Source organism: Pogoniulus pusillus, chromosome 15 (assembly GCF_015220805.1).
Source record: "Pogoniulus pusillus isolate bPogPus1 chromosome 15, bPogPus1.pri, whole genome shotgun sequence".
NCBI classification, from domain to species: domain Eukaryota; kingdom Metazoa; phylum Chordata; class Aves; order Piciformes; family Lybiidae; genus Pogoniulus; species Pogoniulus pusillus.
This window is the reverse complement of record NC_087278.1, coordinates 17,039,511-17,111,599: the sequence shown is the minus strand read 5'-3', so window position 1 is coordinate 17,111,599 and position 72,089 is coordinate 17,039,511. Positions and strand designations below refer to the sequence as shown.

Below are 72,089 nucleotides of genomic sequence, written 5' to 3'. Positions count from 1 at the left end.
TTTCCCAGAGAAATGGGATAGGAAGGAGATACTGTGGAAAAAGCCAAAATCTTCTACTATCTCTGCATGAGTCAACCTGGGGACAGTATAACTGTGCCTACTCAGCACTCTGTCCAAGCTGACTTTGAGGAGTGCTACATCAGCTACAAGCTAATGTTTCCACAAGCAATGGTTTGGCACTACCAGGGAAGATCAATAAGTTGAAGAACACATTGCCATAGACACTGTATACTATACTACATGCAGTTTCACTTTGAAATAGACATAGTCCTGTGTCCTGAACCAAACATTCCTAAAAATCCTGTTTTAACCTGCCAAACTTCTGACACTTAACAGAAGTCCTTAACTTCAGGGAACAGAATATAAACAAGCTTCATACTTTGACATCTGAGCTTAAGCTACAGTGATATGAATCTTGCCATGCTCCATGGATCTACTCTTATCCAAGACAGGTTCTCCTAATACTCTGGATGTATCACATTAACTTGCTGTTTGTTTTTACATTTGACCATCTCCTTGTCTTGTAACTAACATTCTTGACATAAAAATAACAAACTAGAGGATAAAGTATCTCTCCATTACATTGGACACTCTTATCTCTGAAGGGACTGTCAGTAACAAAGAAAGCTTACCATGCAGGAAAAAAAAAAAGTCTTAAGACTTCCCTTTTTGCTGCTTATTAAGACTTCTGACTTTTTCTTTCCTTTGATATCCTTTTCCCTTCCTCTGTCTAGCATCTCTCAATTTTTTTTTCAAATTAAAGCATGTGTGTCCCAAATGACAAATTTCACTGCAATGCATCTTACCCTGACCTGTGTTTTTGTTTGTTGCTTTGTTGTTGTTGTTGTTGTGGCTTTTTGTTTCAGTATTGTTTTGTTTGTTGTTTTTTTTTCTCTGTGTGTATGTATATTAAAGTCAGCAGAATTTTCTTCTTCCTTTTGTGTCATTTCAGTAACTGTAGAAAGCAGAGCAGCTAATGAGGCACATCTGTCACTTCTTCCCATCAAAGGGTAAGATGAGCTGTGGCGATGGAGCAGTTTGGCTGTACAGAGCACTGTAGAACATACTTCAGAGGCTGTGTGCCACCATTATTGAACCAGCTGCAAACAAAAGAGTTAAGATGTGGCTTTTAGGAACCTCCACAATAGCAGGGACATGAGCAGGCTCCAACAGAGAAGAAGGTCACTGAAAAGAGAAGTAATGCTGCACAGCCCTTTTCTCTAGTGGATTCCTTCTACCTAGCTTTTCTAGGTAGGACAAATTCTTTCACCCCTCTTTCTTCTGTGTTCTGACCCCACAGATGTGTATTGTTCTCTCATCTCTGTCTCATGATGCCTCTTGCAGCAGGAGTCCTGAGCAGCAGCAGCTGTGCAATGCTCATGTTCAAATCTCTGTTTGAAAAACATCAACTTTTCCAAGCTATGTAAATAATCCACAGCTTAGTTGTTGAGCATTTGATCTCTGACCAAAATGCTCATTGCTGTTGTCTAGTTTTCATTGTGTACTGTTAGTATAGCTGGATTCCCTTGAATAGAGGTCTTGCCATCTTGCTCTTTGCCAAGAATCACAGATACTGAGGCCCTGGTGATGTAAGTTCTGTTCTGCAGTTTCTAATTTTCTCCATTTCCCTTCATTTTTGTTTCCATCTTCTCTGACCAATCTGCATATTCTTACCTTCAAAAGCTCACTGGTTAGGCTGGTATGAATTAGCTTGGCTGTGCTGATTGAATTTGGACAAGAGCTAGCTTGCTGTGAAAGTTCTCAGTTGTTTGGGAAAATTCTGCTGCTCTCCTGGTTGAGTTTCTCTTTTGATTCTTAGATCTACAAAGGCCAAAGACGTATTCAGATCAGAAAGTTGTACTTGTCTGTTGAAGGTTTTTATCCATCAGTGTTCAGGCTAGGGGCCTCCCTTTGAATAATGGACTCCTGAATACTCTGCCAAACGGAGGTACTTGCCCTTCGTTTTTGCATAGGGTATAGAACAGATCCATCGTGCGGTAGATATTTGCCTCCCTTTCCCACGAGATGGCGCACTTCTCTCGTGATAACTACAGTGCATGAGGCTCAGCTATTGCTTTCCGTCTGTAACAGCAAGACATCAAATTTACCTCCGCTCTAGAAATACATAGCTTTGTTTTACTAATGATTAGTTGATTTACCGTGGCTAATTGTTTTACAGAATCTTCTCTTCTCTCTCTTCCTTTGCTTTCTCTCCTAGTCTTGTGCTCGTGACACCTCAAGATAGGGTTCCCACAGAACTTGAACTTCACTGGATTATGCTTGAAGAACATATTTTGGCATTTGTATGCTGATTAAAACATAGTACCCCAAGTGCCGTCTCAGTTTGTGATGGTTTGGGCTCTTACCCGCCACCCCACACTTTGTATTTGCCCCAACTAACTCAGACGGACCCTGGGAACATAGATGAAGCAATTTATTTACAGCTAGCAGAATTTACAAGCAGCTATTTACAATATATACAGTTATATACTATTATATACAGAAATATACCAAAGGATAAACAATACAAAAGCACAACTCCCCTCCCAGAAACCTGAGTCCCCAGGAGGGGCTTTCAAACCACCCCAACACCTCCCCCAGCCCTCTCAACCTTACCCCAGTTCTCAGGAAGAAGAGAGATGCGGCCAAGAGGTTAGGGAGCAAGGTTAGTAGGAGCAAGGTTAATGAGATGTGACTAGGTCTGAAGGCAAAGGCAGAAGAAAGACAAAATGGAGAAAAAAGTCTTCCTTCTTCCCAGAGTTCTCAGCGTAACTGTGAGAGAAGGAGACACCATGTTTTCATTCCACTGCCTGTTATCAGGTTCTTCTACCAAAACATTCCAGCTTGCTTCTAACTAGCACACAGTTCTTCCAGTGTGACTCAAATTTTGAGAGGAAGAAGATTAAAGCTATGTCAAAGAATAACCATGTCATTACTTTTTGACATTGTTGTGATAATTAATTGGTAAACTACATTGTACTGGGCATACAAAACACCACTTTCAGACTTGCAGAGATAATAGATTGCCTAAAGATGTTTATTTAGTAAGATAAATTTGGATCTCAAGTAAAGGGCACCAAAATAATGTAAATGCTAATAATTCTCTCTGTGGATTTTACCTTTAAAGTACGTATTCTGAATTTCTCTTTCCCTCTACTGCTGAAGAATATACATTGTCATACAGCTTCATATTGTTCTCAGCAGATGCTCAGTCTGAGAGCTGTCCTAACAATGATTATAGTGAAGTTAAATTAAGTTTTGCATTTAAGGATGTATTTCCTCTGGGTATTTTTTGTTGTTGTTGCTGGTGGGTTTTGTTTATTTGTTCGTTTTCTTCTATTTAGTTTTCTAGAATGAAGCCAACCAAAGAGAAAGGAAAAATAATATATGTAGCAGAAAATATTTTGCATTGTAACATCACTAATGTAATAATCTAGACCACAGCCCAAATGCTAATCCAGACATTTACCATCCCAAGACAGAAAATAGGGCAATATTACAGAAATCATGGTGAAAGTCTTATGAAAGAGAGAGTGTAGAATTGCTCTGGACTTTGAAGCTGCTGTTTTTTTATGCTTTTTTAGATTACAAATATCCAAGCCAAGGTAGTAATTTATCACTCTCTGCTGCTGTAAGGTGTAATATCAAAATACATCAATGTCCCCTGCAACTCTCTCATTCCTGAAATTCAGGTCAGTTCCATGTTTGTCAATGAACACTTTATGTTTTGTGACTAGCAATAATAAAAAGCTCCATATTTCTGTTCCATGTTAATTTTGAAATGTTGAACATGTAAAGTTACAGATCAAAATGCAATGCAGTTTGGTATTCGCTATGGAAAAGAAATGCCTTTTCAATTTGAGAGAATTTCTACTTGAAATGAAATTGAAGAAATATAGCAAAGTCTCCATAGCAAAGAGATTAGCTACTGCAGTTTGCCTTTGACATCCTTCTTGAAAAGTCAAAGTTTGACCTTCAGGATTGTATTTTTCCTTTTCTGTTTCCTTCATGGGTGCTCACACCACTTGCTTTCCTCTGCCAGTATGATCCAAAGTCAATAATGGTGCTGTTAGCAAGAGATAATTAGTTGTGTTTGGGTTTGAGTTATTTTGGTTTTGTCTTGATGAGGTTTTTGCTTCTGATAATTGTTTTAATTTTGACAATTTTGCACTTTCTCTTTTGCTTAAAAACAAAAAAAAGAAGAGCCCAAGGCATTTTTCATTTTACATGAATGTGGAGTCCTAGAGATTGTTGCTTGAAATCAGTATGCTGGAAGAGAGGGAAGGTAGAAAGGGAAATAATGAAATGTGCTAGTTTAAGCCTAGCTAGAATGCTTTAGTGGGAAGAACTAGATTATAGGCTATGGAAGGAAAACAAGGCTGATGTCTACCTCACTCATTGGCTTCCTGAGATGTATAAGAATAAGGATCAAAACATAGACAGGGTACAATTACTTCTCCTTCAGGGAAGCTCCGAGCTGCATCTCTCTCTCTAACCTCACCCTCCATTTTTCTGACTAATTCACTTTGCTTCCTAACTCCCTGGACAAACCTCCATTCTTCCTTGGGACTGGGGTAAGGTTGAGAGGGGTAGGGGAAAGGTGAAGGGGTGGTTGAGAGCCCCTCCTGGGGACTCAGGTTTCTGGGAGGGGAGTTGTGTTTCTGCATTACCTTTTACCTTGTATATTTCTGTATATAACTGTATATACTGTAAATGTCTGCTTGTATATTGTGCTAGCTGTAAATAAATAGCTTCATTTTTATTTCCAGAGCTGACTGAGTCTAGTCTTGGCGATTTCTAAAGTGGGGGTGGGGGGGCAGGGAACACCTAAGCCATCACACCTGAGCAATAAGTCCCAAGGCTAATTTCTGACTCCTTGTTATTTAGTATGTATTTTTTGTTAAGATCCCACATTTCCTTCTTCAAAATCAGAAGTTTGATTCGTTATTACAGTTGCAATAGATCATTTATTTGATCATCAACCACAAAATGATTGCACAATGAGAATCTCAAAGGTGTTTAGTGTTTTGGCCTCAAACGGACAAAGTCAAATGGAGTTCTTACTGCCAGTATGCTTATTTCCCTGAAGTAAGCTGCTGCTACTGCACATAGGGTGTATGCTGGTTTGGAGTCAGCAGCCTTCAAGAAAAAAGGGAGAGAGTGGGATGCAAACACAGTGAAAGCACTGTATGAAACAGCAGTCACTGTGATTTCAGGATTCAGAGAGGTGATCTACCACCAACTGATGACTTGATCACTCTATAGTATATACATCTCACTGTATAAGACGGAAAGCATAGAATTTTTTTTTTAAGTTTCTGATTTGCTACCCAGAAAACTTAATGAAGACTGCTATGAAATGATTATTCAAAGTGTTTCAGCTTGGTCTGACTATAAACACAGCTCTGTAGTGCTTGAAACAAACTACTGAAGTACAAGGACAGGCATATGTTGACTTAAGGACCTGCAGCAAACTAACAGTAGGGTAAATGAAATGTGATTTGAGGAGGTTATTATTTACAAAGTTAAGACTTTCTAACTGTCTTAATGTCATATCTACTTACAAAAACATGAGTAGGAATGAATAGCTTCAATGAGGGCTCAGCCAGTGTAGAAGAGGTACACATCACAGGGCTGAGACATTGTGGGTATCTGCATAGGTTGTGAATCTACTAGAAATGGAGCAAAAGTCACACAAATATTTATGTGGCAAAGGAAGGATTTTTTTTTTGTTGTTGTTCTAGAGTTCCTAGAGGGTTTCATCGTATAATCTTCATACTTCCACTTCCAAAAAGAGAAATGCTTTGATCTTCCTCTGTGAAAATTAAAAATATTTTTAGTCTAACCTCTGATTCAGTCCTTCCTGAAAAGTGAATGACAGACTGGTTTACAGAAGAAGAAAATGGCAAAGGACTTTGAATTGAGGCAATCATTACTGCACTACTATTAACTAACTAGCAGCAATGAGGAACTTAGTAAAAATGGTGAATAGGCTGATGCAAGTATGAGTTGTGTCAAAGATGTAGCGAGCCTCCTAACAAAGGTACACACAGCTAAACCACAGACAAATGTATGGTTGCTTGAAGACAGTAGAGTTGAAAATATTTAACAGACATAGACCAGCATACCAAAGTCATTATGGTAATGTAGCTTGAAGTAGAAGGATACACAATCCACAGTCATAACTCTTTTCTTTTTTTTTTTCTTTTTCTTTTGGCCTCATTGTGTTTGTAGTAGCCAAGCCCAGTTAACAAAACTTCCTCTTCTACAAAGAGTGAAAAGTACAAGCACATTTTCACAACAGAGTGATACCTCACTGTGATGTTCCATGCCTGCAGGATATGCTATATAAGCTAATTCATATCTCAGTCACACATTTCAGTCCAGCAATCTGCCCAGTCATCCTGCTACGAGGCAAACAAAATCAGAACTTGCTGCATTGAGCTACTGCAGTGAAATCCATAGCCAGCCATGTGTGTGTAGTAATACTCCCAGCTACAGCCTGTGCTGCACTGCTTCAAGTTGCTTTGCTGGAATGCACAGTGAGTGGATTTCTGCAGAATTCATCTGTAGAGGCAGTTGTACAATGGGAGGCCTTTGCATGTTATGCTGTTCTAAGAAGAAGCTTTAAACTCTATTATTTTAATGTTTCTTTCATATTTTTTCCTTATCACTTTAACTGCAGCAGGGCCCAGTGTCCAACAAGATGTGTATCAGAGAAATGAACAGAGAAAAAGCAGGGAAAACCTATCTTATTGTCATGGAGGGTCCATAGGCCCAAATAGGCTTATATATGCCTTGCCTTGCCTGGACATGTTTTTCTGCCCACACCAGAACATAAAGGGGCATAACAAAGGTGGTGCCATAAAGTCTGGCCTGCCCAGGGCCCCTGGTTGTGTAACATGGTTGTATAAGCCCACGCACCCAGCTTATGGCCCACCAGGTGCTAGGCCCATGTGATCCCCATATTTGGAAGATCCAAGCCTATGGCTTTTGCCTATGATGGTTATGCTTTGGCTAACTGCCAAGCTGATTGGTCATTTTGGTGGCTAAGGGGCCATTAATCTCAGCCCACATTTGATAAACAGAGGTACACAGATAAACAACGTGCTTAGACTCACACACGCTGCTTTTTGCTTATGTTTGCCTGCTTGCCTGCCTGGCTGTTCACCCGCAGTGCTCACCCACAGTGCATCTACTTTTCTCTGCAGAGCCAGAATCTCCCATGGGCTCCCAGCCAGCCACGCACACTTGCACGCCACTGCGGTGAGTTACCAGGACTAGATCGTGTATCTTTATCTACGGAGCTCAGTCTCCCATGCAGTCGTGCACCCTATTGCATGCCCTCTGTCTTATCACTGCCTGGTTAGTTCCACTGCCTGGAGTTACTAGGACCAGACTCTGGACTGTCTCTACACGATCGGTCTGTATGGTCAGCATGACACTGTGCTGAGACTGCACAGCATAGTACTGCTTCTGCACCTGAGGCTCTGCCTAAGAATCCCTGGACAGATAGACCAGAAGAAGCCAGGAGAACAAGGCCAGAGGCTGTCCTTTCCCCCTGAAGCCAGGAGGATTGCAGCCTCACCGTCCAAGGGCAAAGCTTCCCTGAAGATCGGACACTTGTATAGGCTGTGACGTAGCCCCAGAGGGTGATTGATAAATAATAAGAATTAGTGAGTAAATGCTGTAATGCTTCTGTAATTCTCTACTGCCTTCTGCCATAGAGCAGAAAGAGCTTGGGCCCACCTACTGGGCAAACAGCACATTGATCCCAAGCAGCATCTGACCGCAGGAAAATTCCTCTCTGTTTATAGTTTGAATGCATGCTAGTTATTAACAAGGTGTCAGTGTTGTTCGTTGTTACTGATACAAAAGCTCATCTCAGTGCTCTGACAGCTTTTGTAGTGTTAGCACAGGTTTTCACATAACTGGTATTTGGTTGCATAACGCAGAAATCAGAGCTACAGTAGCAACAGTGAAGTTTGTAAAACACAGAGTTCTCTGGCCTATGGGCCCTTCTGACCTCCTTTATAAAGAGTGGCCTCACCTAATGGAGTTTTTCTGAATCTAAATGGAATGGTGAAAGACATTTCCAGGGTAGAGATTATGAGATGCTGTGAAGGATTGCACAAGTACTCCTGTTCTATTTCAAAGCAATAACAAGTAGATTACTGCCAAAGAGCAATCACAACCCAGGTATGAATTGGACTGGAGACATTTGCATGCCATCTTTTTGAAGCAGAAAGAGCCTTCATGTTGAGAGGCACTTTCTTCACTCAGACAATAACACAACTGCAAATGACACAGCAGTTCCACCAGGTGACAGCCTTGCATTCCTCACATGATGGGACAATACTGGGAGCTCACCTTCACTGGCTGTGGTGTACCACTGACTTCATTCAACCCAGGGACTTCTGCTCTTAGAAAGGAATTTAAAAGGAAGATTTAGAAACTTTTAGAAATACTGACAGGTGTCTGTCATATTTAAGATGTAATATGCATCTTATCAGGCTTTTAAAAGTACATGGATATGAGCAATTTATGTCTAAAAAGGTAAAGGAAGAACATTTTATTTAGAACAGTGTGTGTGGGCTGCTACTCAAAAGCTGAGAAATAAGTCATTGTACTATTGTAGTTCTCAGACCCAGAAAATTCAGAGTGTAAGCTGCATTTTAAAAGTTATCAAATTTTCATATAGAAATACAAGGTATGGCATTTAAGCAACGTTAACTAGCAACTGTTTAGAAGATTTATTCAAAGCATAATTCAGGGAAAATGTATCGTTGCCCCAGAAATAGCTTCTTGGAAAACATTTTTACCTACTCTGGAAACACAAATATTGAACCTCTTCTATCATCATCATCATCATCATCATCATCATCATCATCATCATCAGTGTTTATCATTCATTTGGTGATGAACAATCACTTTAATTTCTAAGTCATCTAGTTCTTGTTTCTATGTCTTTTATCAGTCTGACATAATTACACCTGCAGACTGATGAAAATGTGAGTTTGTGCAGTAATTGTCTCCAAAGTAAACCTTATTTGTCCTGAGATAGAAAATTTAAATCATGTTCTCTCTGACATACACAACATCACCCATAATAAGAGACTCTGCAATCACAGGAGAATAAACAAATCTGGTCATCTGGTTAAGCAGAGAAATCAAGCTTCCAGCTTTACCCTTGTGACTCATCTTCACTTCCTAAAACCATTCTAAATGCAACAAAAAGCTGTTGAGTTACCAACCTGCTGGGAAAAAAAAAGAGTTTTCAAGCCTCCAAGTCAAAAGAAGCTTCAAATTACCTTTTCCAGCCTAGTCCAAGATATTTTAATAGCTGGGTGTCATAATGCTGCAGGTAGAGTAGCATAAGAAGGAAACTATAAAAACAAAGCAGTGTCCAGCAATGGGAGACAATTCTTTTAAGAATGTACTTAATAGGGTTAGTTGAGTGATGGAATTGCTGTTGGTGCAAACAATTTCTTGAAAGCATTTACTTTTGAGAAATCAAGTGCTTTCATGAAGACAAATTGTGTCAAGCAGTATGTTCAGCCCACATACTTTTCTGTTCCCAGAGGATATGAGGCTTGGCCTTGATATCCAAATGAGGTCAAGGGAAAATTTCCATCTCTTTGCACTGCCTTGGTGCTTTTGAAAACACAAGAGAAAAAGAGGCAGATAGAATGTGAGACACAGAAGAGTGTTCCAAACAACTGGGGCCTGTGTGGCTTTCACTTGAGCCTCTGAAGGTTTTCTGGTTAGTGCTGGATCTAATTTGCCAGCTAGCTAGCAGCCACCCTCTGAGCTCAGGAACACACAGAGAGAAATCACAGAATGCCAGAACAGACTCAGAGCTTACAGCAGTAACATGAGACTTCCAAGAGCATAGCTCTGGATGACATATGTAGGGTTATTTTAGCAAATAATGCAAGGTAGATGTACACACAAAGACACAGCAGCCTCCAAGTAAAATAGCTTACCTTAAGGTGCTATTGCATTTGTGCTTTGTATAACTGAATGAAACACAATGTAAACTATCATATAATGCTTATATTACAAAATAGCTGAAAAACTTCCTATTTCTATTCTAATGTCATTTGCATCATAGTAGAGCAGCAAGTCCTCAATCAGGAAAGTGACCTCGCTGTTCCAAGAACTGAGCAATCTAGGGATAATAGCTCTTCCTTGAGTTCCATTTTATGTGCAGTGAAATGTTATAATTGGGATGTAGAACCTATCAAATAAACCCATGTCTAAAGAAAACAGTCTAAATATATTTTCATCAAATGTAAAGGAAACAATTCACTGCTTTTAAACCATGTTTTATGACAGGTAGGCATGAGCTAAATGAATCCGTTGTCTCTGTAATGAAGCTGTCCAATAAATTCTTTGAAACAGTAAACTAGAACTTCCCTATGCAAATCATGACACATTCCTATGTGTAATAATACAGAGACAGCTGAATTAAGAAATGGCTCCAGCAGTAAAATATTTGCCCTTCCCAGCCTCTTCCTTTATTCTGGAAATCAGATTAGAGACTATCTGATTTTCCTGGGCTTCTTAAATACAGGTTACAGTGGAGAGCTTTCCCATTGTTGTTTAATTATTTGGTCTTTTAATTACCTTTTTTTTTTCTTTTTCCTCCTTTCTTCAGCTTCTCCAGGGCTGCCTGGGCAGGGGGAGGGAAGCAGCAGCCTGAGACATTTCTTAGCAAGGAGGGGCCACATGTTGGAATTTGTGTTGGATAGGTACATGCAGAAGTTGCTCCTCTGTTGGAGGGGTTGTTTTTTACTCTTCTCTTCTCTCTGATAGCCAGACTATTTTCATTTTTTCAGTGCTAATGATGTGTGCAAGGAATGATTTTGTTGTTTATTGAAGCAGTTAAACCATAATTGCATAATTGGTCTGGTGGAGGTGATCACCAACTGTCCAGAAGGCACAGACTGTACCAAACCTCCAGAGGAGAAAATAACCCGTGCTGAAGAAGCTCCTCCCTATGGTGATCTCCCTGATGAGGAAAAGAACTATGCTTTGTTCACAGATGGTTCCTGTCGTATTGTTGGGAACAAGCAAAGATGGAAGTCAGCAGTCTGGAGTTCTACCAGAAGAGTTACTGAAGCGAGAGATGGAGAGGGAGAATCCAGTCAGTTTGCTGAGGTAAAAGCTGTCCAACTTGCTCTTGTGGCTGTGGCTGAATGTCAAAATTGGCCTATCCTTTACCTCTACACTGACTCATGGATGGTAGTCAATGCTCTATGGGGTTGGCTAAAGAACTGGAAGAAGAATGGTTGGCAGAGGAAAGGAAAGCCTATTTGGTGTGCTGATCTATGGCAGGACATTGATGCACGGCTGGAGAGAACTCCAGTGAAGGTGCGGCACGTAGACGCACACATGCCTAAGAGCAGAGCCACTGAGGAACACCAACAAAACCAGCAGGCAGACCAAGCTGCTAAGATTGCTCAAGTTGATGTAAACTCTGATCTTCACCTTGATTGGAAACACCGAGGTGAACTGTTCCTAGCTCGGTGGGCCCATGATTCACCTGGACATCAAGGCAGAGATGCAACATACCGATGGGCTTGTGATAGGTCAATTGACTTGTCCAAGGACGCTATCACCCAAGTCATCTATGACTGTGACATTTGTGCTGCTATTAAGCAGGCTAAGCGAATCAAGCCCTTATGGTATGGTGAGAGATGGTCAAAGTACAAGGATGGTGAAGCCTGGCAGATTGACTACATCACTTCACCTCAGTCTCGTTCTGGCAAGCAATATGTGCTAACGATGGTAGAGGCTAGCACTGGATGGCTGGAAACCTATCCAGTTCCACATGTTACTGCACATAACACCATTGTTGGTTTGGAGAGACAAATCATGTGGAGACATGGAACCCCAGAGAGAATCGAGTCAGACAATGGTACTCATTTCAAAAACAATCTTGTGACAAACTGGGCCAAAGAGCACAGTATTGAGTGTATTTACCACATACCCTACTATGCACCAGCTTCAGGGAAGATTGAACGCTACAACGGTTTGCTGAAAACCACCCTAAAAGCCATGGGGGGTGGAACTCTGAAAAACTGGGACAAACATTTAGCACAAGCTACCTGGTTGGTAAATAATAGAGGTTCAGTAAACAGAGCAGGACCTGCGCAACCAGACTTGGTCCAAACAGTGGACGGTGATAAAGTTCCTGTTGTACGTGAAAAGAATCTGTTAGGGAAAACTGTTTGGGTATTTTCTCCTTCGGGCGAAGGGAAACCTGTCCGAGGGGTGGTGTCTGCTGAAGGTCCTGGTCACACCTACTGGGTAATGCAGGAGAATGGTGAAATCCAGTGTATTCCACAGAGAAATCTAACTTTATCTGACAGAGTTTAAATTCAGAGTGTATAATACAAGCTGTTAGGAGTTTTCTGTTCTAGGTACCATCGGCGTCCAACACTGAAAGAATCTACGAGAGAATCTACAGTATGTGAGCACGAACCCAACGTCACCTGGGAGTCCCTGTTCTTGTCTCATCTGTGAGGAGACAAACTGTTCTGAGCTTTTGAATCACCTACATCTGAGATAACTGGAATGAAGTGTGAACTGAACTTGTAATATTCATTGGTGTAAATAATGGTTTAGATTAGATCAGTTCTTAGCAATACTCTGAGTGAAGTAGACAGGGGTGGATTGTGCTAGTTTGAAGCAGGGTAGAATGTTTTGGTGAGAAGAACTAGATCATAGGCTGTGAAAGGAAAACAATGGTGATGTCTACTCCCCTCAGGGTCTCTCTGAGGAAGAAAGGAAAAACATTAGATAACACTCTCACCATTTTTGCCGCACTCTCTGGCTGGGCACTGACTGAGCTGCATCTCCCTAACCTCACCTTCCACTCACCTTTGCTTCTTAACCTCTTGGCTGAACCTCTATTCTTCCTTAGGACTGGGTTAAGGTTGAGAGGGGCAGGGGGAAGGTCCTGGGGATTCAGGTTTCTGGGAGGGGAGTTATGTTTCTGTATTACTTTTACCTTGTATATTTCTGTATATAACTGTATATATTGTAAATAGCTGCTTGTACATTGTGCTACGGTAAATAAATACCTTCATTTATATTCCCAGAGCCGGCTGAGTCTAGTTGGGTATTTCTGAAGTGTGTGGGGGGGTGGGGTAAACCCAAACCATCACATAATGTCTCCTTGGAACCTCTTCTCCAGGATGAACAGCCCCAATTCTTTCATCCTGTCTTCACAGAAGATGTGTTCTGTCGCTTAGTACCAAAAAAGTGCTAGAGGAATCTATGATGGCAGCACGTACCAATCTTTAACAAAGGCTCCCTGTCTGTGATGAAGATGACAAAAGAAATTTTTAACCAAAGAATAAATACAATGCATATCTATCAACAGGACTTTAGTTCAGATATGGACAGAGTTAATACTCAAGTAGTTAGTTTGTAACCTTGAAAAGAAAGTGGCAATAGTAATCTTTACTAAAAGCCCTGTAGCCTTTTCAGTTTGGAAAGATAGATTCACCTGAGGATAGATAACTGATTAAAAAGTAGGAAAGAGAGCACTGAACTATATACAGTGAGTTTTCACAGTGGAACAGCAGTTATCATAGTCTTCCCAGATCAATGCTGGGATCTGTATTCTTCAACATATAAATAAATAACATGTAGCTCCTGACTACAATGAACTGCCACAGAAGAACTGCATGATGTTGAATGTCCAAGCAATAAAACAGCCAATGAAACGCAAAGACAATGAGACAATGACTATAAAGTAATACACATGTGTAAAAAATAAATAAATGAAATCAACCAACCGAAAAAAACCCCAAAACAAAACAAAAAAAAAAAAAACCCATCCAAACCTCAAAAACCCACAACCCTGTACAGACTTGCTGATAAATTGTAAATTAGTTCTTTCCATTCAGGAGAGAGTTCTTCCACCCACTGTAAATGCTTCCTGAGAAGTTCAGATGGGTTTTCCAGCTGATGTCAAACAGGCAAAAATAGATGTTTTTGCCAAATAGATGCCACAGGTGCATGACCCCTGCACCTGGCTTTGAGCAAGCCAGCTCAACTCAAAAACAAAGAATAAAAATATTTACTTGTGAAGTGACTTTTCTGCCATTTCAGGAAATTGGCTTAACACATGTTTGGATGAGCACCAGAAATGGACAGCAGCTGGGGTTTATGAATCCAGGAGCTAGAGATGCAGAAGCTGAAAGAAAGAGTAGGACCTTTCCCTCTTGGCAGTAACAAGCTGTTAAGTTGGCTCAAGCTGTATTATGAAATCAGAAGCTGGTCCTCATTTCTAAGCACCTGCTACTGGCCCTGGACAGCAAATTACCTAAATAAATCTTTATTCTGATATTGTGCTGACATTCTTATATTCAGCGAATCAGACTTTGAAAGCATCATGGGTAGTTATTTCAGGCAGTGTAGATAATTCTGTGAACACTGACCCAGAACTTCTGCAGTCTTGTCCATTAAGTAATCATTTAGGTAATCGATCTTCAAGCTATTTTCTGTGAAATCTGTAATAATCTTTTCATATGCACACATATATTTTTGTATCTCACAGTTCTTCCCTTGTTTTAAAGTGTTTTTTTTTCCTGAGCACAGAAACAAACATGGTGCTATAGCCCCAACAGAAACATTACAGATGAACTCATTCTACTATTTTGGAAATCTATTTTTTTCACCATTATCATGAAGTCCCATTTCTTGCAAAACTTTTCAAATAATGAAATGCTTTAGGGATTAATTACATATTTTGAATCTATGCAGCTTTTATAAAGCTACAATACAACGGCATCCATTTTAACTTTTGAAATCTTACAATCTGGAAATGTGATTTTAGCTGAGGATGGTCTTGGTTTGGACCACATCTCTGCTCTGACTTCATGTGTCAAAAATGAAAATATGGTGGCTAATCAGTAAAAAAAACTCCTCAACTCTTCATGAAGATAAGGTCAGCAAAAGAATATGTCATTCACAAATGCTATCTTCATTTTCTTCAGGACAAACAAATGCAGCAAAAACCTGCACAAAGGTGTGTTTAAGCTGAAGAAAGCCCAAGAAATAAAGCCTCTGTTCATACAATCTCCAATTTCCATGAATATCCCATCCTGTATTGGTGTTACTGTGATAGATGGTAAAACTCATAGGGTTCATGAACTGAAGTACAAGAAATATGAACGCACCAACACTGAGAGTTTTGATTGTTTACTCTCTAAAGAAAAAATAATCACTTCACAGATATGCTGTTTTGTCTGTTGTTAATTAACACGTTTTAGAAGAAATCACATTTGACCCTCATTACAAATATTGTGCTTGTGTGTGAATTTGTAGCATTTCTTTGCTCTGGTGTATCTATAAGTATACTGGTCAAGAAGCTACATGTATATAGCTTGGCATAGCACTAAACAAAAACATGTTGAGGTTTGTCACACTGTTGTGGAGGGCCCATCGGCCCAAAATAGGCTTATACGTGCTTTGCCTTGACTGGGCATGTTTTTCTGCCCACACCAGAGGTAAACATTAAATGAACACAAAAGGGACACAAAGGGCCTGGCACCATAAAGCCTAGCTTATGGCCTACCCGGTGCAAGGCCTGTGCTCTTCCCAAACTAGGGAAAAGCAAGCCTGTGAACCTTGCCTATTATGGTATGCTTTGGTCAATTGCCAAGCTGATGGGTTTTATTTAAGCATCCAGACAATGGGCAAAGCCACTGAAATGCACGAATGTACCAAATGCAGAATGGGAAATGAACTTACAGTAGTTATAGGTCAGTGAAGGTTGCAACCACACACACACAAAAAAAAGGAAATCCCAGATAATTATCCTTTCCTTCCTGATTAACCCTTGATTTCAGTTTCTGCTCAGACTTCCAGCCCTAAGATTGAATGTGCTTGCAAGACAGATGCCAGGTGATCCAGTTCAAGGTGTTCCATCACTTCTGAAGCACAAGCAAATTGCCCAAACTGGAGAATAAGTTGGCAGCTACAACAAAACCTGCTGTCAGTTTTTATTTTTAGATCAAGGGAAGGAGATATGTGACCACAAAGGAAGCCCCACCTGCATGCTTCACTTCTATGTCTGAGGACACCTTTTTTTTTTCTTAAAGGCACCACTCTCCTATGTCAGACGATGTTGACATCTTTTCAGAAAGTCAAGCTGCCCTCTGAAAGCCTGTGCAAATTCTCTACTAATACTGAAACTTAAGTTCAGAAACTAGCTTTTGATGGCCTTCATAAAAGACAAACCATAGAACTGTGTTTTCCTATGCTTTTTATCTGATCTCTACTTTTCTCCACCAGTAAACAAGACTGTTTTAAGGTTTCACCTTAGAAAGTTCTGCCTCTTTCCATTTCAGTATATCATGAAGTATCCTAAAGCTCCTAGGTGTTACTGACTCACAGAAATGTACAGACAGGCTACATAAAATGCTTTGAAATTGCAATGTAAGTAATTCACAAACATTGAATATTGTAACCATTGACAATGGCTGCACTTTATCTGCTATTCTAGAAGGGCAGGTGAGGAGAAAGGAGAATAGAGCATCTTTTAAATAGTTGTGTTTTTTCCCCCATAGATACATGCTTCTGTGCTGCATATTTCTAGTGTTAGCTGAAATGAGAAATGCTGAAATACGTACAAATTAAGCTACACTATTTCTAGCCAAGCTAAAAATACCTGGAAACCAAAACCTACCAAGCAACACTGTTCTCAGTAAATTCAGATGAAGATTAAAATCAGATTCAGCTTTTGGGAACCTTACTCATATGAAATCTCTAAATGTAACAAAATTTACTCATTGTCACATATTCTACTCAAAACCATGGAAATTGTGAAACTTAATGAAAAAACAATTCAAGATCCATCTTACAAAAATAAATAAAGATACTGCAAATATAGAGGTTCCTCTCCAGATCAAAATAGGAGTTGCTATAAATGTAAGTTTGTAATAGATCCCACAGAGTTTTTCACACAGCTAAGTTGCAGAAATAAAGTGAAATGTTCAAGTCAGTTCTTGTTTTTCTAGTTTTAGTAACTATGTATATAAAATCTCTCAGACACATGGGAATGAATCCATTCTTCTTTTACCTACAAGAATAATTAAAAAAAATACTTAGGGAAATTAATAATACTAATGATTATGTTTTTTCAATATTGTAGTTTTCAAAAAGCAAGAGATCCAAAGTCTCTGAGGTTTTCTAGTTTTCTCTTGCCTCCCTTCCCATTTGTTTCTTTTAATCTTAGTTACGTTAAAAAAATACACATTTCAGAGGGTAGGACTGCTTACTTTGCCCTAAAATCTGCTTTTTGACCTTGATATATAGGAGATGCATTCTTCATTTTCAGACTTATTTAATGTCTTATGCAAAAAGGAACAAAATGTCTCCAGGACGGAAAAAGTAATCTGCTCAGAATAAACAAGGAATCACCTACGGTACCTTTGGGGTTTTCTATGTATGTTTTTAAGAGGGCTTGAAAAGGCCATATCTCATAATAATAGGAACTTTCACTTCAAAGCCACCAGAAATTAAATATCACAGCATTAACTATTAATTATGAGGATATATGGACCAGTTCAATAAATGATGAAATAACTTCTCAGGAAAAGAAACAGAGAATACTGGAAAAAAACATCTCTTACACAGATCAGCCACTGACTTACAAGTCTGTTGCTGAAGAACAAAATGACCTCAGCTCGCTAAAGATTATGTATCTAAGGTATCATAACCATTTTTCTCAGAGTATGGGAAACAGGCTTCTAATTTTTCTCTTTTTCTCTTCTGTATTCCTCTGTCTCTCCGTTGATTCTCATCTTTCATGTCAACCATGATGCCTTTTATCTCAAAGTGTCTGTTTTCTCTGTGAAACCTCCCAAACGCAAAATGGTACATATATACATACATACCAGGCAATTCAAAGTGTCCTCTAGTTAAAGATGACACATGGAAGTGTTTGTTCAAATTCTAAAGGACTATCCAGTACATTCACAGAATCATGCCAAATCACCGAAATACAAGTCTGGTGGTTTGTCTCAGGCTGTTTGAACTGTCAGGCTGCTGGCAAACCTTAGATTTTCAGTTGCAAAGCATTTCTGAAAAATATTTCAGCCATGCAAGTTCACTCCACTCCTGGGCCTGCACCAGTAACCATCTGTCCAAACTTATAGTCAAGATGGAGATGAAGACGTGTGTTGAAGCGGCCTTAGCAGTAGCTGGTAATCTGTTGTTTGTTACGAGAAGCAAGGGCAAGGAATCAATTAATTAATTCAGAAAAGGAATTGATTATTCCCCTAAGCATTTATTTACCCTTGTAAAGAGCAGTCTATAGAGTTGGATGTTTCACAAGGACTTTGGGGAAAAAGAAAACTTCTGGTTAGGTTTTAATTGCCTGTCTACTTATATGTTTGGGATGCTTGTGTCCTCTCTTTTAAGTTAAGAGTGCCAAGTCCTGAAGGACTTTAAAGTGGAAAGAGAATTACTGATTATTAAGGGACTATGATTTCTTAAAAAAAAAAAAAAAAAGCCTGTTTTTTTTTCCTCTATTGCCCCTTCCATCCTTAATGTCCTATTCATTTTAATAGGGAAATTTATACACAGAAAATGTTTAAACTTTCCAAAAGCTTTTTACAATGTCCTTCTAAAGAACATACAGATGAAACCTGTCAACCAGCACAGGGAAGAGTCAAGACCCAAACCACCACAAGCTCTCTTCAGGACCAAGTGAGCATTACTGCTAATGCAGATAAAGAGACTGAGATTTATCCCAAGGCAGGGAAAAAAAAATCCATTTGCTACTTCATCTGTTTCATTACACTACAGCATAAATGATTTGCCCAAAGATCAGACAAAATGTGACACGCAGGGAAATCATCTCTCCTGAATCTGGAGACAGACACTGAATCATTTGGAACATCCTCCTTCTCATCAGGGGAAAGCAATGAACAGCAATAATATAGTGGCTGCCCACTATATCTTTCTGGACTGTGGATATTTGTAATTCCCCCATTACTACTGCAATGACAGCAATACACTTGTAAAAACCATGACAGCTCATGCCACTGTATCTCATACCAGTTCTATAAGGATCCTTTACGCTGGACTTCAAGACATTATCCTTTGAATAGAGATTTTCTTCCTCCTCTGCTGCAGTTCACATAAGATCATCAACTAAGGTCTGCAAGATTATACACTAAAAAGGTGTTTAACAGTGCTTAAAGCAAACCTAGAGGTGACAGCTATGAAAAATGAAGTTATTTTCAGCCAACTTACCCAGGCATTCCTGTCCCTGCTAGCTACAAGACAAGGAGCTCCCTCAGGGGCAGGACTGTAGCAAGAGACCCCAAAGCTTCATCATGCTGGATTAGCTAACCTTCAGCAAAATAGATTTGTACTTCCCAACCTCTACTGGGATTGCATATTACAAAATGTAAAGAGTTTAGTACTTATTTTGTCGAAATATGCATTTATCTTTCTTATTTTTCTACTAAGGATCAGTGGATTGCGTGACTGGTTGTCTAACTTTCCTGTTTAAGGAGTTTACATTCAAACAGAAGGAAATTCACAAGTTCAGTTATAAGTAAGTAGAACTTGACCATTCCTAACGAGTCAGAAAGTGTTACAGCCCATGGAAAGCAGTGCTTGGTAATAGTTGTTTGCTTACACACCTTAGCATATGAGAAAGGCTGTTACATTTGTCTGTTTCAGGAGTAAACATTACGACTGCTTTCCTGTGTTTTTTGCAACACCGTATTTCACAATGTTGTTTCAACCATGCAGAACATAGTGATTTTTAAATTACAGATTAAATAGCACAAGTAGAAAGCAAATAATAAGACACAGAACAATATTCAATCATTCAGCTTTCATGTGTTTAAAATAACAACTAAAGTAAAAAGCATAATTAAGTTGTTTTAAATAGGCTATGATTAATATAATAAAGTTTAGACTTATTTATTTTGCTCTCCCAAATTGCAGCATTAAAACCCCCAACTTTTTCAGAACTTGTCATTATGTAGTGACCTAATGCTTTCTGGAGCAGAAATTCCTAGACAACGTAAACGTAAAGATTATTAGCAAATGCACTGCAAAAGACTGTTATTACTTTCCTCTCCTTTAAAGTTAAAACTCTTTCTGCTGCTCTGGCCATAAGGATATCTTTGCTGCAAGAATCCTGGTTATGAATGTTGGCACATTTTGCCATTCTCTATTTTTTTTCCAAAGTGCATTGTTTTGTCTTGTTCTTTATGTTGCCTGATACTTTTTTGTTTCCTAGTAATATTGGCAGTTTCCTGCTTTGCCTCTTTTATGCATCACCTTTATAGACACCTTCTCCATAGCTGTCACTTTCAAATGTAATTTCCTTCAAAAGTCATCAATTCACAAGATAATTAAATGGTTTGGAGCCTTTCCTCAAACTAGGATGATCATGTTTATATCTATTCCCAGTTCTCATTGGTCTGAGTGAGATCCAGTTTCTTTCAATCACTCTTCTGCCTTGCTGAGGAGTTACAATGAATACAGCTGCATGACTGCAGTTTTGAGTACAATCTTTAGTTTTGGAAGCACATTTATGCTCAGTAACAAGCCATAAGTCATGAAAAAGTGATACACAGCCTGATCTCCACTAGCAAAGTGCAGCTACTCTGACAGTAGAGTGCCAAGTCTTGCAGGTGATCCTGCACACTTCCTCAGCAACTTTCCTGTGTTTATTCAAAACCCTGCCGCTGGCTCCACTCTTTAACCATGTTTTATTTTCCAACCAAATACCATTTATTGGCATGCAAAAAGACAAATTCAGAATTCTTCAACTTGGTAGCAAGCTCTACTACACTAAAGTACTTACATTCATAAGTATTTTATACTTTCATTCATCTCCTTCCAGAGAGAAATTATATCTGGGAAGGTTAAACACAAGATTTCAAGGAGTAACTTGCTAAATAAGCATGAAACTGATGGATGCAGATTTTCTGGGGACTTAGTTCATTTTTCAGAGAACTAAAAATCAACAGAATCCCCTCTCCCCTATACTTCTTTGCTATGTTGTATCAGCCTGAATTCCTTTACTGTAAAAACACTTGAAGCTTAACTTCAGCTTTACAAAAGCTAGACAATGCAGATGAGAACAGTGAAACTATTTGATGCTCTTCCTATTATTTTTCCTTAATATTTATGAAGGGAAGCATCATAACTCACATTTATAGCCAGCCTTGGCCTGGCTATAAATGTGGAGACCTCTGTCTAAAGACACTGTGGAAAATAGAGAGTAGACTGTTAATACATAAGTTTTTGAGGCCTAATAGTTCATATTTTTCTGGTGTAGTCACATAACCTTGGGGAAACCATTTTTAAGATGCTACTAGTAATGGTATAGGCATGGAGAAGAGTCTGTCTGTACACCGCTGTACTGAAACAGATAAGAAGTTGAATAAGTTGCAATTCTCATCTTGGTGGACAAGATATTAATTTCTCAACTATCCAGGCAGTGATGTAGAGTTTGTTCATGATGTTGGATTTTGCCTTTGTTGATTTGGTTTTTGTTTGTTTGATAGATTTTTTTATTAGTGGATGTTTGTTTTGCCTTTACAAAGGAAGAGGAAGATTCCTGTGGCTGTTTCCATACCTGCTTATCACCTGCCACTCAAAGCCAGGTACATTCATCCTCTTTACAACAAAAGTGTATTAAATTGCCTCAAATTCTGCAATTCTCAAGAGGATTTATTTTACATAAATACATAAAGTTTCGATATGATCCATTTATATAGAATTCATTTGGTAGAAAAATTTACTCAGTTCTTGTTATACTAATGTTACCAAATAAATAGTGAGGAAGGTGTCAATTTTTAATCACAAAAATGTATCAAAGTCCAGCAAAATTCCTACCTCTTATTACTTGGCAATCAACAGTCCATAAGCAAGATAAATTACCCTCTCTCTTTCTCTCTCTCTGAAAAGAAAGCAAAGTAAAAAGAAAAAATAACCCCCCAACCTCTATGGTAGATGTTACTCTGCCTTTTACACACAGAGAAGTTTCCTCCAGGCTACAATGGATTATTAATTTTAATCAAAGAACATACAATGCATACATCCTAGCTTTAAAACAGAGAACCGAGAGACGAATAATCAATTAGCAAACACGATAGGTAGAGGAGCTTGTGAACACAAGGAAAAAGCTGACTGAATTTCTCATGACAAAAAGTAGACTAAAAAAAACAACTGCTGATAACATGTTAGAAAGTGACAGTGTTTCTTGCTATTAATCTGCCAAGAACTAAATTCAGTGTGATTTCAAAATCTGATAGACAAGGTTTTATTTTTAGCCAAATACCTTAATAGGTTGACTCCGTTATGAGCTATTAGCTTTTATTACTCCTGATCTCGTACTAAAAAAAGGAAAAAGAGAAAGAAACTCACTACCCTTGCAGCATTCACTAGGAGCAAGATGCATTGCTTTTTAAAATACAACTGCTGTCAAGAATGACAAAAGCAGCTTTAGTGCTGGTTTCACCTGTCAGCTTTGCAAGAGCTGAACACAGAACATCTGAACAAATGTTTTAAATGCTCGGTAAATCAATGAGACAATATGACTAATCAGTAGGTACATCCCAGCTCAGTCAGGGTTGAAAGGATCATCTAGTTCCAACCCCACTGCCATGGGCAGGGACACCCCACCCTAGATCAGGCTGGCCAGAGCCTCATCCAGCCTCGCCTTAGACACCTCCAGGGATGGGGCCCCAACCACCTCCCTGGGCAACCCATTCCAGGCTCTCACCACTCTTATGGTAAAAGAACTTCCTACTCACATCCAGCCTGAACCTACCCATCTCCAGCTTTGCTCCATTCCCCCTAGTCCTGTCACTCTCTGATATCCTGAAAAGTACTTCCCCAGCTTTTTTGTAGGCTTCCTTCAGATACTCAAAGGCCACAATAAGGTCAAGTCGGAGCCTCCTCCAGATTGAACAGCTCCAACTCTTTTAGTCTGTCCTCATAGCAGAGCTGCTCCAGCCCTCTGATCATCCCAGTGGCCTTTCTCTGGACACACTCCAGCACATCCACAACCTTCTTGCTATAGGGGCTCCAGAACTGGATGCAGTACTCCAGGTGGGGTCTCACCAGAGTGGAGTAGAGGGGGAGAATGGCCTCCCTGGCCCTGCTGGCCACACTTCTCCTGATGCAGCCCAGGATCTGACTGGCTTTCTGGGTTGCAAGTGCACACTGCTGGCTCATGTTGAGCTTCTCATCCAGCAGCACCCTCAAGTCCCTCTCAGGGCTACTCTTCAGCCACTCACTGCCCAGCCCATATTTGTGCTTGGGATTGCCTCAACCCAGATGCAGACTTGCACTTGGTCTTGTTGAACAACATAAGGTTGGCTTGAGTCCACCTCTCCAGCCTGTCCAGGTTCCTCTTGATGGCATCCCTTCCCTCCAGTGTGTCTGCTGTACCACACAGTGTGGTGTCACCAGCAAACTTGCTGAGGGTGCACTCAGTGCACTGTCCATGTCACCGACAAAGATGTTGAAGAAGACTGGTCCCAGGACTGATCCCTGAGGGACTCCACTTGGACATGGGCCTGTTCACAGTCCAGTCCCAGACAGAGCAGTATCTCCTATACAAGATCACACAGAAACACATCCAGGTGGGTTTTGAATATTTCCAGAGAGGGAGACTCCAAAACTCCACCTCAGCAGCCTGTTCTAGTGTTCTGCCACCCTCACAGGGAAATAAGTCCTCCTGATGTTTACATGAAACTTCCTATGCCTCACCTTCCACACATTGCCCCTTGTCTTGACATTGGGCATCACTGAGCAGAGCCTGGCTCCACCCTCCTGGCACTCACACTACTCATATGCATAAACATTAATGATGTCAACTCTCACTCTCCTCTTCTCCAAGCTAAAGAGTCACAGCTCCCTCAGTCTCTCCTCATAAGAGAGATGTTTCATTTCTTCAATCACCTTTGTGGCTATGCACTGGACTCTCTCAAGCAGCTCTATGTCCCTCTTGAACAGAGGGCTCCAGAACTGGACACAACAAAACAAAATGCAACAACGCCCCTGACCAAAAAAAAAAAACCCAAAACCCAAACAACAACAAACAAAACATAAAACCAACCAACCAAAAATCATAAAGCACGTTGCATTTATCCTTTCAAAGCGGGAAGGCAATACACAATGTCTTCACTATGAGCACACAGAAGTGTTACAAATCATTGTAAGTCCTACAAAACATTTTAAGTGTAAAATACTAACAACAAAAAACAGCAACAAAAAGTTTGAGTCACTGGGATGATGCATTATATCTGGGCCCCCCAGTTTAGAAGGGACATTGAGATGCTCGAGCGTGTCCAGAGAAGGGTGACGAGGCTGGGGAGAGGCCTTGAGCACAGCCCTACGAGGAGAGGCTGAGGGAGCTGGGATTGGTTAGCCTGGAGAAGAGGAGGCTCAGGGGTGACCTTATTGCTGTCTACAACTACCTGAGGGGTGGTTGTGGCCAGGAGGAGGTTGCTCTTTTCTCTCAGGTGGCCAGCGCCAGAACAAGAGGACACAGCCTCAGGCTGCGCCAGGGGAGATTTAGGCTGGAGGTGAGGAGAAAGTTCTTCACTGAGAGAGTCATTGGGCACTGGAATGGGCTGCCCGGGGAGGTGGTGGAGTCGCCGTCCCTGGGGCAGTTCAAGGCAAGGTTGGACATGGCACTTGGTGCCATGGTCTAGCCTTGAGCTCTGTGGTAAAGGGTTGGACTTGATGATCTGTGAGGTCTCTTCCAACCCTGATGATACTGTGATACTGTGATATATACCCACATAAATCTTATTCATTGAAATACCCAATTCTTGGGAAAACAGCCTGTTTTGTTGAATGTAAAATCTGAATGCAACAGCTTTCTTTGCTTTATCATTTCAACAGCTATTGCACTTCATCCTCACAGTCTGAAGCTCACATGTGTATGAACTTGGCTTAAAATTACTGTTGAAAAATGCTTTGTCTTAATTGAAAATTGTGAAAAAGATTAGCTCAAAATAGAAAATGGTTTATGAAAAACTACTCAGTCGCTATAGCTTATTTTTAAAGCCTTTGCTTGCCTGCCTCATATGCTGGTGCAATGTTCCAAAATACCCCAAACCCTGCTTTAGTTCCTTTCTGGCTTTCTAGCTCTATTTTTTTACCATTCTGCATTGCATCTGTTTTGTTTTTTTTTAATCCTAAAAAAATTATGCCATATCACAATTAAGAAGAAAATTGGAGTTGCAAAGCCAACTGTAAAAAGCAGTAGAACCACAACATACAGGATATCTTCTGTTTTTGAGAGCAGTATGATATACATCCATGACCAACCGTGAACAGTTCTGTTTATAAATTAAATACAAGTTTAAGAAAATTATCTGTCTCCAAGGAGTGAAATAAGAGTGATTTACATTTTTCATACTGTTCTGTGGCATTGTCGTGGAGGGCCTGTAGGCCCGAACAGAGTCTTCCTTATGCCCCTGCATGCCTCGACATGTTTTTCTGCCAGGACCCCAGATTGTAAACAGGGTTGTGTAACACACACACACCAAACTAGTGTATTCCTGGGGTTCGCCCATGTGATCCCCATATTTGGGAGGGTCCAGGCAAACAGCTCCTACCTATTATGGTAAAGTTTGGCTTACTGCCAACCTGATTGGTCACTTTGGATGGCCAAAGGGCCATTAATCTCGGCCCACAGTCTATAAAGAGGGGTGCAAAGGAGCACCGCATGTTCAGATTCAGACTCAGCTCTGTTCAGATCTGTTCAGCTCAGCTCTCTGACCCACGTTGCAACGTACTGCTGCCCTGACTCACCTGCAAGGCCCAGACACAGAGTCTGGCCCTCACTTGCATTGCTCTGATGCCCACTGAGGCTAAGACCTCATGCTCTGATTCAATTCACAGTTAACCTGTCTGCGTACCTTAGATGCAGAAGCTCATTCAAGCCTGCACCCCTACACATATAAGGAGCCGATAGCCTCCTACGCTTAAAAGCCAGCTGTGCATATCAGCCAGCTATCTTGATTTATCTATGGAGCTCAATCTCCCAGCAGCTTGGCACACTGCATGCCCACTGCTTTTGCCTGGTGAAAGCCATAGGAGCTAAGAGAACCAGGAAGCAGACATTCTGGACTGTCTGCCAACACACACACACACACAGCCTGAACCCATGTGCAGAAGACCGTGCCAGAGCCAGCATGGACATTCTCCTCCTGTTCCTGGAATCCTGCCAGCTTATCGTCCCTGGACATGCAGTATCCGAAGCAGCAGCAGCATCGACGCAGAGATCGTTCCATGCCAGGAGAACAAAAGGTTAGAGAAACCTGTTTACCCCAGAGACTGGGAAGATTCATCAATTCCCTCTCAAGCCGGGAAGATTCCAGCCACACAGAGTCCACAGGCAGAGCCCCTGGAAGTCCAGACACTGGGCACAGGCTGTGACACAACCCCAGGAGGGTGATTAATAATTGAAAACAACACTTTTAAGTAAGCTTTAATTCCTCTGTGATACAAGTTGCCTCTGCCTTAGAGCAGACAGAGTTTCAGCCCACCCTGCTGGGCTATTAGCAATAAGCTCCCAAGCATCACTAAGCCAAAGGGAAATCTCTCTGTTTATAGTTTGAAATAGTTTTACCAGTTATTGACCTGTATATATTATACTTCTAAATTGTTTTCATAACCTTGCACAAAAGAACTAAACAGTGGTTGGGGGTGGCAAGAGTTTGTAAATATTAATTTTAATAAATTATATTTTATAAAAATTAATACTGCCTCAAATTAGTTTCTCACCTCCGCCAAATAGGCGTAGGCATAGAGAACCCCCCTCTGCAACAGGCATTATGGAGAAGCAGCCAAAAGAGCATCAAGATGTCAATGTGCAGCTTAAAACACTTATGTTACATCCACTTTATTTCAGTACAGCACCAAGAAGGAAATAAATCGGTGTACATTTTATGTGAAGAAAAGCTGTAAGAAGATAAAGCATCTGATAAAATATACAAATGTTACACACTACCATACTATTTAATGTGGAGAAAAAGCCTACAGAGATGGTATAGAAAAGGTCTTCTGTTCACTCAATTTGTCCTTGGTCTTTTCTCCTGTAACTTTAATTCTTTTTTTCACTGTTAGAAATGATTGACAGCCTTACATGGAGTATTTTCCAGCAACATCTGCAAACAAGTTCTCAGTCTACTTTCTAGGCACCTATTACAAAGGGAAAGCTGCAACTGGGGTAAAGTACAGCTTTTGAAAGCTGTACTTTTAGCAAGGGTAGATGAAGGTGAGAATGGGAGCACATGTCCCAGGTCAGCTCTGGCATGTCAAGAACAAAGCAGTTGATAGAACGTGATCTTTCAAAACCACTCAGGGAGACTTTGACATTAATTACAGTACATTCCATTCTCTGTACACCTCTGTAAATCTCACCTCTGACATTAAAGAAACTCTTCAATCCTAACCTCTGAGCTTTGCAAATTGGAAACAAGGGAGTCCTTTTTATCCACAAAGCAGCCATTTACTAACCAAGTGCTAATTTATCTATTTTCTTTAACCAGACAATAAAGAATAGACAACATATATATTCAATTGTTTATAGTGACAACAGAGCCTTAGAAGGACCTTTTTATTAAGTAGACAAGTTATGCAGTTTTATTGCTGCCAGCCAAGACTTTTTTCTTTCAAGTTATTGCTAACATGGCTTTGTAAATATTTACATTTTGCAGCTATCATCAGAAATTTCATTCATTTATAAGCTTGGGCTTTCTTCTTATGTTTTAAACCTCTGACACTAAAAGTTAGTGTGCTTCCCATTTGTTTCAGCTCTCTATTTAAATAAGCTCTTCTGTGTTTTTGAGAAGGTTATTGACACTGATGGCAAAACACACAAAAAGAACCTTTAAGGTGTGTCAGATCGTGGGAGATAACCCTTCAGTTAGTTCTACAGGCTAAGCACACAAAAGAAGGAAAGAAATTAAGTTCTCATCTTAAGGAATAAAATACAGAGAAGCTTGTGTATAGTCACAAAACAATCTACTGCTGTTGCATTGAATCCCTTTCTAATGATATCTCAACCAATGACTCAAACATCAACATTTCCTCCCATATTCTATTTATGTCTACTCTTCAGGATTTGTCTACATGTAAGTACTGGTATTGGGTGTAGGATTAGACTTTCCACCTCCAACTACTTTTGAGACAAAATAGTTCTTCTACTTTGAAATACCTCCCTGCCCTGCATGTGCCTTAGGATGGCATCTAGGAGGATCTGTTCCACAATCTTCTCAGGCAGAGAGGTGAGGATGACAGGTTAGTAGCTTCTGGGGTCCTGTGCTGCGACGGAGAGGGACGGGGAGGCAGCTTGATGCAAGCTAAGTTCCAACTTTATTAGGCAACATACAGGATTTATATACTTGGTCAGAAGGCATCAGAAGGCTTAACATTTCTACATATTGATTACTGGTTTTATCACATGCCAAATCGTCTTTTCTTCCAATCTAAATTCTGTCTGCCACATCTGGCTCCCGTGGAGCAACAGTCTTTAGCATATTCATCAGATAAGAAGGACAGGCATATTCATCAGATGGCAGGACAGTCTCCTTGCTTCTCCTAATTAGATCACTCTGACTCAGACAGTTTGTGCCCAAGGCTCATGTTGACACTGACCCTGATTGACCATAGTTCTTCATTAACGACCTGTGATCCCACAGTCCTGCTTTCTATCCTTTTTAAAAATGGATGTAACATTTCTTTTCTTCCAGTCACCAGGGCCTTAGCCTTACTTTCAGGACTCTTCAAGTATCGTGGAAGTGTCTGAACAGCTTGTAGCCATCGACAGCCACACTCCAGTCTGTGATGGTTTGCGAGTACCCCGCCCCTCAAACTTTAGAAATCACCCAGACTAGTCTCAGCTGGCTCTGGGAATATAAATGAAGCTATTTATTTACAGCTAGCACAATATACAAGCAGATATTTACAGTATATACAGTTATATACAGAAATACACAAGGTAAAAGGTAATACAGAAACACAACTCCCCTCCCAGAAACCTGAGTCCCCAGGAGGGGCTCTCAACCACCTCTGCACCTTCCCCCTGCCCCTCTCAACCTTACCCCAGTCCTAAAGAAGAATAGAGGCTCAGCCAAGAGGTTAAGAAGCAAAGGTGAGTGGAAGGTGAGGTTAGGGAGATGCAGCTCAGTCAGAAGCCCAGCCAGAAAGTGAGACAAAATGGCGAGAGTGTTATCTAATGTTTTCGTTTCTTCCTCAGCAAGACTCTGAGGGAAGCAGACATCACCATTGTTTTCCTTTCACAGCCTACAATCTAGTTCTTCTCACCAAAACATTCTAGCTAGCTTCAAACTAGCACACAGTCATAGGATTCATCCCACCAAGTTTCCATAACTGCCACTACGTTGCAGGTTTCCAATTCCTTGTTGCTCATGCTGTGGGCATGGCTCTGCATCATCTGCAAACTCTCTACGCAACCTGTACCAGTGCTTCGCCACCCTCACAGTAAATAATTTCTTCCCAATGTCTAATCCAAATCTGTCCCCTTTCAGTCTGAAGTTTCCACCCCTTGTCCTATCACTACACTCCCCCTCTAAGTACTGGAAGATGGCTGTAAGGTCCCCCTCGACCTGTCACTTCTCTAGGATAAACAACTTGAAATCTCTCAGCCTCTCCTCATAGGAGAGATGCTCCAGCCTCCCAGTCCTCCATGTGGCCCTCCTCCGGACCCAACTCAAGCAGGTCCATGACACTGAGGGCCCCAGAGATAAACACAGTACTCCAGGCGAGGTCTCACAAAAGCAGTGTAGAGAGGAAGAATTACCTCACTCAATCTGGCCACATTTCTTGTGATACAGCTCAGAACACTGTTGGCCTTCAGTGATGCAAGTGCACATTGTCAGGTCACATTTTTATTCTTGTCAACAAACACCCTCAAGTCCTTCTATGCAGGACTGCTCTAAAAATCCACTAATTCCCCAGACTGCATTTTGCTTGGAATTGCCCTGACCCATGTGCAGGACACTTTGCACTTGGCTTTGTTGAACTTCATGAGGTTTGTACAGGCCCACTTCTCAAGCTTGTTAAGGTTCCTGTGGATGACATCCCATCCCTACAATGTGTTGATCACATCACACAGATTGTTGAGACTGGTATACTTGCCGAGGATGCACTTGATTCCATTGCCCATGTTGCCAAGAAAGATGTTAAACAGTGCTGATCCTGATATCAACTCCTACTTGGACATAGAGCTGTTGACTACAACTCTTTGAGTATAGGTCACTCAAATGTTAGGAATTGTCTTTACATGGTTAGTCACTAACTGAGGAATGCAAGTGTAGGAAACCAGCATTCTGAAACTTAGCTGGTATTTCCTCCTACTGAAGAGCTGTCTATCAAAACCCCAAACTAAACAGTCAACAAACAAGACCCAAGTAAGATCAATGCAGGAACTTAAGCACAGACATCAGCTGCCACTGGCCATCTCACTATTTGACTGCCTTGGTATTTATGATGAATATGCCCTTTTCTCCAACTGAATTGTTGCCAATACAGCATTAGAAGACCCTGCTTTCAACAAAACTCAAGAAATTGTTTCTTTTGAAATATTTATTTCCATATTTATAATTTTCCTACTTAGAAACAACACTTTCCTGCAATTTTTCGTATCAAACAATTAAATCTAAATCTCTACTGACAAGCAAAGTAACTTCTGACAGTAATTTTAAGGATACAACACAAACAATGAATGAACAATTTTATTTATACTTAAGCTACACTTTCTGTTAATAACCGCTTCACATGCTTTGATAAAGTAAAGAAGACAACAAATTGCTGTAGTTTTCACAGTTTATGGAGGGAACATCTCTCTGTCTCCAGACCGTCTCTTAGAATTTAACACGAGATCTTTAACACTTTGTATTACCGTTTAAGCAGTAAATGTGGATAACAAAATCATAGAATGAAAAACAATTTAAATGTATATAATTTAAAATCCAACACCAAATTTCACAAAACTTGTATGTATTATCAAAGCAGTTTTCATTTAATATTTAAATCTTACAAATACCTGAACATTTTAATCACTGTATATGTGAACTGGTGCTTAGATGCTTCCCAGGCAAATAGCTCTGTAGCCAGAGATTAATAAAACATTAGAGCAGAAAGGAAAACAAAACTCTCCAGTTTCATATCGCACAATTCAAGTTTATTCCATTCATTCTTGCAACACAAACTTAAAAATACAGTATCATTTAGCATTCTGAAGTCTATGAACCATGATAATGATGAACCCAACTGTGTCAAAACAGTTAACAATTATGAAAAGAGGAAGTCAAATATCAAAATGTACAGAGCACTGATAATTTTCTTTCATTACTGCGTAGAAAGATGATTGTTTATCCATTTACAAAATATAATTAAGACAAATTCATCTTGAAATTTTGCATGCAACACTGCAATTGCTTGACGTAGGACACTCCATTCTTACCAGCCTCTTCTACAAATAATTCAATGCTATGTTCAAGGATCAAATTCCATTTAACTGTTGTACTTCTTTTGCCATTTGCTCCTCTTAAGAAAAAAGAGCAGAAGGTACAAAATCCAAATTATATTTAAGGTTATAACTTATTCAGTACAAATTTCAAAGGAAAAGGTTTAAGAACAGAGTAGATTTCCAAGTGTATGCAACTCCAGTCAAAGTATTCAAATTCAGTTTATAGAATGTGAAATAATTTACAGATTGGTATTTTCCTATAGTTAGGACCCACTCAAAGACAGAGGCAGTTATCCATTATTTTTCCACAATATAACTATCAAAGGGGAGTAGGTGAACAGGCCTAGTTTTTAGACAATTAGAAAAGAATAGCTTTTATTGTTACTTTTTTCCCTTGTCTTTTTTTTCTTTTTTTTTTTAAATCCGGGGTAAAATAATCGATCACTTCTTGTTTAGTGCAAAAAGCAAAAAAGTATTTCTTCTTCATGATCCAAGCATTAAGTGACATCTTTTAACTATCCTGAAAGGCATCTCGGGTATATATTACAGCCAAACTGACACTTGTCTCATTGACGTTTATTTGTATTTTTTCCCCCTCAAGAAAAAACACAATTGTAGAAAAAGGGAGACAAAATAGCTTCAGTGCATCACTGCAAGAGTTACTACAAACATTATGTTTCTTTAATATGATAATGCTCACTTAAGTGAGAGTTGATGGGCAGGAACAAAACCAGAGGTAAAAAAAAAAAAGCAAAAGCAAAAGCAAAGAAAGACAACAACAAAACCCAAAAACCATTATGGTGAGACAACTTGACACTAATCAACTCAAAAAACTTGAATAATCAAATTTTCCACGTAAAAACAGATTGCAGTTTTCTAGACTAATATTTCAGTAGCTAAGTATTTAATAGCATAATACAGATGTAAATGTATGCCATAGATGGTTAATTTCTTAGCTGAATAAAGAGTTAAACCTATAGTCTGTGTTCACACTATTACAATGACATGACAATCCAGCACTGATCAGAGATTAAAGAGTTCTTTTTTTTAAATAGTTATTAAAAGCACTGCTCACCAAACATGCATGTTCTTTATCAGCAGCTCACCAATTGATTTATCACTGATTTCCAATCCTTCAGCTCTTCCTTGCCTCCCATCTCCAAGAAGCATAGTAATTGCACTGTACAGTTTATGGCTAGTGCTGATTGTTTTCTCCATTGACTTTCTTAAGGGATGTGTACATGTAAATCAGCTTCTGCTCTCATTTTACAGTCTAAATGCAAAGCTTTTTATAGCTGAGGCATTCAAACATACCACACAACATGATTCAAGTAAAACTAAGTCTTCATTAAATATGAGTAGTTGTCACCAGCCTACTTCTACATATCCTCTCAATTTCAACAGTGATATCAAAATAGTATCGGCTACTTTTGTTTAAGAATTCATCATGAGACATTATGTACATTTGGGTTTTGTACTACATTATTAGAAAATCTGAAATCTCTATTTCAAAGAAAAAAGAGGATGCAGTTTGTGACATACACTTTTCTGTTATAAAAACTGTTAATTCAGTATTGAGTGAAACAGAGTCTAGTGAAAACTTTCAAGATGAAAGCCAAAAGCTCAAACATTCCTGAGGACTGTAAGACACGTCAGGAATTCCTACAACTTCATTAAATTCCTTCCCATGAATTATCAGTACTGTCATACTTGCAGTTATTGTAGTCTTACCTAAAAGTCAATGGGTAATGTGCAACAACTGCACTGGGAACTGCCAGAACAAGCCCTGTGCCTTAATGAAATTTAAGAGATTTCATTCAGCCAACAATGAAACACCAATTCCACGATACGCACAATTAGAAGTGTTTGGTTTCTTTCCTTCAGGAGTTAGAGCAAGACTTCTACTTGTATATCTTGCTATTCCTAACATCTGAACTTAGAAGTTTACATGTATTTCAAAAGCTTACCAGAACAATTTAGCAACAACAGTCACCTGATATGAATGTCTAAATAATTACTGATCATTTTCCACATTTGACTTGATTATCATTGCCTACCAAACTCCGGTAGCTGTTGCACCTGTCTACAAATTTTATGCTGACATGGTGAGTAAAGAAATTCCATCTAACAATCCTTTTGCAAATAACTACACTGACATTTTGAACTCTCTCCGCAACAATTGCTTAGAACATCTGTCCTGGACTAAAAGAAACAGGGGAAAGAAAAACCTCCAATTTAAGCACCCAAAAGTACCTCAGCAGATATTCTGGAGTGTAACACTACTATGCCTCAACTGATCTTTACCAGTTTACTCAGGAGGTCAGAAAAACATTAGTGTGACATCCAATTAGTCATTATAAAGAAGAGCTTCAATAACTAGTATCAAAAATCCTCAAAACTGCAACATAAGCTTTAGGCAGAAGAAGAAGAAAGCTACTCAATGAGAGAGAAAAGCAACCCAGACACCTACTTTACTACACTTTAGATTATGGCAGACAGTAACAGCATGGGACTATCGTCTCCTTCACAATTAGTTTCAGGTATATAGCGCAGTACTTCCATCTAAAGCAACCTTTCAACAGAAAACAGTACTAACCTAAGAGGTTCACAAATCAAATATTCAAGATCATGGTCTGTCTTCCTTCTGCCATTTTCACTAGAAACGGGAAGAGATTGAGCACTGAAAAGAAGTCCTAGAGGGACACTGTTCATAATAGTTTTCAACCCTCTCCAAACATTATCTTTGATACAAGTCCCTAACTAGTCTGATTCATAAAGAATTTCCCTCCCCCCCAAAGTATTTAGCTGAAGAAGCTGGAAGATGCAAAAAGTGACAGACAGGCAGCAGTGTGAGGCCACAGGAGAGACATTTAAGATTATCAGTCCACCCGTCACTGAAGAAGAGTTTTGATTGCCTGGTTGTCAGTGGCTTCAAAGGCAGTTAGTCCATCTGGGCCTTTCACAGTCTTATCAGCACCCTGTAAAGACATTGAGAAGGATTATCAATTCATAAAACCAGGCTGTAATAGCATTAAGTGTGTCACAACAATCACTTCTTATCTCGGATGATTCTACTGAATACCTGTGGCTTTTTAGTACAGTGCACTTTTTCCTTTAGAAACCAAACAGGCAAGTTCTGTGTACGAAACTATTCGGCACACAATCTTAAGTTTCAAACTTTACACTTTACGACTAGAAAAAAAGTCACATAACTTCTGTCACACAGCAAGATGCAAGATCAGCAAATTATCAATTAATCTTGGATAGGAAGAGAAGGATTATTTGTTGTTTATTTCCAGAAACTACTTTTAAAAATGTAAGAATTCAGTGTCCTACACTTGTACAAGGTCCATGGTGCAACAATCTTTTTCACATGCTAAATTAGACAGATAATGCCTGGTAAGGCTTACTACTAATCATATTATTTTCTTTCTATATCATAGAAGACTACATCCATCTAGAATTGTGCTTCTCTCGCATACTGAAAGAAATCCATATAAATAAACCTCCAAATCATTCTAAGTCCAAAAGTGATAAAGTTGGATGAGTTTTGCACACACTTAACAGGCTATAAAACAGAATAGTGAGGCAATAGGAGGATAGGGAATAAAAGAAATGCTCCCTCATGGCAAACTGCAGAATAGTAAGTGCAAACAGAGCCCTAGTGTCAGAATTATGGTAGGAGGGTGAAAGCAGAAGAGTGATTAACTAGTCATGTTTGTTTAGAGCATTGTGTAGTCATTTACATAAAACAGTAAATTCAGACTATATTGTAAATAGACAACTGTTTTGTTCGGTGGCAGTCAGCTGCAGGGCAGGGAAAAAGGGGTCTGCTATCAAAGAAAGAGCCTCCATTAAAGAATTCAGAAAGGGATACTTATAGTTGCAGTAACTCCTTCCAGGCAGGTAATTTTCTCTAGTTCTCTAGTGTATTTCAGATAGCAGAATAAAGGCATACATTTGGGGTATATGTTATAAATTCAATGGAGTGACAGGAGCCCAAACAGTGGGCAGTATGGTGCAGTATGACTGTTTGTTGGGTATGGACATGGGCTGAATTGGTCTGTTCCCAAGAAGAGACTAACTGGTTATTGCAAACATACACTTTGGCTAAAGCCACTGAAATCTATTGACTTTTAAATAGTTAATTTTCCCCCTAAAAAAACCCACAAAAACCTGAGAGATTAAACAAGTCTTTGGCAGTTTAAGTCTCAGCTGTACCATGAGAGGAAGGCAACCATGATAGTAGTAATGGCTTCTTTTGCAGGTGTTATTTCTACTGCTTGGATAACACTCTCAGATAAAAATCCATGTGGAAATCAAAACGGCTTCAAAGCTGTTCTTTGACATTAGATCAGAAAACCTGAAGGCCCTCAGACTTGAAGAAAAATGCCAGCAGTCATCTCAAATCAGAATTGTGAGGACTTTAAAAGACACAACTGTCAAGTGAAGTACCTTTAAAGCATAAAGAGATCTTTTAGCTTAGGCACAGGACTGGTTTACACCCTCATGCATATTTGCACTTCAGAAAAGTTATGGACATGTAAGACTCAAGTTTCCATAACAGCTTTACTAAACGTAGGATACAAGGTTCATGACTACCTAAAGGGAACACCATTTAATAATCTCAGTGCCAGTAAGTGAGGAGAACAGCTACTTACCTAGGCATTTAAAATAATAAGGAAATAATAAAGGTCAGGTCGAAATAGCTTTCACTGTCAGAAATAAAACACTGTCTAGAAGAAAGTTAAATGAGAAGTTCATAAAAATGCAGTAATCCCATCATATTCTCTACTTCCCCAAAGTAAAAAGCTATTCATATTTTATGTTTGTGTGATGTTCTTTTCTTAAAATACACACAAATATATATAAACTCTCATTATTTGCCAGGAATGTTTGCCCTCTTAAACCACTGAGGAAAGCGAAAGTGGTTAAAAAATGTTAAACATCCTCTGAAGGTACAATAGCTACTAGGACACAACTGCAGCTCAGGAAAGGAAGAAAACCAAACCAAACCATGAAGGCCGCAGGTAAGAACAACACAGAGCTGACACCAAATCCTGTGAAACTGGAACTGGGGGTATTGAATAAATCTGGTAGAAGACTGGTACCCTAATGGTAGAATATATTCCAGTATTATGTTATTTAACATTAAAACAGAACTGAAAAGGCAGAAGTGAAGAAAACGAACACAAGACATGACACTTCTTCTTCACTTTGAGATCACACGTCAGTGATTATTATTGATGATACTGAAGCTGGAAAATGACTGCTGACACCTGGTAGAGTGTGCACTTGCAGCCACTAATGAACATTAAAACCACATTGTACACTCTGTTTTGGCAGGCATAACATTCTAGACTTTCTTACTTTGTCCTGCTTTTTTTTAAAGAGAGCTGACAGAATGAAACTCTCAAATGAATTGGAGAAAAAACCCCAGAATTATATTTGGAAAGAGAGATGCAGAAATTACAAAGTAGATACAACACCCATGGCAACCCCCTTGAATCTTCTCTCAGTCCAAAACTAAAGCTATAATCCCCAGTGCTCCAATCTTTCCCCGCCCTATGCCTCCAGAGGCCCCCAAAACAGGCCTACTCCTTACATATTTGTCCTGATAAAAGCAGGTCCCACCTGACGCAAGGCTGGAGGAGGAGGAAAGGAGGACAACTGGATTTGCAGTAAATTTATAAAGAGATAGCAGAATTATGGGATTGAATAACAATCTTCTAGTCCCTAGAGGATTTTTTTTAACCTCACAATTCCCAACCTGGGACATACTTGTACCAGTGAAATTCATTCTCACTGAGCAAGCAGCCACAGTTCCTTTTACAAGCATGTATTGCACTTTCCTTTTTGCCTCCTTTAAATTCTCATCCCACCTACAATTACAGCTGGATGTTATTTTTATACAAAGATCAAGACCACTGCTATTAAGCGTGATGGGTTGAGTAAGGTAATTGCACATTATATCATTTAATTACATTTTTTATCTCAACCCAGATGACTTTTTGTGTTACTTTCCCTCCTGTCTGTGAGAGGAGGCTTGTGCAAGTAGACTGTGTTAACCCAGGACATTAAGCAAAACCAGTATTTGGATTTTACCTAACCTATTTCTTCACTAAAAAAAAAAAGAGTTAAAACCCCATTGTTGTTAAAACGAACTAATGAGAGGCTTTCTTTTATTAGAAAATGCACATATTTAATTACAAATACATTTCTCAGACAATGAAACTGTGCATCCCAACATTATTTCCTGTAATCAGGTACTTCTGAACAGAATCTTCCTAACATAAGGCACTAGCCAAATTTAAACTTGCACAGACCTTACACTCCACAGCTAAAGAATACAGACTTTTTTTGGAAAAAGGAATACAGCTGTGGCAAAAGTTATGCAAGCACTAGATAACCTTTAGTCGTGAACATTTGTGTATTTTTTCATAGAAAAGATGCTGCAAGGATGCATTAATCATTCAGATACGAAAATATTCCAAATACCTACTGTCAAATGATAACAGCTGGTGTTTCTTTAGCTTATTGAAACTAATAAAATTGAATTAGGCTGTCAAAATGATGATGAATAGGACAGAGGATCTCTGAGGAAAATAAATTATCAAGAACAAACATAAACAATGGTAATGGAGAGAAAATTAATAGGATAAGGCAAGTGTGGGTATAAGGAGTATCATAGGGTTGGCTGAAGAAACGTCGGCTTCATCCTTTCTACCTATTTCATGTCTTATTTTCAAATTTCAACTGAAATTAATCTATGTCCTACAAACACAGTGTCACAATAGAGCTCGATGAGCAGGCATTTATCTCATGGCAACAAGCAAACACCATCTGTCATTTACAAAGGAACATCTTTGTAACAGAGGCTACGTGAGCAGTTAAAGAGAGAAACTGAGTTCTATTGTGCATCTACAACAATTAAAATCAAATCCAGGAAACCACCCTCTGGAACAGGTAGGTGACACTGCAAAACCTTAAAAAGAAAATATCCAATTAAAAAAAATTAAATTTTATACAGATACTGTGTTATCACACTGTTTGGCTTCCATTTGTGATGAGCACCAGCCAAGAACCTCAAAACAGTCCTCTGAGGAATAACAAGAGAAATAAATTCTGCTTTATCATATAAAAGTCTTGTTGAAGGTTACTTTTAATGCCATAACACAAATTGGTGCTTCTTAAGGGATGATAGTTGGTATAATGGCTTCAACTATTAGAATAATTTACAAAAAAATCTATTAGTAATGTGACATGTACATTATAAACTTTTGTACAGATTGAACTGCTAGTTCAATCTGGTCCTCCAGATCTTTCAAGTTAGGCTCTTATGGGCTTATAAGATGTTTCACTACACAACTGTGTGTGACACCAGTATCAACAGCAACCTAGGTAGGCTATATCAGTTTAAGATCAAGTAGCCATTCTAATCATTCTAGTCTGTGTAAGAGCATAGAAGCTTGATTAGGTGTCTCTAGTATTTATAATTATTTATCATCCTCAGAAAGTGAATTATGCCAAAATTCTTTTAATATTTTTACTGCTTTCAGTGAAAGATTGTTTAAATAACACTTTGCAGTTACACTACATTAATAATTAACCAGCTTCCTTCCTTCCAATAAACAAATCTTCTACAGTATCAGGAAATTAAAAAAAAATCTTACTGGTCACCTTGACTAAGATAACTTTTTTTCTTATTTGGCACTTAGGTATTTTTTTTTTGCATTTTATGTTTGATTAACGTCTGAAATTTTTTTTCACACACTCCTCCTCGTTTCAGCAACTCTGGAGTCTCACATGAAGGCTTTAAGAACACCCCTACAAATCATATACTTCAAAAGGCAGTACAGAACGTTAGCTTCTAACAATTTGATTTCCACCTGCAATTTCCACCTGCATGTAACAAAATTTATTTGCATTGAATCTAATCCTAGCAGATGAAGAGGAACAATAATCTCTAATTCCTTCCACTACTCTACCTTGATCAAATTGATACCTTTTATGTATTTGCGGTATACAGACTAAGGAGATATACACCACTGTGCTCATCAGTTCTCACAACTTGTGAAAATATGTTAAAGAGGTTACTGACTTTTAGTCTAACAACTAAAGGGATATTCTGTGACAGAGACCATGTATGCAAGGTGTCAAATAACAGAGCAAAAGGAAGGCAGCTGAAAGTAGGTAGATGTAAAATAATGACGCTTTCTAGCAGTAAGTACAGATGTTGTATTTACAAAATCAACAAAGAACAGCTTTGAAGAAAAATCTTAAATATATTGGTCCATTATTTGCACCTGCAGTTCCACTATTTACATTCAACATTTTACCTTCATTTACAGTAACAATAAAATACACAAAAAATACCAAGGAAAAGCATTAAGCAGTCAAACAGCCATTTTTAGAACTTAAAATAAGAGCCAAACTATCTGACCTGAAGTCTCTCATTCTGCTATTGAAGAACATATGAAGTCAGACTTATGTCATAAACAAGGTGGAACAATTAATGTTCAAACAAGAGTTGTTAAGATAGAAGAGAAAGAACAATCCCATACCATACGAGGATGTGCCTCAGAGTGAGCTGATGAGCAAATCTGCAGTTCATCAGCTAGCCCACATGGACAGAAACAAGCAGTTATAATGCAACACTTTTTTTATCCCATCTCCTAGACCAAGTTCACATTCTTTTAACAGTTTGCACTTTGTAAAACTGTCTCATCTTTATGACCATTGAACTTTACCAATGTCATTCGAGTTTATCAAGTACAGAGATCAACATATTCTCACAAGTTGTGTGAAAAATAGCTGGTTCATTAATACCCTTGCTGACAGAGACTACAATGAATGCACTATCCCTACTAGTTGCCAGACAGTTCATGATTGAACTTAAGTTTTGAGGCATCTTGTTTATTGTTTCAGAAACTTCTTTAGTTTGTAAAACACTTCAAAACAGAAGCTGAAAAAATATCATGTGGTAAAAAGGATACTTTTTTGTAATATGCATATAATGCTCCTAAATGAAGGATCAGTGCTCAACAAAATTTAATCAGGTTGGATGCACCATTACGAATCCTAAATTAACAGCCATAGTATTTCTTCACAGAAGGACTAAACATTAGACAGGAAGCGAGGAAGAGTGAATTCATGTAACATTAAGGAAGTAAAAAAAAAAACACCTCAGAAATGACATGAAATCTTTTAGCTAAATGATTTAAGTGGGTTCATATACTGAAAATGCACTGTTAACTTCCTCTTTTCAAAGTAAAACTTGAATTAACTATTGTTTTGTCAAATGGATCCCTTTTGCAACATGGATCAAAAGGAGAACAGAAACAGATTAAGTTTATTCTTCCCAAGAAAAAAAATATTTACAAGCTCTACCACACAGAAGGCTTGTCTTCCTACTCTTATTTCCCTTTACTCTGTCAAACCAGATGAATTTTCAGTCATCTGGCAAAAGCACAGGAAAACCACTTCACAGTGGAGATTCCATCACATGAAATACTTAAGCAGCTGCCACAGCTAAATCCCATTCCTCCCTGTCAGCCAAAGAAACGCATTTTTCTTTGCCTGGTTTGCTGTTAACTGCTCTCTAGCCAGAGCTCACATGACTATTAGTGGTCACTATTACTTCTGCTATACTGCAAAATTTCTGAGACTCTCCCTTCTCCATAACCAGAATACCCTCTCTGATCTAGCAATATAAACAACATTTGTTTCATGTTTTGAACTTACCTGGAGCATCATCTTATTGGAAAAAAAGTCATAATAATACAAACTTTGCTGATAACTTATTCTAAACATTTGTATCTCACCTTTGACAGAAGCAACTTCACACAGGAAACATGGCCCTCATAGACTGCTGATAGGAGTGGTGTGATATTGTGTTTGTCTGGAGCCTGTAAATTCAGACACAGTTTATTGAACCACAAGTTCACACAGTGTTAAGAGACTGCTCTTAACTTTTAAACTTTGTTTTGTCAACAGTAAGTGAAAATAAGGATTTAAGCCTATTATCCAGAAATTCTTTCCCTCACAATTTTCTACTCTCTTCTAAAAGGGAAACTCATTGTTTAAAAAACAGACAGATAACTCCAAGGTTTACTTCCATAAGACTTCTAGGTATCCCAAAGTTCATCTGTTTTTTTTAGGCAAGTTATGGAAAGGGGTTTTAGCAGGAAAATTTTGTCCAATTTAAAGGCACTACTCCAAATTCTCATTTCCTAGGCAGCCTGACTTCAGAAATTAGTTTTAGCTGAGACACGGTTTGGACAGTCTCACCCTCTCTCAAAAAAGGAAAGATTAAGAAACTTATCAACTGTAAGGTTTTTTTCTCCTCTCCAGACAGAAGACTCTAAGGAGGAAAGAATCTTCCCAGACACCAAGGAAAAAATTCAAGCAATTTCAGGGAAAACATTCAGGCCATTTTTTAAAGGACTAAGGTCAAGATGTCTTATCCATTACCTTTCAGACAATTATTCTAAAGCACATCACTTAGGGTGTATGGTTAAAGTATTTAGAAACTTCTATTCATGGAGAACTATAGTGTTTCAAAGTGCTACTACAGACCAGCCAAGTTTTTTTTACAACAAAAAGTGATGCATTTCAACCTATAGGAGAATGATTGAGTTTGTACAAGTAAGAACATGTACTTCATGCAAACTTTATTTAGATGAGATTATTGAATTTATTTTTCTAACCAGAGTCATGGGAAATTTAACATTTTTTACAGCTATAAACAACTTTTCATAGTGTGTCCAAAAATACTAAAACCATGAAATCTAATTTTAAGCTTCTAACCTCTAGGAGACCAACTTTCAAATATTTCTAAATGCATGCAAAAAAAGTTTAATCTAAATCTTTCAGTATCCATTTAGGCACTTATAACAATTCCTGATGTGTGTGAGAAGGAGCGGAAGAAGATCCTAACATCTTGGCATCTTCTTGCAAATTGTTGTACGTACGTTAATATCAGCTCCTTTCAATAGCAGAAATTCCAGAATCTCAAGCTGTCCGCAGTCTGCTGCATAGTGGAGAGGCTTCCTCCCACCTTCGAGTGTTCGGTTGACATCTTCACCCTTCAATGTAAAAATAATATAGTAAGAAAAATTTTAGAACTAACATACCAAGAAGAGCTTGAAACAAACCCAACACCTTCAAATACGCTGAAAAATGTCCATTCAAACATTGAAGTCATCATCCAAGAAAAATGAAATTAAGTTGCTTGATATCCTTTCTCCCCCATGCATTCAAGACTGCAAGACAACCTTGGTCCCTATTTTCGCACAGCATCTCAAGTGTAGCAAGTACTTAATTGCACTAGTAACTCATATGGTAAAAAGAAAAAAAAAGTCATTAGAGCTTGGAAAAAAATGCTTGCAGTGGCTTACTTTGTTTCTCCTTTGCCTCAACTTTTGCTTCTCCTTTGCCTCAACTGAGATCCTAGTTATCTGGATAAGTCACTTTACCTGCTTCCATGTATGCACACTGAGAAACCAGATGCATAGAAATACATCAGCACTGTAAATACTATCCAATTATGAAACTGTCATTCTGTTTTACAAATAGCATTTGCTAATTCTACAGGACACACAAAAAGTCTGAAGACAGTCAATCAAATCAGGACACAGTATTTTAATGCCACTCATACTAGTGGATTGAGACAAGTCTTAAGGCGTAAACAAAATTTAATTTAGTGAGCGCCTAATCAGCTTTGTTTCTTCACCTTGGGTTGTGCAATTAAGGATAAACCAACTTGCTGCAACTCAGTAATGACAAGAAGTTACTGGAAACCAGATATTGACAAGTTATGGGGTAAGTGAGGTCTTGTTTGTATATGCAAGTACTAGTATTTTAGGTAATAGCTAAATTTAGCACCATATTTCAAGCTCTGCATATCCACAGAAAAACAGTTAAAAGCATTTCAGCTTCAGCATCAATTCATACATCTCTGCAGAGGACCAGCAGTCCTCTCACATTTGCCAAGAACCTCTAGAAAGTTCACAGAATAGAAGACTTAACATATGTCTTCTAGACATTACATCCCATCTAAGAATGGAAAACAAAATTTTCACAAGAAAGTTTCATTCTGCATATAATGTTCTGTGTTATCAGTTTTATACTCTCATCGAAACAACAAGACAACCTCAGAATTCTCCTATCCACAAGACACTCAATTCTTCACAATACATCACTGAAAGTCAAAGCAACACTAAAGTGTTTAACTAAACAACTGTACATTCTGTGGTCTCTCAGGTCAGGACTTGGTTCTCACACTCCTGAAGGTTCTGGCTTCAAAACAGCACGAAGTAGAAGCAAGTAGCATGATTTTAAAAACTGCAAATCTTGCTACTGACTCTGAACTACATCTGTGTTTTCTGAAGCATGTTGGACTTCGGAAAAGATTGTTCTACTTTTATCTATGAATGGCATGTACTCTAAACAAAGTCTACTACAGCTTTAGCTATGTGGACTATCAACACTGTAGAATAATCTATAACATAAAACTCCAGTGTGACTAAATGAAGGTCTCTTTGTTAACCAGTAAAGTTCTTTCAGGTAGTATCATGAATTTTTTGCTGAATTTGAGTACAAAACAAAACACAGGTGGGGGTACATTAATGACTGTTCTAGCAGCAAACAGCCATACAGGTCGGAAAAGGAGAAGGAAGCAGTATATACTTAGTTTATCCAGAAAGTTAAGCTCTATCCATATTCTTACTTCCACTCTGCAACTTCCCATTTATTTTAAAACATCTGACACTGAATAGAATCATAGAATCAACCAGGTTGGAAAAGACCTCCAAGATCATCCAGTTCAAGCTAGCACCCAACCCCATCCAGTCAACTAGACCTTGACACTAAGTGCCTCATCCATTCTTTTCTTGAAGACCTCCAGGGACGTTGCCTCCACCACCTCCCTGGGCAGCCCATTCCAATGCCAATCACTCTCTCTGTGAAGAACTTCCTCCTAACATCCAGCCTATACTTCCTCTGGCACAACTTGAGACTGTGTCCCCTTGTTCTATTGCTGGTTGCTGGGCAGAAGAGGCCACCCCCCCACCTGGCTACAATGTCCCTTCAGGTAGTTGTAGACAGCAATGAGGTCACCCCTGAGTCTCCTCTTCTCCAGGCTAAACAACCCCAGCTCCCGCAGCCTCTCCTCATAGGGTTTGTGTTCCAGGCTTTTCACCAGCTTTGTTGCCCTTCTCTGGACATGTTCCAGCACCTTAACATCTCTCTTGATTTGAGGAGCCCAGAACTGGACACAGTACTCAAGGTGTGGCCTGACCAGTGTTGAGTACAGGGGAAGAATAACCTCCCTTGTCCTACTGAACACACTGTTCCAGGCTAAACAAGAATAAACAGGGAATATATCAACAGGGAATATAAAACAATTTATTTGCAACAATTGATGAAATAGTGATAGATACTGGCAGCCAAAATCACTATAGCAATGAATAGGCAAACACCCAACATCAAGAGAACAATCATTTTGGAGTGGATCTGATTGACTGTGTTGACTTCCTTGCGTTGAACCATGTGATGAGGGATGCGATTTCTCTCCCTAGAAGTAAAGCCTTGATCCTTTCAGAACCAACCATGTAAGTTAGAGCAAGCCTTTTAACTTTAGTAATACCGACCTCACTGGTTGAGACAGAGAGTTAGCAGGTGATCATGTGGGACTCTCTATCACATAGCAAAGGTCTGACAGTCTAGGAGTTAACAATATTAGAGTACTGCAACCAACCAAGGGATTTTTCCCACTTGTTTGGCTGCAGAATTTACTTGTTATCTTCGTTTATCTAGATACAGCTAGATACAGTTATGTTTCCTTTGTAACCAACTGGGGAAAGCATTAAGTGAACTTTTGTTAGATGTTGACTCAGTATATCATGCTACTTTGCAAAATAGAGCTGCAATTGAATTTCTGTTATAGACACATGGACCTGGATGTGGGGAGTTTGAGAGAATGTGTCATATGAATCTGTCTGATCATTCAGGTTTGATACACAAGTGCGTTCAAGAACTTGAAGATGGACTCTTGCACCGTAAAGAAGAAGATACCAGATGGCTTGTTGGGTTGTTTAAAGGATGGGGTCTCACAGGATGGGTTGTGTCTTTAGTTAAAACAGGGATTGTTGTACTTCTTGCAGTTGTCATTGTTCTCCTAATGCTACTCTGCCCAGTTGGTCTGCTGCAAAGGTCACTGCAGCAGGTCAATCAGTCTGTGTTTGTGGCACAAAAATGGGGAGTTGTGGGAGCTGAGGGAGTCAGCTAGAGTGCGTGTCTCTACCCTTCACACAAGATTAAGGTTAGAATCATAGTAAACTGGTATGCTCACCTTGTGTAACATTTGCATAGGAGCACAGCAAACTTAGAACAAAGAACTGAAAGTAGTCTGTGCCAAGATAGCCAACACCACACTGTTATCCAGTAAGAATGTTAAAAACAGTATTTTACCCAATCACTGTACTCCATAACTGGTAGAGTTACCACAATTTGTAGAATGGCATATAAAAAGACTGCTGCTATACTAATAAATGGCTTCGGCTGCTATGTCCACATATTCTTGTGTCGCTGTTACTTTGTCCATCACTAATTAATATATACACAACACTTTCTAGTTGAATCTATTCCTTCATCTGATTCACCACTTGGCACCTGAACACACCAGAAATAAGTAACTGGGATTTACAGTTCTATCTCAAGAATAGAAACTGAAAATTGTGACCTCATTAAATCCTATCATGTAGGCTAACTATATTACTAGAGCAGTATCTGTAATAATGGTGGCATTAAAATGCTCTTTCAGATTTAGAAACAACTTCATATCCCCATCTGTACTTGTCACATAGAAATAACTTCATCTCTCCATTTCATGCACTCCTTTCATCCTGGTTTCAATGAAGAAAACCAGATTTCATAAAATCAGATATCCTTAGAGTGTGGGAAAATATCCTATAGGAGCTTCTTGACTGTATAATTCCTGTCTCCATTAGTTTGCAAAAAGATGAACTCACATTATACTCTGTTGCATTAAATCCATCTATTCACATATAAAAGATTACTTTCTTATACAGTATTAGGTAACTCTGACATCTTAAATATAGCAGTAACTGTTGTCAGTGTGGGAAAAAAGATAAGTGAAAACTCCTCTTTCTATGAAAAAAAGTTTAAGTCCTATGGAGGAAGTATTTGGAACATTGTACCACATACTGTGTATACTACTTCCAAACCCTTCATAATTTATTATCTTCCCTGCAAGCTTTTGTTCATAGTGATTGTATTTAACTGAACAGAAATTGAGAGACAGCTCATCAAAAGTACTTCCAACAAGATTTATGGCAATAAAGAATTCAACTAGTGGAAATGAAGAGCGTCTCAGGTTTTGAGCATTGATGTTCCTCAGGTGTAGGAACAACAGGCAAATATGTGCAGACAAAAGGAAAGTAAAATTTAGGTACTGTACCTTTTTGTTTCTTTGTCACATTACAGTGCATGGCCTTTATATCAGAAGTATCACATTAGCAACACTCTTCCCTTTAAAGTGTATGGTGTAGCAAAACCAAAAACACTAAACCCTAAAACACTCCCGTTTTTATGTAAAAGAAAACACTTTAGAACAAACAGATGGAATTTAGAAATTTGGTATAGTGTCTGATTTCTACATTCATCTTCATGAGATGTGTTTTGGTTTTTTTTAAGAAAAAAAAGAAATTCCCAGTAGACAGCTAAGCAAGCTTTGGTACACCACATAACAATGATAGATGTGTAAGTGAAATGCAAAAATGTATTTTGAAAATATCATGGTCAGAAGTAAACTGTAATTTATGCTGTTACATATAATTTGAAGATATACTTTGCCATAACAGAAACTATACTGATATCCACGGAATGAAATATTTCCTTTCAGTCTAATTTGTAGTTTTTATATCTAAATACTTGCCTGGAAGAGTAAGTTTTATGTTTTAAAGTGGAACAGAGATAACCTGATCGTTGAAATTGTTTTTCAAATGAGAGCAATTTATTTATTCCTTAGTCTTCTGAAGGAAGAGCAAGATTGGACAAACTACACCTTAAAAAAACCCCCACCTTATAAATTATTAGCCATATATTCAAACTGTTTAGCAGACAGTCTCGCACTTCCACAATGGGGATGTGGGGTTCTGGAGAAACTGATGTGTATTAATCTTCCTCCTCCTTTTCTCAAAGTTTGAGTCAGGTCATAACACTTCATCCTTTACTACAAATTTCCAGATTCATCCATTTCAGGAAGACTTCAAAGAAACAAACGACAAAAAGGTAGCAACATACATATAACTATCTTTGTCATTCTAGTTGTACTCTTAAAAGATTCTATTTTAAGGATTTAAGACAAAGTTTACTGCTTAACCTATGTTCCTTTCAGTTGTATGTTCATACACTCTTCAATTGTTTACTGCTCTCACATGTCAGCTCTGTCCCAGCACTGCAGATCTGAAAATCTTGACTGAGCAATACTGAAGAAACAACTTGAAAACCCCCATACTACAACTTTTATTCTTCAAGGTCAATCATTCCACAATTTCTAAAATAATTGTGAACTTAAGTATATAATAGGTAAAATAAAAACTTTTGCCATAATTCTCTTTGCTATAACTGTAAAAACCTAGCCTTGGGCACTGTGGTAAAGGGTTGGACTTGATGATCTGTGAGGTCTCTTCCAACCTTGGTGATACTGTGACAGTCTTACATAATCAAGCCATGGGTCACAAACACTGGCAGTAATGAGACAAAACTAAAACACCATGCTTCTTGAGACCTGAGTAATAATCTAAAAATATAAGGACTACAAGCTTTTAAGTCTGACTCTCAGAATCACAAACTGTTGAAAGCTGAAAGGTAACTCTGGAGGTTAGCTAGTCCAACATCTCCTCAAAGCAGGTCCAATCAGGTTGGGCTGCTCAGGACATTACTCAAGTGAGTTTCATACACCTCCCAGGATGGAGAACTTCACAAGCTCTCTAGGTATAAGCCCCTCCCAGTGCTTGATCACCCTCACAGTGAAATATTTTCTCTTAACTGGAATTTCTCACATTCTATCCAGAACTGTTGCCTCTTACACTTTCACTTCTGTTTTTCAAGTGTTAACACTACTCAAAGCTACCTTTCAGTATGTGCTAGTTTGAAGCAAGCTGGAATGTTTTGGTAAAAGAACTAGATAACGGGCAGTGAAATGAAAAACAATTGTGTCTACTTCTCTCACAGTCACGCTGAGAACTCTGGGAAGAAGAAAAAAACATTCTCCATTTTGTCTCTCACTCTTGCTTTTGCCTTAGACCTGGTCACATCTCATTAACCCTGCTCCTACTAACCCTGCTCCCTAACCTCTTGGCTGCACCTCTTTTCTTCCTGAGAACTGGGGTAAGGTTGAGAGGGACGGGGGGAGGTGTTGGGGTGGTTTGAGAGCCCCTCCTGGGGACTCAGGTTTCTGGGAGGGGAGTTGTGCTTTTGTATTGTTTATCCTTTGTATATAACTGTATATAACTGTATATATTGTAAATAGCTGCTTGTAAATTCTGCTAGCTGTAAATAAATTGCTTCATCTATATTCCCAGAGGCCGTCTGAGTTAGCTGGGGCAAATACAAAAGTGTGGGAGGGGCGGGGTAACCCCCAAACCATCACATTTTTAATTGGCGCCCAACGTGGGGCTAGATATTTCAGTGAGTGGAAATTAGCTCTGGGAATTAAGATGAAGCTAATCAAGCAGCTATTGTACTTGGTGGGGATTGCTGTGTGGCCTGTTTTCTGGTTTTTTGTGTACAATTGGATCAAAGATCAAATTGGTTATTTCTTGCTTCATGTAGTTTTTAAGAAGGCTAAAGCTAAGGTTTCAAACATGTTCTGGAGCTGGGGTGATTTCATTCTTGGTTATGCTGGTTTTAGTGTCACTGAGAATATTACTAGTGATATTACAAGAGTTTTTGTCAATAATGTGACGATCAGTCAAAATGCTGCTTTATCTACTGCTCTCATGAGGGTCATCCAGCCCCAAACTGAAATGCCAAGTCCATGCAAGGATTTTTACAGAAAAGAGATTGTCACGGGTTTGGTCTGCAGTAATCTGGCTCTTATGATTTTAATATTCATATTAATTTTGGCATTATTGGTGAAAAATTCAAAACCAGTTTCTGTAAGAGCTAGGAAAAATTCTGTGTCTCAGAAGCAGTCTCTTTCACAGCAAAACAAGGGAACACAGTCATCGTCTTCCCCCTTGCCAGCCTCTGCCCCTCCTTCTCCAAGTGCTGGGAACACGGCCAGTGTACCCGCCACTAACGTAAACAATAATGATAACAGGCAGAGTTCAGCAGGAGCCTCAGGAGGACAGGCAGGTACCCAAAATCAGAATGTCCCTAGCAACAATCAAAACACGTCAGGGTTGGCAGGCATCCCAGGAGGACAGGCAAATAATCCCACTAATGTTAATAATACTACTAGTGCTAGTAACGCTAGCCCAGTCAGTCCAAATCCTAATGACACCAGCTCAGCCAATTCGAAACCCCAGCCAGCAGACCAGAACCAAAATCCTCCTGTTAAAAGCAAGGCAGATTTGAACTCACAAGCTCCAGGTCAGACCCCTAAGGATACAAATGCTCCAAGTCAGACTCCTAAAGATTCAAATCCTCCAGCAGACACATCCAAGTCTGTTGCTGCTCAGGCCCTTCTGGCACCTGCTAAGGCAAAAGCTAAGACAAAGAGTGGTTCGCAGGAGGATGTAAGACAGGGGACCTCTGGTGATCAGCAGCAAGAGGAGGAAGAGGAGGCAGTTAGTCTGCGAGACCTTGTAGATGTGCTGAGACAACAATACTCAAGTGAGAGGAGTGCTGTGAGGTTAGCTGCTAAGAGAGAGGATGGTTCCAATGAGTTTAGGAATGCTATGAGGAAGATTGTGTTAGGCCAGGCACCACCAGAACAACAGGAAGAAGAGGAGGAAGATGACATCCAAGGCTCCAAGGATCCACTCAGAGAGGTCAGGGAAGTTAGGAAGGAATACACAAGGGAATCAGGTGAGCCAATCTTAAGCTGGTTAGTGAGATGCCGTGGCATTGGTGCTAATGCTCTGCAGGTAGGAGACAAGTCTGCCAAGCAGCTGGGACCACTCACTAAGGAGAGTGGAGTGGACAAACACCTGGCAAGTCCTCTTGGTAGGGTTAGCTTGTGGACACGCCTTTTGTTGGCTGTGGCTATGAGATATCCTTCCCGAGATGATTTGCCATGGGCTGCCAAGAAGTGGAACACCGTTGAGCAGGGAATTAAGCTTCTGAAGGAGTTTGCTGTGAAGGAAGTGCTTTATGGAGATCATGGCACACATGAGCCTGACGATATTCCTTTGGGAACAGGTCTCATGAAGAAGCTTATTAAGCTTGCTCCTTCATCCTATGCTAACATCTTGGCCAGCAAGTTTCTAGCAAGGAGTGATAATGGAAGATCTTTCACTGTTGGTGAATTCACTGATCAGCTCAGGCAGATTGAGGACAGCTTGTCACATTCTGGTATAATCTGTGCCATAAAAACTATGACTTCTGAAATAAAGAGCATGAAAGATGGTTTTGAGAATACCATGAAAGAACTGAAGGAGGATCTCAAAAATCTGGTAAAAGATACCGTTCCTGCATCATCTGAATGGGTGAATGTTTCTGCAATCAGGAACAGACGCCCACCTCCTGCAAGGCAATTCCAGCCTAGGAGGAGACAAATTCCACCCAGACAGCAGCAATCACGTGCGTCACTGTGGATACTTCTGCGTGACACATACGGTGAGAACATGAACAAATGGGATGGTAAACCTACTTCAGCTCTTTCAAAGAGGGTCAGGGATCTGCAGAGTGGCAGAAACGGAGGCAGCAATGCCAGGAAAGTAGCTGTCACTTCTTCAGCTCCTGAGAGCAACTGCAATTGTTCCAACAGTTGCAATTCCTCTCGCAACAACACCAATCACTGTGTACACCCTACATGCCATGTTCAGCATTAGGGGTGCCCTGCCTCCAGCCAGGAGGAGGAAAGGGATAGTGGAGAGAACCGAATCTATTGGAATGTATTCATTAGGTGGCCTGGCAGTTCAAGAGTTCGGAAATACAGGGCTTTAGTTGACACAGGTGCTCAGTGTACTTTATTGCCATCTAATTGCAAAGGGACAGAGTCCATTTCTATCTTTGGAATCACTGGTGGATCTCAAGAGTTAACTAAGATACAGGCTGAGATCAGTTTAACTGGTAAAGAGTGGAAGACACATACTATTGTAACTGGTCCTGATGCGCCTTGCATTCTGGGAATTGACTTTTTGAGACAAGGTTGTTTCAAAGATCCTAAGGGTCATAAATGGGCTTTTGGAATAGCATCTGTAGAGATTGAGGATGATAAATTGAAATTGTCTGTTAGACCTGAACTTTCTGATGAATCTGCAGTTGTGGGACATCATGACATAGAGGACCTGGAAGTGCCAATTGCAACTCAAACTGTTCATCATAGGCAGTACAGAACTAACCGTGACTCTTTGTTGCCCATTCATCAGCTGATTCGTCAATTGGAGGATCAGGCTGTCATCGAGAAAGCTCATTCACCTTTCAACAGTCCCATCTGGCCTGTGCGTAAACCTACGGGCGACTGGAGACTGACAGTTGACTTTCGTGCCCTCAACGAGGTGACGCCACCCATGAGTGCAGCTGTGCCGGACATGCTGGAACTCCAGTACGAGCTGGAATCGAAGGAGGCTAAATGGTATGCAACCATAGACATTGCTAATGCTTTCTTCTCTATTCCCATAGCAAAGGAGTGCAGGCCTCAGTTTGCATTCACCTGGAGAGGAATCCAGTACCAGTTCAATCGTTTGCCTCAGGGGTGGAAACACAGCTCAACCATCTGTCACTCAGTCATCCACAATGCACTGGAGAAAGGTAAAGCTCCAGAGCACATCCAGTACATCGACGACATCATTGTGTGGGGCCAAACTGCTGAGGAAGTCTTCGAGAAAGGTAACAAAATCATTGACATTCTGTTGCAAGCAGGTTTTGCCATTAAGAGAGACAAGGTCAAAGGACCTGCCAGAGAAATTCAGTTTCTGGGAGTGCGGTGGCAGGATGGTCGCCGTTATATTCCTCAGGATGTGATCAACAAAGTCTCTACCATGGCAGTTCCCACCAGTAAGAAGGACACACTTTCTTTTCTTGGTGTGGTGGGATTTTGGAGACTACATATTCCTGGTTTCAGTCAGATTGTCAAACCTCTGCATGATGTGACTCGTCAGAGAAACAATTTCGAGTGGGGACCTGAACAACAAGCAGCCTTTGATCAAATTAAGCGAGAAGTAGTCCATGCAGTGGGTTTGGGACCTGTGAGATCTGGTCCGGACATTAAAAACATTCTGTACACGGCTGCCAGTGACAATGGTCCAACTTGGAGTCTTTGGCAGAGAGCTCCAAATGAGACACGTGGTCGTCCACTTGGTTTCTGGGGACGTTGTTACAGAGGTTCAGAGACAAATTACACTGCAACTGAGAAAGAGATTCTAGCAGCCTATGAGGGAGTGAAAGCAGCTTCTGAAGTGATTGGAACTGAGTCACAATTGCTTTTAGCTCCTAGACTGCCAGTTCTTAACTGGATGTTCAAGGGCAAAGGTTCATCACCTCATCATGCCACAGATGCAACCTGGTCTAAATGGATGGCTTTGATAACCCAACGAGCACGAATGGGTAATCTTGACCGACCTGGTCTAGTGGAGGTGATCACCAACTGGCCGGAAGGCACAGACTGTTCCAAACCTCCAGAGGAGAAAATAACTCGTGCTGAGGAAGCTCCTCCCTATGGTGATCTCTCTGATCAGGAAAAGAACTATGCTTTGTTCACAGACGGTTCCTGTCGTCTTGTTGGGAACAAGCGAATATGGAAGTCAGCGGTTTGGAGTCCAACCAGGAGAGTTACCGAAACGAAAGATGGCGAAGGAGAATCCAGTCAGTTCGCTGAGGTAAAAGCTGTTCAACTTGCTCTTGATGTGGCTGAACGTGAAAATTGGCCTATCCTTTACCTCTACACCGACTCGTGGATGGTAGCCAATGCTCTATGGGGTTGGCTGAAGGACTGGAAGAAGAATGGTTGGCAGAGGAAAGGAAAGCCTATTTGGTGTGCTGATCTATGGCAGGACATTGATGCACGGCTGGAGAAAACTCCAGTGAAGGTGCGGCACGTAGATGCACACATGCCTAAGAGCAGAGCCACTGAGGAACATCAACACAACCAGAAGGCAGATCAAGCTGCTAAGATTGCTCAAGTTGATGCCAACTCTGAACTTGACATTGACCTTGATTGGAAACACCGAGGTGAGCTGTTCTTAGCTCGGTGGGCCCATGACTCATCTGGACATCAAGGCAGAGATGGAACATACCGATGGGCTCGTGATAGGTCGATTGACTTGTCCATGGACGCTATCACCCAAGTCATCTATGACTGTGACATTTGTGCTGCTATTAAGCAGGCTAAGCGAATCAAGCCCTTATGGTATGGTGAGAGATGGTCAAAGTACAAGTATGGAGAAGCCTGGCAGGTTGACTACATCACTTTACCTCGATCACGTTCTGGCAAGCAGTATGTGCTGACGATGGTAGAAGCCAGCACTGGATGGTTGGAAACCTATCCAGTTCCACATGCTACTGCACGTAACACCATTGTTGGTTTGGAGAGACAAATCTTGTGGAGACATGGAACTCCAGAGAGAATTGAGTCAGACAATGGTACTCATTTCAAGAATAATCTTGTAAAAAACTGGGCCAAAGAGCATGGTATTGAATGGATCTATCACATACCCTACTATGCACCAGCTTCAGGGAAGATTGAACGCTACAATGGTTTGCTGAAAACCACCCTAAAAGCCATGGGGGGTGGAACTCTGAAAAACTGGGACAAACATTTAGCAGAAGCTACCTGGTTGGTAAATAGTAGAGGTTCAGTAAACAGAGCAGGACCTGCACAATCAGATTTGGTCCAAACAGTAGACGGTGATAAAGTTCCTGTTGTACGTGAGAAGAATCTGTTAGGGAAAACTGTTTGGGTATTTTCTCCTTCGGGCGAAGGGAAACCTGTCCGAGGGGTGGTTTCTGCTGAAGGTCCTGGTCATACATACTGGGTAATGCAGGAGAATGGTGAAATCCAGTGTATTCCACAGAGAAATTTAACTTTAGCTGAGAGAGTTTAAATTCAAGCTGTTAGGAGTTTTCTGTTCTAGGTAACATCGGCGCCCAACACTGAGAGAATCTACGATAGAATCTACAGTACGTGAGCACGAACCCAACATCACCTGGGAGTCCCTGTTCTGAGCTTTTGAATCACCTACATCTGATTGAAGTGTGAACTGAACTTGTATATATTGTTTTAGTGTAAATATTGGTTTAGATTAGATTAGATAATTCTCAGCGATACTCTGAGCGAAGTAGACAAGGGGTGGATTGTGCTAGTTTGAAGCAAGCTGGAATGTTTTGGTAAAAGAACTAGATAACGGGCAGTGAAATGAAAAACAATTGTGTCTACTTCTCTCACAGTCACGCTGAGAACTCTGGGAAGAAGAAAAAAACATTCTCCATTTTGTCTCTCACTCTTGCTTTTGCCTTAGACCTGGTCACATCTCATTAACCCTGCTCCTACTAACCCTGCTCCCTAACCTCTTGGCTGCACCTCTTTTCTTCCTGAGAACTGGGGTAAGGTTGAGAGGGACGGGGGGAGGTGTTGGGGTGGTTTGAGAGCCCCTCCTGGGGACTCAGGTTTCTGGGAGGGGAGTTGTGCTTTTGTATTGTTTATCCTTTGTATATAACTGTATATAACTGTATATATTGTAAATAGCTGCTTGTAAATTCTGCTAGCTGTAAATAAATTGCTTCATCTATATTCCCAGAGGCCGTCTGAGTTAGCTGGGGCAAATACAAAAGTGTGGGAGGGGCGGGGTAACCCCCAAACCATCACACAGTAGCATGGACACTAAACTAATCTCTTCTTCCATGCTGGTTACAGCATTTTCTCTCGACACTTTGTCTTAGTAACTGGAATGAAGCACCAGACTGACGTAGTTTCTGCTGAGTAAAGCAGAGAGGTAAAATACCTACATCCATTAGTAAAACAGACAGTTTTAAATATCCTCACATGGACTGTCTTAATACAAACCCAAAGTAAGAGCCACTAGTCTAGGACTTTAGACAAGAGAATAATTTTTGTTATCCTATCTTCTGGGTATTTTATCATAACCCTAGACTAACATGCTATTTCCACATTGCTGTGCATTTTTATTAATGAGAAACAAGAATAATTCAAATGACACAAGCCAGTACAGACTATTATTTAAACTTCCCTGTAAGAAGAAAAAAACTCAGTGTTGATATACGATGCTTCAGATATTGCAGAACTAAGAATTTGGCAGAGCAAATGAAAAAAACCACCAAATTCCACATTTCCACTCAGCCTGATGCTTTGAAAAAAAAACAAACAAACAATGCAAAACACTGCCTAAGGTGAAGCAACAGTTTTCTGTATGTTCTGCTCAGCAAGATCCTTGAGTCACAAGTTTTCTTGTCTCTTTCTGTTGTTCCTGGTCAACAGTCAACAGAAGAGCAAGAGTGGAACAAGTAACTAACAACTCAAAGGCTAGGTTAAGTACAAAGAACAGAGAGAGAAGGAAGATGAGGTGTTGCAACTGTTGAATTTTTTATGATTTTGAAGCAGATTTCCTCAGTTTAAAACTAGCAGTAAGTCCTTGTCAAAGCTGAGAAATCAACTAATTATAACTTAAAGGAAGTTTCCCATGGTAACAGCAAAACTTCTGTGCAGGATCCAAATTTTCATTTAAATCCTCTATGTTTTGAAAAGTTATTTATTTTCAAACTAATAAATAAATTCACATAATGCTACCTCATTAAGCCTGCCATAGAGAGACTACTGCTACTGTTGCTCAGTGGTTCAGCAAATTCTGACCATTCCAGTAGTTTTCCAACTGCAGCCTGAGCAAACCACAGCTGTCTATGGACAACTGAACAGAAGCAAACAACCTAGATTTATTGTACAGGATAACTACTTTCCACTTAGACAATTTCAGAAGATCCACAAGTTCTTTAGTTTTTGTTTAACAACTGAGAGCAACTCCATTAGTTAAAACTTAATCCTGATTATCTTTTTGTGCACAGTAAGAGACACTTACTGCCTTTTAAACACTGCCAGGTTTTATTTCTCTATCTTCTAAATTTCATATCCTGGAGCAAGAAGGAATTTCCTCCAAGCTGTCTTTTCTACTCTTCATATTTTTGAGAAAATCTGGGACAAGCTTTCCTCTTATCACACCTTACTGAAGAAAACAAAAATAGCAAAAACATCCACAAGAAATCCTGTAGATGATGATGATGAAAAAGCACAATCATGTTAACATGGTGAGAAGGAAACTTCTTGAATACAGAAAGCTCCAGGTCTGTGGAACAGGTTGCAGACATCAACAGAAACTGCTGTTCTGGATGAATATCTAACATTTTATATTAGTTTTGCTAGCCACATCTATCTGAGCTTCAGTACTAAAAATGATAAAAAAAGTTTATTCAAAGATTTTGGCATAGTACTTTGACTAAAAGACACTCAGCTACCTTATCAAAAAGTTATATCCACTCTGATGACAGCATCTCTCCAGTTAACACTTTGCAGCAGACCAAAGCAGATAAAATGGGTATGCACTTTGCAATTCTCTACTTCAATAGAAGCCTCAGCTGCTAATCATAGCATCAATACTTGGCCTATAGAAGTTAGAAAATTAATGAACTTGCTGCTGCATTTTGTCTGTCTTGATATGGTATTTAAAGTACTCTGAAAAGATTTTATAAGCATCTCTACATTTAATTTTGGCTTAAGTCAACAGAAAGGTATTTAACAGGCATACTTTCAGGCTTTATTTGTAAGCAGTAAACAAGTATCTAGCTTATCCACCATTCTGAAGCCCTTTGTCTTAGTTAAAAGAATACTATTACAGAAACAACTGCTAAATAAATTGAACTACTGAGTCATCTGTGCTTCAGTTGTATCAGCATTTTTAAAGACAAACAAACCTGATACACCATTTGTTCTGTAGTACAGTAATGAACCCACCATTTCCTAGCTACAGCTTCTAGAAACTTGTGCTACAATCCCAGATTCAGAGATATGTCAAATACATGCATTATTGAAAACAAGTTGTTATCCTCCAACCTTCCAATCCTTAATCTAAGACTTGAATAAGAAGTAGTAGAAACAACTATTTGCATTAGTAAGTGATGAAACAGGAATGAAGGGAGCAATTTTACAGTAAAAGTTGTCCAAAAGCACTGACTTCTTATGCAACAACTCAGCAATGGCAGTAAACTACTTCTAACAGAATAAGCTGGTGCAAAGGTATTATAATTTCTAACAGACTCTCTGTACAAAGTACTTTTTTAATTGATGAATGTTAGCATGCTAAATATTCTAGATCATGGACTGAAACAGTAGACAACCAGGTATACTTCCTAAGCTACTTCTACTTAGAAAGAATTTGGAATTAGAATTTAAAATGGTTTAGTTTTAGCACCACAGCTTGTCTCAGAAATGATACAGGAGGAACAACTGAAAATAAAACCATTTAACCATAAATTCTTAAGGAATCACAGATAGATCTAATGGCTGTATACCTTCACAACATAAAACCAGTGTTCACTCTAAAGATACATGTTATACCGTACCTATTCGAATGCAGTGCAGTGCCCATTTTCACCGCTGAGCTGGCCTGAAAGGGTTTTCCCTCCAGGAGTCATTGGCCAGACTCTTATGTTTTAACACCACTGCATTTTCAACTGACTAGGATGATACTCACTCTAAGAGTATAGGAGGCAGAAAATATTCCAGTCCACATGAGTGCCAGATGATTTGCTAAACAGCAGACATCAACCATACTTAAACTAAGAATCAGATGAGGTCTCAGTAATTCAGTATTATGCCATCAATAGACTGACAAGAGATTATTTTTCTTCTAGGATAACGGTAGTTACCAGCTACTGGATTTCAGTTTTGATAGATGCCAGACTGATATTCTGACTTCTAGGCATAATCTAAAAAACTAGCAATAGTTAAAAAAAAAAAAACCATATGAAACAACAAATATGCATTCTAAAAATTAAGATTGCACTTCACCATGAGACATAAGTCTATCTTCCAAAAATTACTCTTAAGAGTTAAAAAAAACCCAAAAGTTAAGCTATTTTATGCAGATTTCACCAGCAATTTCTGCAGTCTGCTAATTTGTCACCAGAACTAAATTGAAGATTATATTTTGTGCTATAATCTAATTAAATGAATATAGTTTGAAATTAAATGTACTTATTGTTGAGTTACTATCTCCAAGCTAAATATAATTTAATTAAAGATAATTAATTTACTGTACCACAGGTAAAATTCAAGTTTTCTAAGCCATGCTAAATATCCATTCTTTTAGCCAAAAATTAGTTAACATTGTACTTTAAAGTTATTGAGAAGTCAGAAGTCTAAGGAAAAAAAAACATTCCTCTGAATTCTTCACCTGAATACAAAGGATCATATGAAACCTTTCATATAAGGCATACATACAAATGCATATCACACCTCACCTCACCAGAACTCTTTCTTTTTTACACCTCTTCCTCCCAATTGCTTCATCTGAATCAAGTACTGGAAGCATTTTTTAAAAAGCATGAAAATCTTCTGACACACTTAATGGCCTATGATACGTGCATCAGTAGCACAACAGTTTGGAAGAAAGATTCTGATGATAACTATTCTACAGGCTGTTCTATCTTTCATCTCAAATGGCTTTCCAGCTCATCTTTCTTCCTTGAAGCTGATCACTAATTCATAGATGATGAGTGTATCAAAAAACAAGTTTATAAATTACTGCAGCTTGGGGAAAGAAAGTATTGTGTTGTTCAACTATAATTATCAAGTCTTGACATTTCATATGAAACTCTTGAGCACACAATTCTGTTTTATAAACTGACTCCATAATTAGACATATTTTAGAATATTCTTTGAACTTTGGCTGGAAGTATGACAAGCAAATCCCCAGAACACCTTTCTAGGAATGGTTTGGTCTGTTCAGCTTATTACACACTGCATGCAATTACTGTGATTTATTTTCAAAGCACAGCTGAAGGCTAAATAAAATGATTTCACCATTTCCCTTTTGGTCTGTAACCAGTGAGAAAGGCCGCAATGTATATAAGCAAAGACCAGCAAGACAATCTAGACCATACTTTAATTCTTGTTGCACCAAGAAAGTTATAAAAATTCTTTCTTACAGAATTCCACTCAAAAAAAAAAACAAAATAAAAAAACACACCAACCCAAAACAAACCAAACACCAAAAAAACAAAACATAAAAATACAAGTTTTAAAAGCACCAAAACCCAAATCCCTCAAGCTACTTCAAAACCATATTCATGTGCATATGCATTATGAGTTTACAAGACCACATTTCCCTTTCCCTTCTTAGTCTCCCTCTCAGGATTTCAGCCCTGCTTTCAGGATACCATTAAGTTATTTGCTGTCCTTTATTTGGAAAATAAACAAACAAACAGAGAAAAAAAAAACACTGAAAAAGCCTAACACACATATATTTTAGTCAAACTGAGTATAAAGACAAGAACTGTAGCCTTTTCAATAATTTATTACACTGATTGCTTTCCAATTCAGAGAGATACAGACCTTAATTGTGCCACACAGCAACACACATACTAGTTCCTTAAACATTTCAAGGAAACTATTGGCTCCCTCCCCATCTCTGGCATGTGATTGCAGAATTTACCACAGGTACTCACAATAGACATGGGCTTTCAATTTGCAGAAACAAGAGTCAATACACATGCAGCATATAATAAATATTTCAAGCACTTTTTAATATGAGCTGTGCTAATTTGTTCTTACCCCTCCTCATAATGAGCTAAAGCAGAAAAATATTTAATTGTTCAAAACTGCTGAAACTGCAAGTTGTAAGATAAACAATTGTTGCATAACCGACTGGCCAGTTATTGGCACTTATTAATTCCAGTTAATGCATTTATCCTAATAATAGGAGATCTGTCTAAACAAATAACAAAGATTTCTACAGTTTTGTACTGACTGCTAAATACAACAATCAAAGAGAAGCCCTTGCTAGAGGGCAAAGAAAAATTAAGAAAAACTTTAATTGAAACTTTGCAACTTTGAAACTTTCAAAGCTTGCAAATTAGGTACAGAGGACTAACTTTGTTCGCACTTTTGACTGGACTCCGGTACAGAAGTTCAAACAAGCATATAGCCATAAAAAGTCTGCTAAGAACACTCATCTGGAGACGAATATTCAATAAACAAAATTAATATGCAAGTTAAGCAGTACACTTTTATATGTCCCCTGGCTTTCTGTAGCTTTGCAAAATTTTCTTCTTCTGACCTTTCATCTACACCTGCCTTTCAATCTCATAAAAACCTGTGGACCTGAAAACCCTGCAGTTTTGAGTGCACCATGTTCTATTTAAACTTGAGTAGAATATTTGACTTTCAGGTCCTCATACTTTAACAGCTAAGTGAGAACAGTCTTATAGAAGTTGTTTGGTCTGTTGTGACCTGTCCAGAGGATTCCTTATTAATGAATTTTAACACTGCTACAAGATGCACTCCTTCAGTATTTTTCTTATGTAGTCTGTGTGACTCACAAATTCCAGAGTAGCCAAGTGAACGTTCAATGCATAACCTTCACAACTATCACAACTTTCCACATATTAATCCAAATGGAGACAGAACACAAACCACTGCAGAACTGTTCTCTAGGACTTTTAGAAAGCTTCACTCATGTTCTGTACGTTCTCCTGATGAAATAAAGGTTAACTAGTTGAATTGGAAGACAAAAGCAAGGCTTGAAAAACAAGCCTGTAGTCAAGACGGATGGACCTAATACCAAAGGGAAGACTGAAGCTAGAATAAGGGAGGGTAGGAAGAAAAAAGATGCAGTACTACAGGCAGATATATTCCTCACTGCATTGAATTCTCTGCTTGTTATTCATGACCTGCTCCTAAATTTCTACTGTCATACTTAGTAATGCATACTCTAAATACCACAAACTTGGACAAAAGAGGATATCTTTTCAACAGATAAAATCTGTTTTCAATTTAGGAAAAGGAATATATTAGTAAAACTTTCAACAACAATAATAAACCCCAAATTCATTATCTTATTAAAATAAGATGTTAATGACTCTCTTACTTTTTGCAGCAAACACCAATTAGACACAGATCTCTAAGTCAGTATACTAGGAATAGCCTAAACAGAAGGAAATAAGGAAGCACTTCATTTCTTACTGTTTGACAAAGTCAAACATGAGTCACATACTTAGGCAATCTCTTAAAGTCACCAACATTTTCAGAGCATAGAAGCCAAATAAGTAACAAAACAACCATAAGCCAAATGTTGGCATCTCAGTAAGATACTACCACATTTAGTAGTTCCAGATTATCCATGAGAATGATTGAGGAACTTGAGCATCTCACCTACAAAGAGAGACTAAGAAACCAGGGGCTGTTTACTCTGGAGAAGACTGAGAGGAGATCTGATCAATGCATACAAATATCTGAGGGGGGAGTGTCAAGTGGATGGGGCCAATCTCTTTTTGCTGGTCACCAACAGTAAGAGAAGGAGCAATGGCTACAAATTGGAACATAGAAAGTTTCACCTCAACATAAAGAGAAACTTCTTTACAGTGAGGGTCACAGAGCTCTGGTACAGGCTGTCCAGAGTCACTGTGGAGTCTCCTCTGCAGACTTTCAAAACTTGCCTAGATGCATTCCTGTGCGAACTACTCTAGGGAATCCTGTCTTGGCAAGGAGGTTGGACTTCATGATCTCTCTGGAGGTCCCTTCCAACCTCTAAAGTTCTGTGATTCTGTGGTTTTATCATTAATTCTATTTACATTTCAGATGGAAATGACATCAGATTCAGTTATAGCTGCACCTTCACATAAATGACAGATTTGAGAATTCTGGAACATTCAGTCAGTAAGTCATACATTTTTATATTTTACATTCATGGCATTTTAGCTAACAGTAACTCTAACCATTAATATGGAGCTTACTAACAGCAAAAGCAAGTCTTTTGTTTCACAAAATAAAAGTTTAGGTCACCACGTTCAAATACACAAAATGCAAACTGAACAACAAGTTTAATAGAACTTAAGCAGTAAAATAAATGGTGAATAACAGAAGATCTCTAATACCCAGATAAAGAAAGACTGACATAGTATGTAAATACTGGCATAGCACCAAGGAGTTATAATATAGAGATATGCAAGAGGCCAGCAGCTCCCAGGTGCCAGCCGTGATACACTCCCTGGACAAACTACTGATGTAACACTGCATAGCAAGCCAGTTGAGCATTCAGATTTCCTGTCACTTAAGGGCAGGAAAACTATTTGCAAAACAGAGGCAACACATATCAATGTTACCTTCATATGAAGTGCACTTTAGCATGCAAGAATAGTGAAACAAAGTGAATTTCAATGTATCCACGGCATGGTTACAGAATCACAAAAACATCCGGGTTGGAAAAGACCTTCAGGATCACCAAGTCCAACCCATAATCCTACTCCACAAGATTCACCTTAAACTATATCCTTAAACACCTCATCCAAATGACCCTTAAACACATCCACAGTTGGTGACTCAACCACCTCCCTGGGCAGCTCATTCCAGTACCTGACCACTCATTCCATGAAAAACTTTTTTCCTAATATCTAATCTAAATCTACCCAGTCTCAGCTCAAGGCTATTCCCCCTTGTTCTGTCTCCTACTACCTGTGAGAAAAGACAAGCACCAGCTTCACTTAATTTGTAAATGAAGTAATCCACTCATATATAAAAAACATTAAAGTGCTTCTTTTAATTTAGTTTGCTCCTGGAGGAGCAGAAGCCATTTCAATGGATACACAAAATAATAGAGGTTACTCCTCAAAAACTAAAAGCTGTTTACTTCCCAATTTTAAAAATTCTTCTTGCAAACACATTTTTTTCTCTTTCTCACTACACTCAGACCTTGACTGTTGCCTCTATTTCAAAAACAGTATTTCTAAACAATGCTTTTTTGATTTAGTCTCTCCAATTTTAGAATAACCAAGTTTTTCTCCTTTGTCAAGACACACATTCAGACGTCATTTATACTCCTTCACAATTTTGTGAAGGATGCAAAAGTAGCTGCTGTTTTCTAGCTGAGTGATTAAAGGTTCTCTCTCTAGGGTTTTTTCATTTGTTATCATCTTGAGTACAATTATAGGGCACCTATAGAATGGCTAGATCAGATTCAGACAGCATAAATTTAGGAGGGTCCTGCTTGACCAACCTGATCTCTTTTTATGACCACCTGGTGGATGTGGGGAACGCCACTGACACCATCTGCCATAGCAAACTCCTGGCAGAGCTGGCAGCCCATGGCTTATACAGGGCACTCTGTACTGGGTTAAGAACTGGCTGGATGGCCAGGCACAGAGAGTGGTGGTAAATGAAGCTACATCCAGTCAGTGGCTAGACACAAGTGATGTCCCCCAGGGCGGCTCAGTGTTTGGTCCAGTCCTGTTTAATATCTTCACTGACAATCTGGATGAGGGGATTGCATCCTCCATCAGTAAGTTCGCAGACAACACCAAGTTGGGAGCATATGTTGATCTGTTGGAGAGTAGGAGGCCTCTGCAGAGGGACCCAGACAAGCTGGGTAAATGAGCACAGCCCAATGTCATGAGTTTTAACAAGTCCAACTGCTGGGTTCTGCACTCTGGCCACAACAACCCCATGCAGTGCTACAGGCTGAGGACAAAGTGGCTGGAGAGGGGCCAGGCAGAGAGGCATCTCGGGGTGCTAGCTGACAGCCAACTGAACACAAGCCAGCAGTGTGCCTAGGAAGCCAAGAAGGCCAATGGCATCCTGGCCTGTATCAGGAACAGTGGGGCCAGCAGGACCAGAGAAGTCCCACTGCCCCTGCACTCAGCACTGGTTAGGCCACAACTTAAGTACTGTGTCCAGTTCTGGGCCTCTTAATTTTAAAAAAGATGTTGAGGTGCTTGAACATGTCCAGAGAAGGGCAACAAGGCTCGTGAGGGGCCTTGACCACAAGCCCTATGAGGAGAGGCTGAGGGAGCTGGGGTTGTTTAGCCTGGAGACAAGGAGGCTCAGGGGAGACCTTAATGCTCTGTACAACTACCTGATAGGAGGTTGTAGCCTGGTGGGGGTCAATCTCTTCTCCTAGGCACCCAGGGACATAATGAGAGGATGCAGCCTCAAGCTGCACCAGAGCAGGTTTAGGTTGGACATTAAGAAGTTCTTCACAGAGAGTGATCGGCATTGAAACGGGCTGCCTGGGAAGGTAGTGAAGTCACCGTCCCTGGAGATGTTTAAAAGGAGACTGGATGAGGCCATGGTTTAATTAATCAGAAGGTGTCAGATGGTAAGTTGGACTTGATGACTCTGAAGGTCTTTTCCAACATGGTTAATTCTGTGATTCTGTGATCTTCTTACAATATTATGCTAGTTGATTTACCTAACATAACTGTAAGCAGAGGTATGTTTTAGGAAGCAACCATGTAAGGAATTATGTAAGATTATGAAGTGAGGAATTCTCAATCTGTAGAAAAGGATATTAACTTTACAACAAACATTTACTGTAACCTCTTTCTTACAGATTCAAGTTTATCTTTACAATAATTTCTGCCTAGTGACTGTGACTTTGCCTGAGAAATCTACTGCTCAATGGAAACTCAATATGTGCATGTTGATACAGAAGCCATTTTTAAACAATTGTATAGTTTATCTCACTTGACTGGGGAAGAAGGATAAAGAAAAGGCAAAAGAACAAGTACTATTCACAAGAAGATCTGCAGGCTTAATATACCCTGCTCTTCTTCTAACTACCACTTTTTAACTCTCTGCTCTCTCCCTTGGGGGAAGCAAATTTCTAAAATCTGTGTGGGTCCTCCTCACTCATTTAACTGCACATCTGATTCATCTGTTCCCATGAAAGCTTCGAGTTTCTTAGGGAATTTTAAAAATTAGAGTGGATGTATGTGGGAAGAGTGCAGCATTCCTTCGATCTCTTCAGTTCCTGCAAAAACATCTCTGGAGCCAACATATGCTGGCTATATTCAGAAGGAGGACATCAATGAAAGTTTAGTTTTAATTTTTTTTTTTAATAATTATAAAAATAGATGACACCATATTTAACTGCTGGTATAATACACTAACCACAGTACTTCAGTAGAAATTAACATTCATCATAAAGAAAAAGTTGACAGTTGTAAGTTGCAAAATGTAGAGATTAGTAAGTTGTTTCTTACAAAAAAATAAAGTAGTCTTATAGTATTCAAACTTTAAAAATGATATTTCACACTTTAAAAAGTAAAAGTCAGTAACATCTTCCAAATGCACAGACTGGCAGCACCAAGATTTCTTTTGCTAAGCAACAGAGCTTTGCATTTATCTATTTCATTGTCACCCCTAAAAATGACTGTTTCTGTGAAAGATTCTGAAGTATTTTTTAACAGAATGTGAGAATGTGAGATCTCTTTACATAAAAATCCATAAAATGCAAATGGAGACTTCCTTCTGCCTCTGTATTCTGTCTTGGTCTAACTGTTGAATTAGCAGAAACTTTATTTAAAGAGGATAGACCACGTCATTGAATAGAAAGGTTTTCACATCATGCTTCAAGTTCACATGCTCTTTGAATTGAAGTCTGAGAGCCACTAAGCTTTCTTACTCTTGGTACCTACTAACCAAATCAGAGGTGAAAGAAAGACATTTTAATGACTCCAAAGACAGAATTTTCACAGCTTATTAGTGTCTCACTGATGATATCCATTTATACTATTATTTTTAAAGTGCCCAAGGACATCTAGTTATATTTCAAGATTTAACATTCAAATATGGAACAAAATCAGAGGTCAATCCCTTTATCTTTAGTTGGCATCAAGACAGCAAGACTATAGTTAAAAGCTGCATTATTTCCTGTCCACTGACAAGGAAACAAGACTAGAACAAGAAACAAAAGAAATGAGAAAATGGAAATCAAAAGTTTCAGGAAGACAGACAAGAAGTAATTTTATGATGATGCAAACTACAAGATATAGAAGACTCCCTCCCACATCATAGAGAGAGGAAATTTCTATTACTGCAAAGTTTATATAAGTAAAATTCCTGAATATTATATCACACTTAGAACAGGAAAGCAGCAGGGAGCAGAAGCCATATAACTGATAAGCAAGCCATCCAAGAGAGAACGTTTAGCATGGAAAAAGTCACTTTGTTGAGTATCGATTTATAATTTCCCCTAACATTTTTCATTACATTAGGAACAAAGAATGTTAAGTTTCAGCCGAGGCTTCTCCTGCATTTAAAGGATTTATAAAGTTTTCTTGCCCCTCCTCAATGTACATTTCCTGTTGTGCAGTAAAATAATAATAAGCTCATTCTTTTAGCTTTTTTTTTTTCTTCTCTGAAGGTACCATGCTCTATTTCATTTAGTTTCACAAAATACATCACTATCTATTTGCACCCCTATAAAACTTAGCAAAAAGATAAACCAAAAATTTAAACTGTTAGGAAGGAAAAGGTTCAGTTCAAAACTTGCTCATGTAAGTTTTATTTCAACAGGAAACCAGGCTAAGAGTTTACTAGCCCAAGATTTGTCAAGAAAATGTAAGGGACTGAAATCCTGAGACTTCTTGTGTTACTGACAAGTAGGATGCTTAACAGTTGCTGATAGAAACCCTATTTGGAAGTGAAGGAAAATGTGAACAAGATTAGGTCATGAAAAAGCAGAAGATTCCCACAGCTTATTTACCTTCTACATTAGATGTAGTTCCAAAATATAAGATTGTTCTGTTCAAACACCTAACCATAGATGGTATCTCTCTTTAAAAAAAATTTACCTCGTTAGTGCAGTTAGATGATGCCCTTCAACCTCTTTACTTCAGCATGATCCAGACTGGCTCAAGCTTCTTTTAGTAACAGATGGAACCAAATATTCAACTTTGCACTGAAGCGAATGAAGAGCAATCATATAAATTAATTTGCTACACAAGCTCTGGTGCCACTCAAGAAGAGTGGGAATATAAACATGGTTTGTAATTAGTATTGCAGTGATCTTGTAGACTCAAGATGGTTACTGCCAAAAATTTTGCCTCTAATAGAATCATAGAATCAACCAGGTTGGAAGAGACCTCCAAGATCATCCAGTCCAACCTATCACCCTGCCCTATCCAATCAACTAGACCATGGCACCAAGTGCCTCATCCAGTCTTTTCTTGAAGACCCCCAGGGACGGTGCCTCCACCACCTCCCTGGGCAGCCCATTCCAATGGGAAATCACTCTCTCTGTGAAGAACTTCTTCCTAATATCCAGCCTATACCTACCCTGGCACAACTTGAGACTGTGTCCCCTTGTTCTATTGCTGGTTACAAGATCCACTAATCACTAGTGTGCAATGAGCTTTCTAGTTTTATATGGAATTCCTGTAAAAGCTGTAGCAAGCATCCAAATCTGCTGCTGAAACACTCCAGTAACTCATAAAGCTAAGAATAAATAAGACAGATAAATGTAGCATCCAACTTTAATACACAGACATAGGTACACTACATTTAACAAGCAGCTTAAGTGGGATATTGTATTATTTCCAGTTATTATCTTTAGCACTTCACAAAGCAGAGCATGTGAGTGCATACCCACTTTGATGCAAAGTTCAGTAGCTTAGCTGAAACTATCAGAGAAGACTATTCAAGCTAAGCTGTTGGACTTTGTACTAAAGCAGCTGGAAGTACTTGCACACATATCTTTTTGCCAAGAGCACTATAAGTTTGGGTAACTATGAAACAGAGTTGACAAGTGGAGTAGGAAGAACTTCAGCCATCGCAGCAAGATATGTCAGCACATATAAGCTCTCAAAGACAACTGATAACTTGTTCAGAAGCCCAAATAATTATAGCTAAATATTATGTAAACCTTCGGTCTGATGTAACAGAAGGCAATATCCCTGAACACTAAGGATTCACTAAAGCAGAATCCTGCCCTTATGTATATGCACTTGTCCCACAAACCTCATTGACAACTGAAGGCAAATGAGGACAGAATCCTGCCTTCAAATACTACAGTGTACCTAAAGACTCTTCAACCATTACACAGGTGTCTAGTGATGCTATCGCACTTACTCTAACTAGATATCAAAACAATTCACAGAAGGTTAATGAATTAAGCCTCAACACATCCGGTAGCTTAGCATCACCCTATTAAGGATAAGCCCGAAGGCGCAGATAACCAAACCGAGGCCACACATATGCATATATATACAAGATCAGCTAAGCAGGAACAACATACTGGCAGTCAGTCCAGAAAGTTTAACGTACGTATACATAATAACTTTACCAGCATGCCCGACTGTGGGGTAAAAGGGGAGCGGGGTGGTGGTGAGAAAAGGAGGAAGCCCAGGTACCAAAAAGGGCCGCGAGAAGGAGGAGAGGAAGCTCGCCTTACCGTCGGGACCCTCAGCATGCATAAAGTTCAAAGTCTGTCCCCAAGAAGACTGCAGTTCCTGTCGATCCCCTGCCCCATCACTCCAGCGGAGGGCCCAGAAAAGGGCTCCGTGCACTTCCTCCCTCCTCAGCCCATAGCACCTCCTCGCCCATGCCAGGACCTCGCCGCCGTCTCCTACCTTGGCCACATAGTCCTTCACTTCGTCCAAGTCTCCATTTTTGAGGGCCCACATGAATTCCTTGTCAGACATAGCGGCCGCCTAGCAGAGACGCAGGAGGACGAGGAAACGAGGGGCCGACAGCACCTCCAGGCAAACAGGGCGGCAGCGAGAAGGGCGGGAGCCCCTCCCTCGGCTGGCGGCCGATCGCTCGCTGCCTGTCGGCGGTTGGCAGGGCGGAGCAGAAGCAGCTAGCGCGGCTGGAGCTCGGCGCGGCGGGGCTCGGCCAACACGCGGGACAGAGACACGGGAGAAGCCGCCTGATCGAGGGAAAAGCGGTTTACTCGCGCACAGCGCTTCCGCTTCCGGTTTCCATTCAACTCCCCTCCCCCACGCTCCCCTGCCCGCCCCGCCGAGACAACCCCGCGGGACAGGAGGCGCGCGGCGCATGCGCCACCCGAGCAGGCCCCCGGAGCCACTCTGCGCATGCGCGCATTGCCAGCGTCCCGGGGGTCGCGGAGGCGCGGTGGAGGGAGAGCGGAGGCGGTGCGTCGGCGTCGTGTTTCCGCGGCCGCAGGCCCGCTCCTGGGGTTGCCATGGTGCTGAAGTCTGCGTCAGGCAGCGGAGCCTGCCTCGGGCTGAGAGGATAACCCTGCAAAACTCAGACTTAACCTGCCTTTGTTGGTGCCCGTAACTCTGCGAAAGACGTGCGCGGGGGCGTTGCAGCATTCTGGGAGCACAGCAGGCCGCCATGAGCTCTGCAGGGCTCGGAAAGGCTAGTGGCTACTACCTCCGAACGGGCAGAGGAGCAGCGTGTTGTGTCTGTGCCCACTGAGGGGAACTAATTGCCTGAATAGCTGTTCTGTAAAACCCGAGGCACAGAGCACTCCGTGAATAATAATCATAACGATTCCAAAAGATGAGCGGGGAGACATAAAAGGAAGTGTCTTGTAATTAGTTAGTACGTTGACAGTCGATGGTTGCATCTTGTTTTTTGAAACCACATGTTTTACGAGTATGAGTCAGGCTTGATTGCTCACAGGAAGCCGCTCTTCCTTAACCCCCTTTGGCAGCAGTCATCCTGGGCACCCTTTGGAGCTAGAGCTGCTCTGCTGTGACTGTACCCAGTCTGGCAACAGTATGGAAATGTGAAGATGGTGTTTAAAGGCAGCAATGCCCGCATTATTAATGAGAAGCACTGCACCATACCGGCACAGAAATTTAAGGGGGTGAAGGGAGTGATGGTGTCTTACAGCTCATGATTTTTCTGTTCACTTTGTATTTCTGAAGCACAGAGATGCTAAATATGCAGGGTGTTGCAACGTTTTTTGACAGGAATTAAATGGTATTTAACTGAAATGTTACATGTCGGGAAATAAAAATATCTAACCTTCCAAGTCAGATTAATTATTTTATAAACTGAGTTTTGGAACACATGATTTTGTCACTGTTCTTTTACCTAACTTTATTAAAGAAAAGAACAAAAAACTCTGAGAGATAAGCTGTCAAGTACCCTGGCATTGTTTGTCAAATGCTCCCAATACATGGATAAATATGAAATTTTCAGTGCTTCATTTTCAATCTGCAGAAGTAATAAATGAGTTTGAATTTTTAAAAAATAAACTAAATCAAACTTTTTTAGGAAGACTAAATGATGAGTTAATAAGTCTGGTGAAAATATTTAAGATTGTGGATACTTCCCCAGTTTAGGAAGGACACTGAGATGCTTGAGTGTGTCCAGAGAAGAGCGACGAGGCTGGGGAGAGGCCTTGAGCACAGCCCTACGAGGAGAGGCTGAGGGAGCTGGGATTGTTTAGCCTGGAGAAGAGGAGGCTCAGGGGAGACCTTATTGCTGTCTACAACTACCTGAAGGGTGGTTGTGGCCAGGAGGAGGTTGCTCTCTTCTCTCAGGTGGCCAGCGCCAGAACGAGAGGACACAGCCTCAAGCTGCGCCAGGGCAAATTTAGGCTGGAGGTGAGGAGAAAGTTCTTCACTGAGAGAGTCATTGGACACTGGAATGGGCTGCCCGGGGAGGTGGTGGAGTCGCCATCCCTGGGGCTGTTCAAGGCAAGGTTGGACATGGCACTTGGTGCCATGGTCTAGCCTTGAGCTCTGTGGTAAAGGGTTGGACTTGATGATCTGTGAGGTCTCTTCCAACCTTGGTGATACTGTGATACTGTGATACTGTGATTTGAATATGCATCAAGAAGCTGAATTGTGACTATATTTTTTGAAAAACACTGCCAGACACTGTTGCCATATTTGTACTCACTAGTGCGGTGCATTGGCCAGGAATTGAACCTGGGCCTCCCACGTGGCAAGCAAGAATGCTACCACTGAACCACCAACACAACCATCATGCAGATTTGGCTGCCACGGTGTTTCAAACCGATGTGAATTGTGATTTGGCTTTCGATTGGGAACACTGAGGTGAACTGTTCTTAGCCCAGTGGGCCCATGATTCCTCAGGACATCAAGGCAGAGATGCTACCTACCAATGGGCACGGGACAGAGCAATCAACATCTCCATGGACGCTGTAACACAAGTTATACATGACTGTGGTATTTGTGCTGCTATTAAACAAGCCAAGCATCTGAATCCCTTGTGGTATGGTGAGCGATGGGCAAAGTACAAATACGGTGATTACATCACTCTACCTCATTCTCGGACTGGAAAGCAGTATGTGCTGACCATGGTAGAAGCAAGCACCAGATGGCTGGAAACCTATCCAGTTTCCCATGCTACTGCACGTAACACCATTTTGGGCTTGGAAAGACAAATCCTGTGGTGATGTGGCAATCCACAGAGAATTGAATCGGATAATGGTACCCA

General features: G+C 39.8%; 1 protein-coding gene across 1 annotated transcript; it reads right to left on the bottom strand.

The window, feature by feature from the left end:
* Positions 1–31,203: 31,203 nt before the first annotated feature.
* On the bottom strand, positions 31,204–69,656 carry MTPN (myotrophin). Its single transcript, XM_064155539.1, has 4 exons — positions 69,278–69,656; positions 42,487–42,600; positions 41,338–41,421; positions 31,204–34,491 (listed from the first exon to the last, which is right to left on the bottom strand). The coding sequence occupies exons 1-4, from the start codon at positions 69,347–69,349 to the stop codon at positions 34,405–34,407; spliced, it is 357 nt and encodes a 118-aa protein (XP_064011609.1). The 5' UTR covers positions 69,350–69,656; the 3' UTR covers positions 31,204–34,404.
* Between the last annotated feature and the right edge of the window lie 2,433 nt (positions 69,657–72,089).

Coding starts and splice junctions, on each gene's coding strand:
- MTPN (XM_064155539.1), bottom strand. CDS start 69,349: ATGTCTGACAAGGAATTCATGTGGGCCCTCAAAAATGGAGACTTGGAC. Junction 42,601..69,277: donor TGAAGGACTATGTGGCCAAG/GTAGGAGACGGC, acceptor TTTACATTGAAG/GGTGAAGATGTCAACCGAAC. Junction 41,422..42,486: donor TGAAAGGAGCTGATATTAAC/GTACGTACAACA, acceptor CTGAATTTACAG/GCTCCAGACAAACACAATAT.